Source organism: Lygodium microphyllum, chromosome 8 (genome assembly GCF_053477565.2).
Source record: "Lygodium microphyllum isolate KBCC chromosome 8, Lygodium_microphyllum_v1.1.10, whole genome shotgun sequence".
In the NCBI taxonomy this organism is placed as follows: domain Eukaryota; kingdom Viridiplantae; phylum Streptophyta; class Polypodiopsida; order Schizaeales; family Lygodiaceae; genus Lygodium; species Lygodium microphyllum.
Genome location: NC_141142.1, coordinates 158553495 through 158625583, shown reverse-complemented (window position 1 = coordinate 158625583; position 72089 = coordinate 158553495). Strand labels below are relative to the sequence as shown.

Sequence of the window (72089 nt, the reverse complement as noted above, 5' to 3'; positions counted from 1 at the left end):
GTCAACAGGTCATCTGACCCTCTATGATCTCCTGAGCTGTGGCTCACTGTGAGCTTGCCTCTCATGGGGCGGCACATAACGGCTCTGCCTAGCACCTTGCATCATAGCAGACAGAATCCCCAATTCACTGTCTAAGCTGTCACTGCTAGATGAATCATAACCTGCAGTGAGTGGACCTGTTACATCTTCAAAAACCTTTTCTTTTCCCTTATATGTTTTCCCCCTCACTGACATATCCGTGTCAGTGGATGCAGTAGTGCGACTTCGCAATCGTCCTGCCCAAGGACTCACTGTAGATGATACATCACATGTCTGACCACTCATGGAAATACTCTCTGCAGGAGTATTTCAGCATGACTCATACTGGGTGAGCCATCAGTAGGCACTGCAACAGGATTCCCATACCAGGATACTAACTCATCAAATACCACATCTCTGCTTATGAGTGTCTCATGTGAAGAAGGTACATAACACTTATAAGCTTTCCGTTCCTGTGCATATCCTATAAACACACTTTTCACTGCCTTAGGATCCAATTTCTTCCTCTTCTCATCCGGTATATGCACATATGCAATGCTGCCAAATACCTTCAAGTGTGAAATATCAGGTTTACGACCATACAGCCGCTCATACGGAGTGACATCATGAATCCCTGTTGTAGGGGTTCGATTCAGCACATAGACAACAATCATCACTGCTTCAGCCCAATAACCATTTGGCAAACATTTTTCATTCAGCATAGCTCTAGCTGACTCCATCAAAACCCTGTTTTTCCTCTCTACAACACCGTTTTGCTGCGATATATAACTACATGTGAGCTGTCTTTTGATCCCATATTTAGCAAGATACCTGTCAAAGTAATTTGAGACATATTCATCTCCTCCATCTGATCTCAAGCATGATATGTAACAGCCCAATTCATTTTCAGCATGCTTGTTGAAGTCTTTGAATGCATCAAACACATCATCCTTATGCTTCAAAATATAAAGCCAAGTGTACCTGCTGAAATCATCAATGAATGAGGCATAATACCGTGCACCGCCAAAAGAAGCATTATGTGAAGGATCCCAGACATCAGAGTGCACCAACTGTAAAGGCCTAGTGCTATTTTTTACATGTCTCATGAAAGGAAACCGTGCGTGCTTCCCAAACTGACATGCAGGGCATACATGACCAAAATCATTATACTTGAATTTAGGTAATCCAAGTACTACTTCCTTCTGTTGCATAGATTTCAGCTTTTGTATATTGACATGTCCAATCCGCTTGTGCCAAATCTCTACATCCCGAATGGCACTCTCATCATGAGCAAACATGGCTGCCTTAAGTCCCGGAATGGTCGCATCCAATGTAAACATCCTGCCATCCCTTCTGCCCTTGGCAATTAACTTGCAGCCATTTCCATACTCCTCAATGAAATGCCCATCTTTGTTAAACCTCACTTGCAAATTCTATTCTGCCATTTGACCCACAGACAACAGATTCTTTGTTATGGTCGGTACATGTAATACATCATGCAGGCCTTTCTTCTTGCCATCAAGCATCATAAGAGGAACAATCCCTTTATGCTCTATGTCATGTTGGGTGTCATCCCCAGTACATACATGACCATGTGTACCTACAACCATCTCATCAAACCACTCTCCATGCGGTGTCATGTGGTTTGACACTCGAGAGTCAATGTACCATCTGTCATCTCTATCATGTCTCAATGCATTTCTAGATACATGCTGCATGGCAAAGAGTCTATCAAGTGGCTCATCATGAGCACTACTAGAAGATGCATAGTGCCCATACTGTCTGCCCTTTGCCTTCATATCTCCCTGCTTCTTGTAACAATCCTTTGCAATATGCCCATACCGGCCAAAATAATGGAAATCATTATCCCTGTTGGACTGATCAGATGACTGCCATGAACCAGAACCACCACTTCTACCTCGGGGTGATCTCCCCCTACCTCTAAACCCGCCAGATCCACGCTGGCCTTGTGTATTTGTACCATGCCAATTACTATACTGCTGCTGCTGTCCATAAGCATTACGAATGTCACCACGACCTCGAAATGAACCACGACCTCTAGATCCTCTGCCACGCTAGCTAGAGTATGACACAGTGTCTCTACTCTGAGATGTATTGGAACCTGTATTCAAACCAAGTTTGACTTCCTCATGCAGCAACAAAGCAACTAGCTCTTCCCAGCTAGGGGGCTCTTCTCTGACAGAAATGGAAGTATCAAAAGCTTTGTACTCTTTGCCTAAGCCATTCAAGGCAACAGCAATCATATCCTCTTCTGATACACTTGAGCCAATGGTAGCAAGTTGATCAGCTATGGTCTTAATCTCCATGGTATACACCTGGATGCTCTTGCCATTCCTAGACATGTTGTTGAACTGCTGTTTCAACTGGATCTTCCTTGCATGTGTCATGGTTCCATAATTTTTCATCAGTATGTCCCAAGCATCCTTCGGAGTCTCACATCCAATGATTTGAATTACCATAGCATCAGATATACATAGAGAAAACCAATGCAGCACCTTGCATGCTCTTTCATTCCATAGCCTGTAAGCTCTTTTCTGTTCATTAGTTGGATTCTGTGCAGGCAACTCAGGAGTAGCCTCATCTCCTGTACATAGATCCCAATAACCTCTGCCAACCAGAAAGTTTTTCATTCTGAATTTTCATAATGCAAAGTTCTTGTTGTCCAACTTCTCTCCAACTATCTGAGTGATATTGTCAATTCCATGTGCATTAGCCATGATGCAATAGACTATCTATCAAGTGCTTGACTCCCTGCAGACCAATAAGTATGACTGACCAAGTTAGTCTGTAACAGTTTATGACAGTTTTCTGCACTAAATTGCAGAAAAGAACAGAGTATTTCAGCCCATTGACACCCCAAAACAACCCACAAACAAGTGGTCTCAACTGTAGGTATAACTATCAATACATAAGATATGTGTTTGCTTCAGCTTAAGCTTCTGTAACCTCACTACCAGGGTACATACATGCAGTCTGAAAACTGTAAACTGTGAGTAACCAGCAACAATTTCAAGTCCAAAACTGAGTGGTAATCATGTCATACATGTTTCAAAACCTCCCAGATAGCTGCTAGTACATTTGGCAGTCAAGACATGAGCATAGAGGCACAGAACTGTGCATAACCAGCACATACCAGTGTCAACAAATTTAGTTGGAGGTTGCAGTCAACCAAAATTCAGCATAACAAGCTCCAAGCAGCTCCAAAATGTCTTCCAATCATGTCATACATTTACTTTGTAGTGGCAAGTTCAATACATGAGCATCTGAGTAGGCATAGAGAACCTATCTTCGTTGACCAATGGCATAAACTTCATGAAAGTTTGTAATTAACCAAGATAGTGTGACTGCATTTACTTCAGCTTCAGAATTCAGTTTTCAATTATGCTCATTGCTTGCTTCAATCAATCCTCCATACATTCAGCATGTATAGGTCAGTTCATATAGATGATAGAACCCCCAAGATGACCTGTATTGCTTCAGTAATACACAATGCTTGTCATTGACTGTGTATGACAGTTTTCAGCCACTAACTACTTCAAATCTGAGTGATTTCAGTGAGCAACTTCAGGTCAAATGCATTACATCCGATACATATGGCTTCTTGACATACATCTTGGCTCTAGTGATGCTTCTGGGTATGTATGAGTGCTTCAAGCTCATGTCAGACAAGTGTATATGCTTTGTAGTGGTTGTATACAGCAGGCCACTGTTTATGACAGACCTGTGAACTCTGTTTTTAGCTCATAAGTGAGCTCCAGCACAAGCAATGGCTTCCTATTATCTTCAAGTACCTTCCAGGGATCTCTTGCAAGCAATGTACAGTCAAGTGAGCGATTACAACCAGCAAATGAGGCAGAGGAGTTCAGGCCTGAAACAGGCACAATCTGCACAGACTGGACAGGGGTTTGCAGCATCACACGATGTTGATGATGATGATAATGGAGCACACAATGGTGCTTAATGCTCCCTTCTCAAGGTTCTAAACAAGCCCCAGATAGTAGCTTGGACCATGGAGCAAACAATCACACAATGCATACCTTCCATTTGACAATAGCATTCAGCCTGTTTGAAAAATAACATAAGTCTTCAAGTGCAGATCATCTTCACTCCCTCCTGCTCCAAGAAGTCCACCAAGTCCTGCTCTGATACCATGTTCAAAGTTGAGAGAGAGAGAGACAGGGAAACTCCATTGTCATGAACCTTCAAGTTCCATAGCTTTCTTCCATTATTCTTTTCTAATTGAGTAACACACACTACAAAGATAAAGTGACCTAGTGTAAGTGTAGACTAGACAAACTAACTCTAGTCAGGTCACTAACTGACTACTAACCCGACTTATTTAATGTAGTCACATGTAGATAGCTGCACACTCTAGCTGTCATAGATGTCAGTCATAGATAAAGACACACTGACGGTGAGCACAATGAGCTTGATTTCTAACACGATTTGCAATCCAATTGGACAGGTGGCTTCGTGGTGTCAAACTCCATCAAGCTGGCCACACACTTTACAGCTTCCCAATCCAGTAGTTGCTTTTTAATGCCGAACCTTGCGGGGATTAAATGGGGGGTCAAACGACCTCCGATTGATGAACCGAGACTTGTGTTGGATTCCTGATGTCAAAATGCATCTAGGAAAACTCTAGCTCGGCCATCCGCCGCCGTTTGAACTTTCATGAAAATTGGCTCTTTAACACCTCTCAGGCACTTTCCAACTCCAAAACGAGCTTCAACGCTTCAAGAACGACCACCATCCGATTGTACTTCACTTAGCAAATGTCCATTGATGGTAGTGTCTATAACTGGTGCTCCTGGATCCACAAATAAATCTACAATTTTTACTTCCTTAGTTGTTCTCCTTTTGGAGGCATTTGCAATTACTTTAGAAGCGTTAGTCTCAATCCTTCTTCTCCTACGTCGAACTAGCTTAAGATAAAGATGCCTTCGACATATAGGTGCTATTTCAAGTAGCTACCTTGTTGTTAATCTTATTTCCTCCAATGCTCCCCAAAGATCATAAGTCTTATTTATTATTTCTGCTTGCTCTTTACTCCCTTCTTTTGGAGGTACGAGTCTTTCAGGAAAAGGAGCTACCCCCAACTGAATCTTAGGATTTGCTAGAGGCACAGTCAATAACGAATGGTCTGGAGACTACTGAAGAGAATCTAATTCAGATAGCTCTATGTTAGGGTCTATGTCCTTAGATTTATCCTTCACGGCCTCTTTTGATTGGGGACTTTCTTCCTCTAGACCATGCTCCTTTTGTTGTTGCTTTTGCGCTCTAGTAACAACATCAATCATGGGGTCAGCCTTAAAGGTCACCCTACATGGTGTGAATTTAGACCTAACCCCAATCTCTTGCTTTGTTGTTTCTACTTCAACTAAATTTGCGGATGAGGTTGAGGGTTCATTAGAAACTTGTTTACCCCTGTCATTAGTTTTGTTATCCTCTTGCTTAGGGCAATTCTCTTCATGATGTCCTTCGCCACTATACCTCTTGCAAAGAGGAGTATAGTCTTGATTTTTACATGCATTTGGACAATATGTAGCTATATGACCTTCCTGTTGGCATCAATAACAAATTACTGGATCCTCTAGGCCTTTGTTGTCCACTTTTCCCCATTGGATTACAAAAGTTGCCATTGTTTCTTCTCTAAAATGAGAATTTCTTCCTCTCTTTCCATCACTATTGTAATTGTTTCGTGGCACTGGAGGTCTGCCTTGGGTAGGCAATCCAGGGGGCATAAAAGGTTGATTGGGTGGCCCAATCTCATCAAAAAGATATAAGCATCTAAACCAAAGGGGATAGCTTATTTGTTGAAACCTAGCTGAGACTCACTAAATGAAACTAACTCAAAGGCAAATGGCCCGCACTTCAATAAAGTAGATGATTGCTTCAAACATGCTTAAAAAATACAAACCATGATAATAGTTCACACATACATACATAAGCATACCAATAGAGATCAATCCCCCTAAAAGTGACTACATCCAAATCTATAATATTGAAAGGTAAGAAGGATCGAAGCTTGCTTGGAAGAGCTATGGTGGAAGAGCAAGAGCAAGAAATAGAGAGAGAGAAAATGGGAATTCCAATAGTCACAATGTATGACTGGGCCTTGCTTTATTCAAACTGTCACTAAAATAATAAAGAATAAAGTGATGGTGACGGGTGCCCACCACCTGCAGTGTGCAGTGGCGGGTACTATCAGTGTAGTCATACACTGGCGACTAGGCAGAGGCACCTTTACTCCCAACAACCTCCCAATTTAAGGCAAATCTGCCCCAGTGAGGAGTGAAAAAGAAAAAGAAAAGACAGTACAAAATGTACACATGTACAACAGGATGAGGAAAAATGTCATCTCATCCAACGCCCATCAATCTCCTAAGGAAGGCAAAGCGCTCAATAGTGAGGCTTTTCGTGAGCAGATTGGCAAGATTTTCATCAATGGAGATCTTGACAATGTCAATAAACTTGTTCTCCACGGCCCCATGTATAAAGTGATACCTCACCTCAATATGTTTTGTCTTCGCATGGAAGACCAGATTCATGGCTAGCTGAATAGCACTCATAGAATCCGAATGTAGCATAGGTATAGAATCAATCCCAAGGTCATGAACCAAACGGTCCAACCATATGGCCTCCTTGCAAGCCTGAGTGGTAGAGAGAGCCGTACACTTTTAAACCTTGGACATCCAAGAGACAGCAACTCTAGCATAGGTGAATACATAGCCAGAAGTGGACTTCCTACTATCTACATGTCCTACATAATCGAAGTCTATGTACTTCACAACTCCTATATCCTGGTTGCCATAGCAAATACACATATCTGTTGTGCCTTTCAGGTATCTCATGATCCATAGTCGAGGGCTATCATGCCATACATCAAACTACCCATAGCTCATGCATAAGGGATCTTGGCCATCTTGGCCCTCTGCTCATCTGTCTGCGAACAATCTACCCGTGAAACCTTCACATAACAAGGTAATAGACAGCCAATAGTCTTCACGTCCTGCATGTAGAAACGCTCAAGGACTTTATGAATGTACTCCCTCTGTGAGAGGTAGAGTAGTCCCCGATGCCTATCACTCTTAATGCGCATACCAAGAATGTGAGAGGCTTGTCCCAAATCCTTCATCTCAAAGCTCTTCTTCAGCTAAGATTTAAGAGCATCGAGCTCATCATGAGCTTTCCTTACTATCAGGATATCATCCACATAAAGTACCAAAATAAGCAATGAGCCATCACGGGCTTTCTTCGTATAAAGACACGGATCCATAGCACTCCTGCTATAGCCTTGTGACTGTATAAAGGCATCAAACTTATGATACCACTCCCTAGGTGCTTGCTGCTTCAAGCCTTAAAGACTTTTCTTCAACTTGCACACTAGGTGTTCCCTGCCAGGTTCTGCAAAGCCCTTAGGTTGCTCCATGTAGATCTCATCATGCAAATCCCCATGCAAGAATGCAGTCTTGACATCCATCTAATACATGTCCAAGTCAAGCTATGCAACTAAGGCCAAAACCAAGCATAGGGTGGTCATCTTGACCATAGGAGAAAAGTCTACTCCATGCTCCTGCTTAAAACCCTTAGCAACAAGTCTTGCCTTATCAGCCGGCTTGGGGTGCCCAAGGGTACTTTTCACATTGTACACCCATTTGCATGGCAAAGCCTTCTTACCATTAGGCAATGCAACCAAATCCCAAGTCATATTCTTATGCAGGGAGTCCATCTCAAACTACATAGCCCTCTCCCAGGAGTGACTATCACCCTTGCGCATAGCCTCATCATAGGTAAGAAGCTCTCCTATATCTATAACCAAGACATAATGCATCAAGGGCTCAACTCAATCAGGTGGATGTCTAGCTCTAGTAGACCGTCTCACTATAGGCTTTACTGCATGTCACATCTATCCAACACCCTGGCCATGTGTACCAACTGCTATTGCAAGTTGTCCAACTAGCTATGCAAGAGCATATGGCTCCTCTTGGAATATAACCATGCATATCTCTACCACTTTCTTAGGTTGCCTATGCATCTTGTCTTCATGGAAGGCTACATCATGGCTACGGATGACTTTCCACACTTGTGGATCCTAGAGGCAGTAACCCATTTCGCATGCATCTCGATAGCCAAGGAAAATGCATTTGACACTCTTAGGATCCATCTTTGTATGCTTGTCTTTGGGTACATGGCAGAATGCCTCACATCCAAAGACACGTAGATACGCATAAAACAAAGGTTTCCCAGTCCATACCTCCTCTACAACCTCAAAATCCAAATCATTGGAAGGTGATCTATTTTTGACATGCACAGCTGTACTAACTGCCTCAACCCAAAAGCTCTGTGGTGGCTCTGTGGTGGTAGGCATGCATGCCTAAGCATACTACATACACGCTCCTGGATGGTTCTATTCATCCGCTCAGCCAAACCATTCTGGGATGAGGTATAGGGGGCGTTCAACTGATGCTTAATACCCCTCTCATCACATAGCTGCTCAAAGAAACGTGACACATGTTGAGTTGGCAAGCTCAACATGTGCGGACATTGATGATGGACCGCCTGGCTAGATGAGTTTGAACATCTACACTTAGCACGTTGGTGGTCATTATGATACTCACATGGCCACTGACTTATCAATTATTATATTTAGTTTGTTACACCTACCTACAACTGGCAAAGATATAGCGCCAGTCGGTTAGTGTAGTCGGTTATGCAGTATTTCACTTAGAAGGCCACTTTCCTTTACGTTGTATCTTATCTATATTTGTGTATATTGTATAGTGTGTGGAAGAATAAGAAGAAGAAACCAGTAAGAAAATGTTTTGGCCTCCATCTCTCTTCTTATGTTCTTGAGTGAGCTTTCTCTTGTGTATATAGTGTGTGTTTGGCATAGCAGCTCAAGCAAAGTCTCCCACCATGTGATTCTTGATATGGTATCAGAGCCGCGCCACTAAGAGAGGCAGATTTTGAAGGCTGAAGTGAAGGAGAAGAAGCAAGATTCAAGCAAGCAAGAAACGGGTAAGAAACTCTCCCATTCTTCCACTCTCTCTCTCTCTCTTGGATAGTGCTTATGGAGGCACCGGAAGTAGGGTCGAGCAAAAATCTCAGATTGCTGTGAGATTTGGTGTACGAGCAAAGCACTGTATAATCTACAGATAGGCCCTTTAGGACTTTCCCGCAGTTATTTTGGGCATACGAGGTCGTTTCAAGCCCTGTTTTAGAGATGTAAGGTTGTGGATAGCAGTTTCATTGTACATTGTGATTTCGACTTTATTGACCGAAAGTGGGTGCACATGTTACAGATTGAGAATCTGTAATTTTTGAGGTGTTTGCAAGAAGCAAACATAAGGTTTAACTGCAAACAGGTTACAGATTACATATACTATTGAGCAATCAGTGAAAAAGGTTGCTTGGTGTATTGCTGTGCACGTGTTGTGAAAGATTGTAGAAGACCAGCTTGCTATGTTGTATCCTTGTTTGTGATAATGGCAGAGAACAGTGGAAATCCCATTACTGAGAAGCTCGACAAGAACAACTACCCTTCATGGAAGTTCTGTGTGACAAACTTTCTCATTGGAAAGAGCCTTTATGAATTTGTTTTAGGTGAAGAAAAGGAGCCAGAGCTGGATATCCCTCCGACTATAGATGAGTTAAAAGCATGAAAAGAGTGGAATGCGAAAGACAAAAAGGTGATGTATTGGCTCTCTGCAGTCATTGATAATACTATGTTGGGACATATCAGGAATGCAGAAACTTCACATGCAGCTTGGACAATTTTTTAGAGCATGTTTTCAGTAAATACAAAGGCACAAAAGATTCAACTCAAGCAAGAGTTGAATGCCTTGAAGAAAGGAAAAATGTTTGTCAATGAGTATGTGTTGAAGGTGAGGAGCATTGCAAATGCTTTAGTAGCGATTGATGCAATGCCAGATGATGATGATTTGGTTTCATCCACTCTGAGTGGCCTTAACAATGAAAATGCATGAAAATCATTTGTTACTTCAGTATATGTACGAAAGCCATTTCTAGATTTTGATGAGCTGATCTCTCTCATGATTACTGAAGAGATCACTATGTAGGGTGATTCGTCTGAAAGAAATGGTGAACAAGTCCAAGCATTTTACTCGAGTTCAAGAAGGGCACGTGGTAGATCCTCTTCGAGAGGCTGTGGTATGGGACGTGCTGGCAATAACCAACAAAACAGGTTCAATCAACAGTTTTGTGAAATGCAGGTTTCTGAAGGCAGAGGAAACTTTAGAGGTAGGGGGAGCTCTAGAGGAAGAGATGAATGGTAGAACATGGGCTCTGAAAATTCTGCTATTGTTTGCCATTATTGTGGCAAAACAGGCCATATTGCAGCCCATTGCTATGCAAAGAAGGATGATATTCGCAATGGTAAATTGTAGCAAAGGAAACTATGCATCATCTTCACAACATAATGAAGACAAAAGTGAGCGTTTGTTTGTTATGCAGCATATGATAAATACAATTACAGGAAAGGGGACACTTGATAATATATGGTATGTCGATTCAGGTGCATCTAATCATATGACCAGTCATGTTGAATGGTTTGGAGAGATGGAAGACTTACAAAATCCAAGTTGTGTGCAGACGGGTGATGATTCATGCAACACAATTTCACACATTGAAAAGGTTCCCTTATCCTTGTATGATGGTGAGACAAAGAGTCTGACAGATGTATTGCATGTGCCATCAATTACAAAGAATCTAGTGTCTGTTGGCCAAATGGTAGAGCAGGGATTGCAGGTCCAATTCAATGCAAAAGGTTGTTTTGTAGAAGACTTTAATGATAAGTGTAGGTTGGTCGCAAAAGGAAGTACAGTTGGCTGAATGTTCACTTTAGATGCTAGAATTCTTGCAATGGATGTTGCTATGTATGCTAAAGAAAAAGGAGGAGTTGCAAATATTGAAATATGGCATAAACATATTGGACATGCAAATGTGCAAAGGTTGAAATTAATGCAGTCCAGAGGATTGGTTACAGGGTTGCCTTCATTTATAATTGCAGAATTGCATAAAGTCTATGAAGCATGCCAGTTTGGTAAGCACACAAGACAACCCTTCACACATGACAGAGAAGTGAGTAGAAAAATACTTGATGTAGTGCATACAGATGTTTGGGGCCCTACACACAATGTATCTCTTGGTGGCAGCAAATACTTTGTCACATTTATTGATGATTGTTCAACGAAGCTATGGGTATACTTCATGAAGGAAAAGAGTGATGTGTTTGAGCACTTCAAATCTTTTAAGGCAATTGTTGAAATAGAAATAGGTTTAAAAGTGAAGTGTTTGAGATCAGATGGAGGGGGAGAGTACCTCTCTAATGAGTTCAGTGGTTTCTTGAGGACTCATGGGATAAAGAGACAAATTACTTGCAGGTATATCCCACAGCAAAATGGTGTTGCAAAAAGAAAAAACAGGCATATTGCAGAAGTTGCACGGGCATTAATGGCTAAAATGAATATGCCCAAACATTTTTGGTACTCTAAGGCTGTCCATACTGCTGTCTACATTATGAACAAAACTCCCACAGCTGCACTTCATGGGATGACTCCTGAAGAGTGCTTTACTGGCAAGAAGCTCGATGTATCGGACTTGAAGGTATTTGGATGTGTTGCATATGTTCATGTGTCAAATGAGCTATGGAAGAAGCTTGATCCAAAGGCTGAAAAATGTATTTTTATTGGGTATTCTTTAGAGCAGAAAGGGTATCGTTGTTATAACCCTATCACAGGTGAGTTCAGAGTGAGCATGGATGTTATCTTTGATGAGATGGGCAACTGGTATACACCTACTAGTGATGTATTAGATGATTATAATGATCAGGACAGCTATGTGCAAAAAGAAAAACAAGAATCACAGAGTCTTAGTGGACCAGAAACATCATCTGGCACTATACCTATAGTGAGCCCTTGGTCTAGGAGACTAAGGAGTAGCCCCATATCTTCAAGTGGATCTATAAGTGTTGCAAGGAAGGACAAAGGAAAGAAGAAAGTGCTGGATGGTAATGATGCATCTACCAGTCATTTGGGATTTGATGGAGATTCTAGTGGTTTGGAGAGTTTGGATGATGAGCTTGGCATTCCTTCAGTTAGGACACCAGGTGTACAGAGAGCTCATAGTAATGTAAAGGCTTCATTGAGTGATCCACTAGTACGCAAATCTAGCAAGGTCAAATCCCCTGTTAAAAGATTTGGTTTTGAAGGTTATGCAGCTCATCATTATGCTTATATGGTGAAACTAGTTGAGGATGTTGAGCCCACTTGTTTTGAGGATGTTGTTGGTCATGCTCATTGGGATGCAGCAATGGATGAGGAGATGGCTACATTAGAAGCCAATAAGACTTGGGATTCGGTACCCTTACCTAAGGGTAAGAAAGCTATTGGCTGTAAGTGGGTTTACAAAGTCAAGCATAATGCAGATGGTTCAGTTAGCAAGTATAAAGCTAGGTTGGTTGCAAACAGCTATGCTCAAACATATGACATAGATTATGAAGAGACATTCAGTCTAGCTACTAGGATGGCAACTGTTAGATGTGTGATTGCCTTGGCAGTAGGCCAAAGGTTGGAGTTTGCAGAAAATGGATGTTAAGAATGCCTTCTTGCATGCTAAATTGCAAGAAGAAGTGTATATGGAGCAGCCAACAGGTTATGAGGATTTAGAGCATCCCACATATGTGTGCAGGTTAAAGAAGGCGCTCTCTGGGCTGAAGCAAGCACCTAGAGCATGATCTGACAAGATTGGAGAGTACCTTGTCAATATTTGATTTTGTATTTCTAATGCTAATCACTCACTTTATGTGAGAAAGGAAGATGCAGGGTTGGTCATCATAGTCATCTATATGGATGACTTGATTATTACAAGTGATAGTGACAATGGGATTGCTGAAGTTAAGGACTTCTTGAAGAAGAAGTTTGAGATGAAAGATTTGGGTGAGCTGAGATACTTTCTTGGTATTGAGGTGATCAAATGTGATGATGGTATATGGCCATCCCAAAGGCAGTATGGCTTGGATATGTTATCCAAGTATGGTATGACAGCATGTAAGCCTCTTTCAATACCATTGGAGCAAAATGTGAAGCTGAGTGCTGATGTTGGAGATGAGATAGAAGACCCTACGCAGAGATAGAGTTGAGCTTGAGAGGGAGTGTTGAGTTGACAAGCTCAACACGTGCGGACATTGATGATGGACTGCCTGGCTAGATGAGTCCACACATCTACACTTAGCACGTTGGTGGTCATTATGATACTCACATGGCCACTAACTTATCACTTATTATATTTAGTTTGTTACACCTACCTACAGCTGGCAAAGATATAACGCCAGTCGATTAGTATAGTCGGTTATGCACTGTTTGACTTAGAAGGCCACTTTTCTTTACGTTGTATCTTATCGATATTTGTATACATTGTATAGTGTGTGGAAGAAGAAGAAGAAGAAGAAGAAGAAACCAGCAAGAAAACGTTTTGGCCTCCATCTCTCTTATTGTGTTCTTGAGTGAACTTCCTCTTGTGTATACAGTGTGTGTTTGGCACAGCAGCTCAAGCAAAGTCCTCCACCACGCGATTCTTGACAACACATATTCTCCCCCATTGTCAGTCCTAAGGCATCTCATCCTATGCCTAGTTTGGTTCTCAACCAATGCAAGCCATCTCTGAAACACAGCCAAGACGTCTGACTTAAGCTTAATGGGGTAAGCCCAGATTTTACGTGAAAATTTATCAATGAATATCACAAAATACTTTGCAACATCCATAGACTGATAGAGCATGGACCCCACAGACATCCGAATGTACCAATGCCAAGGGCTCACTCATGCGTGTCCTACCAAACTTCTTATGTGTATTCCTAGTCTATCTACCATAAAAACAATACTCACATGAATCAAAACATGCATAGTCAAGGGGCGGTAAGTACTGCAAGCCAGAAAGCATTTTCATTCCCTTCAAGGACATATGGCCCAAATGTGCATGCCAAAGAGATACATGTGGGATGGAACTGACTGACAAAACATGGTCAATAATGGACCCATCAACTACAAGAGGATAGAGGCTACCAGCCTTGGCACCTCTAGCAAGCATAAGTCTGCCTCGTGTAATCTTTCAAGCAAAATTCCCAAATGAAACATGAAATCCAACATCATCAAGCTACCTTGCAAACATAAGGGTATGCATAAGTGCAAGTACATGATGTAACAGAAAAGTACTACTAGTAGAAAACTGCGGCCGTACATCCCCAATGCCAACAATAGCAAGTGACCTGACATCACCCAAGAGAACTGAACCAAAGACAATCCAATAGGAATGGAACCACTCACGGCATGGTGTAACATGAAATGAAGCACCAAAATCCAAAAGCCAGCACTGTGCATACATAGAGTGAACCTCGGTCAACGGCATAACATCACAAGAACTAGCTACAAGTATGTACTCCCCATCTGAGTCATCAGTCTACATGGCATTTATCTCCTCGATTTTCACACTAAATTTTACAGGCATAATGCTTCGATCAGAGGACTTTTCATGTATTGTCTTTCCCCTTCTCTTTGCACTTCTCATTGCGCAACTCATGACACTCTGGGTATATGTGACCCTCCTTGCCGCAATGATGACATGTCACATTAGCATTTCTCCCACGAGACTTGCTGCACAACTTACCACATGACTTAGACCTAGACTTCTACGAGTCTGCCACAGCCATTCCCACGGTCATTCTTTCCATTACCATCTCTACCTCTAACAGTCAAAGCATGCGACATCCAAGTTCTTACAATTGATCTCTTCCCGTAGAAGAGCACTCTCTACATCATGCAAGTTCAAAATAGTGGCAAGAGCACATAAGACAGTAGAGAATACATCCCATGTCTCACTCAGAGTCCCAAGCAAAAACAATGGAGTAACCTCATCATTAAAGGTAATGCCCTGCAAAGCCAAGTTCTTAAGAATAGCATGCAAGTTCAAAATAGTGACAGGAGCACATAAGGCAGTGCAGAATGCATCCCATGACTCACTCAGAGTCCCAAGCAAAAACAATGGAGTAACCTCATCATTAAAGGTAATGCCGTGCGAAGTTAAGTTCTTAAGAATAGCATGCAAGTTCAGAATAGTGGCAGGAGCATATAAGGCAGTGCAGAATACATCCCATGACTCACTCAAATTCCCAAGAAAAAACAATGTAGTAACCTCATCATTAAAGGTAATGCCCTGCAAAGTCAAGTTCTTAAGAATAGCATGGAAATGGCTCAAATGAGTAGACATTGTCATATTCTCTTTCATGCGCAGGTCCATAAGCTGCTTCAACCAATACATCTGACTTGTTTGACTTTTCTTGTCATAGAGATTCTTAATCTTATCCCAAATCTACCAAGCACTCTATGCTTCCTCAACCACATTGTAAAAGATGAGGGTGGACTTGCATAACTCATCAAGCTCATCCCATTCGTCATCAGTCATAGTTTCAGGCTGCTCGCCATGCATCCTTAATGGCTTTATCTGCAATTTCTACACCAATACCTGCCAAAATTGGCTCTTCAAATAGGCATAATTCATATTATCAAGCTTAGTGATGTTGAAGATAGCACTGTCAGTGGAAGAAGATGCCATACTACAATCCAAAGTGGTGCAGACAATTAAAAACTCTTTGCTATTTTCTATTGTAAACAGTCAAAATACCACCAAAACCAAGGCAAAATGACCATGAACTGATAGGTAATGATGTTGCCCACCAAGTACCATCAAAAGTACATAAAATCAGGATGATTCAACATGAAAATTCCACGTCAATCCATGCATAACTTATTGTTGTAATAAAGTATAGCCTGGTACAATGAGAGCAAATTGTAGGCAAAATGAATGCACCAAGTCAACCACTGGCTATCAAAGCATAACCAGCATTAAGCGGGCATAAATTGGCAAGTGATAGTCATATAGACATCAAGAAAACACCCAAGCATGTCAAAAGAATCCGCCAGTAAGCTGGCACACCCCCTGTGTAATAGGGCAAAGTGTACACAACATTGGCAACACATGACACAAAGAGGTGTATGTTCAAGGAGTGCAAAGCCCAAATTAGCCCAAGTACATCTGTGAGGACCACGGCATATCAACCATATAACATCCAAGTGAAGATCCCAGTCTCAAGTATCCAAATGCTCAAGTAACATAAACCACCTCCTCAATGTCAGTCAAGCGTATCAAGACACTTGCACTAGCACAAAGGTCGTAAATATCAAGCAAAGAAGTTCAACAAGGGCATATGATAGCACCAGTGCCAGAAGATCCAAGATCAAGCATCAATAAGATCTCATGAGCATATAGGTCGTGTAGCATCCATACATAGCATCCATAGACATCAAGTACAACCAAACTGTAACTCTAGCAAGCCAAAAAATAGCCAAAGTAAGCTCCGGGCAATCAAATGTCAAGCCAAAGCAATGCTCAATAGCATCCAACTCCAAACAATGTAACGGGCATGTAGTAGTGGCATAGGCCAAGCATGTCAAGATTGGTCAGACATAAGCAAAGTACATGCCATAAGTACATCAGAGATGAAGATCCAAATGCTATGCGGAGTGAGCTCAAGCTCAACCAATGATTCGAGAGCAAATCCAAGCTTTATGTCAATCCCTGAGAGTCACTACATCAATGTATACATCCAAGACATAGCCCTGATCCAATATGTATTAAATATCCACTGAGAAGTGCAATCAGCCATGTTGTAAACAGCATGAAATCAGTGTCCAAAAAGTGAGTCAAATGATGGCTTGAACCAGCCCAAAATCATATCCAGACAATGTTGCATCATTCCCTACCATATAGGCATCAAGGGGGCATGAACAACCATTACATAAGCATAATCCATAGGTATGAGACAGTCAAGGACCATATGCTGCCCTATTTTCCAGCCAAGAATTTGTGATGTCTAGTCAAGAACTAAAGTATGATCAGCCTAAGAAATGATCTTGCAACATGAGGCATACATCCACCAAGCATTAGGCATGCACATGTAGGCATATGGGCATCAAATGATGTGTAAGTGAGCTCCAATGAACCTGTAAAAGCTTGTTCCAATCTTGAACAACAAGTCTATTGTACATTCCAGCAAGAATGAGCTCAATCCAATGCCACAAACCAAGTGGTAAGAATCAATGATCAAACATGAGTGCCAAGCTTGAATAACTGCCAAATGAAGAGGGTAATGACAAGAGAACCAAGCTGTGTAGTATGTAGATGCAGTCCAAGCCTACATAAAACACGCGCAACCTACGTGGCAGGGTAGCAACACGTTTGTGCTTCAATGTGGCTGATGGGGGGCTTGGGTAAGGTGGTAAAGATGGCCTACAATAGGCCCAAGCTAGCCTCAAAGAGCTCCAAGTAAGACAAGAAGCATAGGAGCTCCAATGAGCATGAGATATGGTTGCCCCCTGTTTTGGCTTTGTATGTCCAAAGTGCTGAGCCAAAATTTTAGCTCGTGATTGAGCTCACAAGAGCCCAAGAGTACCTTGGAACAAGTAGAAAAGGGTGGGAAGGTGGGAGATCAAAAATACATACCATGAAGGTCAAGCTATGGCTACCATGAACCTGAGAATGGCTATAGGTATTCGTTTGAAAGCTAAAGCGATGCAAGTCGAGGTCGAGCTCCATGAGATCCAAGCTCAAGTAATCATGAATCCATGCTCTGATACCAGTTGAAAGGCGAGAAGGATCAAATATTGCTTAGAAGAGCTATGGCGGGAGAGCAAGAGTGAGAGAGAGAGAGAGAGCAAATGGGAACTCTAACAGTCACCAATTACTACAATAGCTCCTTCAAATTGGACTCTACATGTATTTTGCAGATTTCATACTCTGCCCTTTACTTGGTCCTCTACTCTACATCTCACCTAACCAGCTGTCTTTTGAGTCCTCGTATTGAACCCACTTCCATAAGGAGCATATCTCTTATACATTCCCACCGAGAGTCCACTACCAAAAAAAATAGATTCTTCCACCATAGCACCAATTTTGTTATGACTTATTCACCAATAAGGTTGTGTTTTGTTTCCAGAAAATGTCCATGATAATTGCATATTTGATATTTTTTCCCCCATGGCAGCGATGCTCCTCACACTAGGGTTTTGCTTTGTTATATGGTCTTTTAGGGTCACTATTAAGTGAAGTGTGACAACCCATTTTCCACAGGCTACCTGCTTTGCTCGGCAGTGCACCATGTCCCTTGTTATTGACTTTGATGGTCCCCACCAAGTGGTGTGTAACTAACCACTACTAATGGAGGCCTTGTAATCCATTGTCAGGAAAATCCTACCTTGTTCAATGGTGGTCCGTGTTCCATATCCTTGGGATTGCCACCAAGATGTGCATGGCTACCTCGTGGTCATGGTCGTAGTCGTGGTCATGGTCATCGTCGTGGTCATGGTTGTTGTAGTCGTGGTCATGGTAGTCGTGGTCATGGTTGTTGTAGTCCTGGTCATGGTCGTGGTCGTGGTTGTGGGTCGTGGTCATGGTCGTCGTAGTTGTAGTCGTGGTCATAGTTGTGGTCATAGTCGTAGTCATGGTCATGGTCATGGTCGTGGTCATAGTCGTAGTCATATTCGTAGTCGTAGTGGTGGTCGTGGTCATAGTTGTGGTCGTGGTCATCGTCGTGGTGGTGGTCGTGGTCGTAGTCGTGATCATGGTCGTGGTCGTGGTCATGGTCATGGCCATGGTCATGGTCATGGTCATAGTCGTTGTCATAGTCGTAGTCATAGTCGTAGTCCTGGTCATCATGATCGTGGTGGTCATGGTCGTGGTCGTGGTCGTAGTCATAGTCATGGTCGTGGTCGTGATCGTGGTTGTAGTAGTCGTGGTCGTGGTCACAGTCGTAGTCATGGTCATCATCCACAAACATGTGGTATAACCCGTAGGTACATCAGTTAGTACATAGACTTTGCAGGTACTGTAACTCTATGTCATTCAAGTTTACTGCAATGAAGAGAATACGCAGTCTAAAACTTGCAATTTTTCAGTAATAACCAGTAGTGATTTTACTGTCAAAACCACTTTAAAACATGTCATACATGCTCCAAACTTTCCCAGACATTTGCTAGTATATGTAGGCAACTAGACATAGTCATACGGGCACAAAATAGTGCATATCCAGCAAGTACAAGTGACATAAATCTGCTCCAAGATTGTATACAGCCAATAAACTATCAAACCAAGATGTATTTCAGCCCAAGAGATCCTCAAGCCACTTCATACATATGCCACTGTGTGTACAGGTCAATACATAACCAAACAAGCATCCGCAAACACTCTATCTATAAGAGGCAATGTCATATAATGCATTCACTGTTTATGACCAGCCAATACCCTGTGAATACATTTGCTTCCAGATTCAGATTTCAGTTTTTAAGAGCCTTCAATGCTCATCTCAATGCTCATAGCATTCAATAGTCATATCCCGTACCATACAACTCCATGTAGGTAACAAAAGGCATGTACTTCTTCAAGGCAATGAGTATATGATGATGACAGCTTTATGACAGTTTTTAGCCTATCATAAAATTTCAAATCTGAATTGTGTGACCGGGCTTTCCTTTATTCAAACTGTCACTAAAAGAATTAAGAATTAAGTGACCATGACGGGCGCCTGCCACCTGCAATGTGCAGTGGCAGGTACTATCAGTGTAGTAATACATGGGTGGCTAGGCAAACGCGCCTTTACCCCCAACAAATATAATGATATAGGAGAAGCTCATGCTAATACAAACACTATCAAAAGTGGAGTAGCAATGGAAGCATAAATATATGCTATAACAAACTGTTGAAACACAAGACAAAAGAGAAAGAGAAAGAAAGAACATTGAAGAACACAATACACATGAGAACTCAAATGTATGCTCGAGAAATGGAATCCATATATCCAACATGAGACAATCGCATACAACATAGAGTCATTGGCTGCATGGGCATTGGCACTGGCTCCTCTCCCCACAGCAGAAGATCCACAAGTGATGATGAGTGACTGACTGACTAAGGAGGAAGAGCTTGAATGAATAGGACAAAAATATGTCCTCAAAATGATCAGGTCGACTAGCAATAAATGCCCAATATGACCATAAAGTGACACAAATAAAAATGACTAAATATCCTAAATAATGTGCCCAACCTCTGCATGCACAGACTCACACATGAGCTGACATATCTACTAACACCCTCTCTCAGATCATGGATGATTTGATACAATACAGTTGTACAATGATAATGAATCATAAGCCATACAACATAGAACCACCAAGTAGAACCATGGATACCCAAGTAGTGGGTGATCAAGCCACCACCAAGGTTTCTCGGAGAGAACCTGATGTTGATGTGGATCGTACTAGCTCCTGAAAATAGAAAAGATCATAGCATATCTCTATGTCTCTCCCAATGTATCTATGTAGCATACATGACCATCCTATCAAAAATGCCTCTTGAACATATGTGACCATGGACTCTCCACTTTTGGTGAGACCGCCAAAGTGTTTCCTCATGTGAGCTCGTGACTAGGAACCAAACCCACTCTTTGTCAAAGAAACAACCCATCATGAACCTGGATGTTAATCCTAGCTCCAAGATTTGAACCCACTAGACTTCAATCGATGCATCAGGGACATCCCTCGCTAGATCATATGCATCTGTATAAATGTGTAGAGAAAGCGCACATGCCCCATCTCACCACCCTCTCACACTCCCTCTCTGGCACTGGAGAGTTGTGAGGGATGCCATCATTCATCACCACCACTAGGAAAGCAACTAGGGTAGGAACCATGAATCCCTTCCCACGATCCAAAGAAGCGGATCCTTTCCGCACCTTGGACTTCTCCTTAACAGGAGGATCGGAGTCTGAGTCTAAGGCAGATGATGTCTTGTCATCAAAGTCCACATCCCATTTCGTCGTCTTCTCCTTTTTCTTTCCTGGAAGCTGCTAACTCTTTGCAGTCCTTCCATAAATGACATTTCTTCCCACAGTGGCAACACTAGGTCTTCGACTTCTTATTCTTCGAACCCCTACTTGAAGCTACAAGAGCCTCACTAGAACTTAATGAAAGTTTTCCCTATAACCGCAATTATGCCTCATGCTCAAGCAACATCAAGGTCATATGTGTAAAACTAACAGAGTCAATGATGTCTGCGCCCTCAAAGTATTCGCCACTCCATCAAACACTGGAGGGAGTTTGGAGAGTATGAGTTCAATAAGATGAGCCTCTAGAAGGACAAACTACATTTGCTGAAGTTGATCTTGGATTTGGGTCACCTAAAGTAGAAAAGACTGGATAGTATATTTGGCCTCAAACAAAATTCGCTCAAGCTATCCTCCATAAAGTAATTGTCCTCATGGTGGAAAGTGCCACGTACAGCAGCTGCAACTTCGTCCATACTTCAAAAGATGTCCTGTAGGAGGTAACCGCTAGTAGAACTTCTTTGGAAATACATTGAAGCAAGGCTGAGAAGCACATGCATTGTCTGAATCCCATGTGAAGCACTGCTTCCTTGTGGTTGTCTTCATCAAAATCACTTGAAACAGGAGAAGGCCGTTGAGAACGTTCAATAGATCCACAAACCATTTACCATAACCCCTTCTGTATAAACCAAGCCTTCATCACAGTACTCCACGTAAGATAATCAAATCTATGTAGCTTATCATTGGTGGATGTGCACCGAGGAGCCATTTGTAAAGGATTTAGAAGAAAAGTAGAGAAAAGAAGGTATTTGGAGAGGAAACACAACTAAATGGCAAGCATAAACTGCAGAAAATGAGAGTTCATATGTAATATTCACCAAAATTTGACCAAAACAAAAAGAAAATTACTGCGAAATGTTAAAAAATCTGTCAGAAACAACAAAGCGACCTGATAATGCAGTCACACAACTAGAAGATGTAAAAACACCAAAACACAGACTGAAACTTCCACGTAGGCAGGAGAGGGGGTGACGCAGATTGTACGAATGCTAACATTAACAAAAAGCGCGAGTAAAACATATCTAGTTGGAGCAGTAATTGCCTGATCACCAATGGTCATAACAATCTTGAAATCAACAAAGAAAATACAGTAAGAGTATAAAGCATGAGCTTTGATACCATGTCAGAAGTGGAGCAACAATGGAAACGTAAATATATGTTGTAATAGACTGTTGAAACACAAGACAAAAGAGAAAGGAAAGAAAGAATACTGAAAAACACAATATAGACGAGAACTCGAATGTACGCTCAGGAAATGGAATCCATATATCCAACACGAGATAGTCGCATACAACAGTGAGTCACTAGTTGTGTGGACACCGGCATTGGCTCCTCTCCCGTAGTAGAAGATCCACAAGTGATGATGAGTGACTGACTGATTGAGGAAGAGCTTGAATAAATAGAACAAAAATATGTCCTCAGAATGATCAAGTCGGCCAACATTTAATGTCAGTCGACCAGTAATAAATGCCCAATATGACCATAAAATGACACATAAAATGCCTAAATATCCTAAATAATGTGCCCAACCTCTGCATGCACACTCACACATGAGCTGACATATCTGCTAACAAACTCTTCCCTGTTTCTTTCAACAAGAATGGTTGAAACATCATAAAGTTTACAAAAGTACAAATCCAAGCCCTAAATGCTCAATCGCATGAAACAAGAAGCTCAAATTGGCCCATGTTTGTTCATTTACAACATTGGAACTTGAAAACTTTGGTAGAATGTGCTTGTCACAACAAGGAAGCCAATGAAGTATCTATCTTTGTAGTAATAGATGTCAATACCTACTTGCAACATGTTAGTCCAACAAATGAATTCTTCAACTTTACACAATCTTTTTCTTTTCAAATTAAAAGAGCACTATTGTATGTTTGTTCCTCTTAGAAGTATATTACTACCTTTATTTCTCACATATGTTTAAGGAAATTTGATTTAGAATGAAAACAACAAAGAAAATGATTGCAAATTTGGCTAGTTGGAAGGAAGTAATAACCCATCAATTTACAAGCGACATTGATTTTAACTTCTTGTGCCAACTAAAGGACACTTAAAGAGTCCAACTTTAGGGATTTGTGATGGGATACTAGGGGTGCCATGGCTAGTTGCAAATGATGCTAATATTTAGTGTGCCCTAGCAATGATCACCTCTAAGAATGGCCAAGGCCACTTAATGTTAGCAAGGAAAGACAATACAACCTCAAACCAATCCACTCAAAGCTAGTTGTATCTTAAAAGTGTGCAAAAGGCCAAGCCTTCCTTGATATAATCAACCTTAAGCCAATTCACTATAATAGAATATCCTTAGCTCCGACAATTTGTATAGGTGAAGCCAAGAGAGCTCTGATCTTCCACCACCAAGGAAAATGGATCATAATAGCCAACTAATACACGGCACCAAGTGTCAATTTCTAAGAGACCTTACAAAATGTCGACTCTTAATCAAAAGAATTATAGGTATCCAAGGTAGCGAAGTGCACATTCAATGAGCACACATTTTCCTCTAGCAACTATTTTCCCAAAACATGATGGATGTGTGACTCTTTCTAAGAGCTACAAAATAAAAAAGTAATCCTAATGTGTGCATGCGCTCGTCCAAAAAAACTTATAAAAAAAGCCCCCCACAATTGACAAGAACCAAATAGTTCACAATGCAATACAAAGAACATATGCAATCAATTGATGCACAATATCATCTAAGAACCTTCTAGGACACGAGCATGGATACACATGAACACACGCACGCACAACTTCGACCTAATGATATTGGCAAGAAAGTGGCAAGGATAATTTTAAATTTAGATTACCTCTTAAAGCAATAAAACCACCAATTAGATTCCCTTTGCTCCAATATAAGCGTGGACTGAAGATGATGGATGGAGATATTGTGGTGCTTTTTTCATTGTGAGCTCCATTGTACTAGGAGCCCATGGTTGACCATCTCGGCAAAATTTCCATCATCACTACCAACAATAAAGCAAACCTATAATTAAAAGTGTCTCTTAACTTGTCACAAGGCCTAGAGTAGCATGTTCCCAAAGGAAGCTATTTAAGAAATTTGTGACTAATTTATTTCCAGTGCTGAAAACATTACTAAACATCCAAAGTTACCCCTCATATTGGAAGCTCGTTAGCCATAGATCCCAAGAACTCCCAACATTTATTTTAAAGCACTTGTTATCTATAGATCAAATTGTGAAGTAACTAACAAGAAAGGTGCTGCATCCAGACACTGCATTTGTAGACAAACTGGACAAATCAGCTTACTTTTTGTTACAAGATCCTTTTTGTTACAATGGCCTGGAACAGTTAGTGTTCATATTGGAGCAAAATGCATGCCCAAACTTCTTAGGCCAAACAATGAAGAGTACATTACTCATTGTAGGGATGATGCAATTACATAAAATAGCCAGCCCTTTTGTAATGATGCATATGATGATGAGTTTGGTAGATGAGAGAATAGAAAACTTTTACCAGTTTGCCTGAACTTAGTGAAGTACTAACTCAATAAATCATGGCACTGCTGTGTCGGTGCCAAAGTTTTAAACCCACCAAAAAGTTGTGCCTGCCATTAAGCATATGCAGAGGTAAAGAGAATAACCAGAGCAGCAATTGTTGGGGACCACAGTAGAGAAATTGAGACAGAAATACTCAATTTCATCTCATCAAAATGGCCTTCATAGAGGGACTTCATGTTTGCAGTATAGGAATTAAAACAGAAATTTTCATCTCATCAAAATGGCCTTCATAGAGGGACTTCACGTTTTGTGCACAGGCCCCTACATAAAAAGTTACAGTTTAAAGAAGATAACATCCTAGAACTAACTTTGCAAGCCAATCTATGAGGCTAATGTGTAGAAATCAGAGGCATGGTACCATGTTCCCTCTCTATCTGAACAGTAACATGACCGATGTTGAACACTCGCTCACAATATCCAAGCACTTGCTGCAGTATGGCATCGGCATCAGCATCAGAATATATTGTTACGTGGCATGCAAGTAAAGTTTTTCCCATAGTAATGGCCCAGATATGCAGTTCATGTATAGCTATCACTCCTGGAATATCACACAGACCTTTCTCAAGCCTTTTGACATCAATCTCTCGTGGTGTACTTTCCATTAAAATTTCCACAATGTCCCTCAAAATTTTCACAGTTGTTCCAAGCACAAGCACAGAAAACAAGAGAGTACAAATCAAATCAACTACCCTCCATTCTGGCATTACCCAAATGATTGCACCTCCGATCATAACACCAATACTCTGTACTAAATCACCAAAGACATGTAGCCAGGCTCCTCTAACATTGATATTGCCAGCATCAGCCTTTGTTGCTATAGGTGTCTCTTCTGGCTCGATCTCAATATCAACCTTGAAACTGTCTTTTCGACCCAGTTCTGGAAACTGAATTTCATGTTCTGATTGAAAACTCCTAACCTGGCTGTGAGTAAGTTCATAATGTATATGATGGTGCTCATCATCATGCCCATGACTATGATCATGACCCTCATCATTTTCACCGTCTTGAGTATGATCATGAGCATGGTGCTCTGGCTCATGCTGGTTGTCCTTGTGACCAAGTTTGATGCTTTTGCCATCTTCGGAGACCTGGTGGCCCTCCTGATGCTCATCAGTCAGCCCATGTGCATGCTTATGACTATGGCTTTGGCCATGACCACTATGACCATGGCTGTGGCCATCTGCACTGTGATTGTGGTCATGGCCATGACCCTTGTGGTTGTGGCTATGGTCATGAGCATGGAAGTGACCATGATGATCATGACCATGGCTGTGACCATGGTGACCGAGTAGGAAAACCATGATTATGTTAACACAGAAACCGAAGCTAGCAACAATGAACATGAGGCGGCCATCAATTGGCTCGCTAGTATGTGTCATTCTATAAATAGCTTCATAGACAATGATACCAGTTAGAAGCCATATAAGTTGGATGGATAGAAGGGCACCCAAAATCTCAAGCCTGAAATACCCATAGCTTTGACGGGGAGTGGCCTCCCAGCTTGAAGCCCAAATTGCAAATAAAGAAATTGCAAAGCCTGCAACATCTGAAAGCAGATGAGCGGCATCAGTAAGAATAGCAAGACTGTTTGAAATAAGGCCACCAGCCACCTCCACCGCAATAAATATCAAGCACAGCACTATGGCTATGCTAAGCTTCTTTGCTGCAGCTGATCTAGCACGTGAATCTGCAGCTCGGCTTTTTTCGTCCGAAAACCCACAACCTGTACCACAGACTCTTCCTGACAATTCCCAGCCACGTGACCCTTGACTTGGTTTCTGATTACTATCATGCTTGGGTGAGCTAATACCAAGTAAGGGTTCTGAGCTAGAGCTTTCCATCCTGCCATACAAAGGAGCTACATGCTTTAGAAGAAGCTTAGGCAGCCTTCAAATTTTCAAGCATACAACTAAAAACATGTCAGTGGTAACCTTCACAGCTTACATTTCAACAACTTTATGAAGGAAAGCGTCACCATTAAGAACTTGCATAATATCTTAATCCATCCAAAGAATCTAAGCAGGTTACATGCTAATGACGTATTGCATGTAATGCACTCCATTCATCAATGCTCAACGACATGTGCAAAGCCTTCTGTAATTTGATGTGATACCCAGAAAATCAGATGCCAAATAGAAATGAATCAAGCATGTAAAAGCTCTGCCACCTGCTTTAGCTCACTCAGATCTTTTCCTTCCTGGCTAGATGGCTGTTGCTCTTATTGATATTGCAAGTTCTGCTACAGCCTCAATCAATGCACTATGCTAACCTCTATGCCAATAGCTTTATGAATTACAAAGATGAATCTCAGGAACAAACAATAAAGAACATGAATACACTTGTACATAGAGGTGATCTAGCAGACTTTGACCATGCTTAGGATTTATTAATGCCATTAAATCAACCACCACTTGACAGAAGTGTGACTCAAGTAAGAGGTAGACTCCATGATATAGCTTCATTTTGAATCTAAATATGGAGCAGCCCATCATTGACAAACACCACACCCTCAAACCATAGACAAGAGAACTCCCAACTCTGTCTGGCTGATGAGACAAATGCACCTTTTTCTTCAGAGAGAGATCCAATCAGCAGTGGAACATCCCCCTAGGATCTAGCTTGCACACAAGACCTTGTGCAAATACACTAGGGGCACTTTAGGATTAGGGCAGCCAACTCCTATTTATAGGACTCAAGGCCCTATTGTGCACAACATTGTGTGATCACCCCTCTTGGACATAAGGCATGTTGGCCAATACATCCACACACTCATGGTGTGGGGTCTGGTCGTATGGAATGCTAGCTCTTGGGACACAAGCAGTGACGCGGTACACTATTAGTGCCCATTCGGATGTCCAAGGATGTAACAAGCAGAATCACAACTCAAACCCTCATGAGATAGGTGTCCTTACCCATGACACTTTAAAGAAAGTCAAGAAACTACTATGGCTAGAGAGACAAAAAGAAAATAATTAGGGTCTCCAAAGAAACACAAAGTGTACGAACACAACTAACAAATGATCTTAGAAAATATTGCAATTAAAGGAGATGAAGATGAAGAATCCATGCTGAAATAAATGATGAATGAGTGAGAAAGAGATACAGTTATAGGCTCAAGGAGCAAAGGCTGTCCAATAGCCATTATATTCTCCATGCGTGGATCTGAAGTGCAGCATACCACCAATGTGAATGTAGAAATCTGATGTAGACCACTCTAGCAGCAGCGTAGATGAAAGGGGCTGTCCCACACCGCAGGTCCAAAGAGGTTAGATAATGACAAAGGGCTGAAGACAGCAAGACATAGGCTGAAGTGACAAGCTCAGAAAGATTGATGGCTGGAGACTCAAAATGCAGGTGTATGCAGCCTAGCAACAGCCTCTGGTAGTGTGGACAGCAGTTGGTAACTAAAATGCAGCGGCATGCACTTTGCAGGGACTGAGAGTGAAAATGCAGTTACCAAAAGGGGTCGGAGATGCAGGTGACAACTCCTGGGTGGTGTACAGCTGAAGCCCAGCAGCTTGGTCAACAACAAATGATGAGAGAGAGGATCATGATGATGATGTGAGAGGAGAGAGAAGCTTGGATGTGGGGGTGGTCACAGATTGGGTATCGTCTTTTTGGTCACCCAAGAGATCATTCCATTAAAATCAAGACATCAGACCAAGGATGTCGCAATGAACTGCCACTGGGCCCACAAAGATTGCCAAGGCAATAAACACTCGTATCGGACTTACTTTTCTGATCTCTTGTTTTTTCGGAAGTATGTTTCTTACAAAGAGATTAAACTCACATGCACAAGTAATCAAAATTTACAGAGGGTATCATCACACAAGACCACCTCCCAAGTTGTGGGGGAGAGATATCAGTGAGGGAAAGTGTGAAATGCTACAATAGTGAGTCGTGACCTCTTGCCGATACAGGATCCATATGTGAGAAAGGTGCAAGGTGCCCACAAATGTCCACTCAAAGAGGTAAAAGGGGAACATCCTACAAAAATCCATGTGTTTTCATTTGGAGGGATACCTCCTCTCATAGGTTTTCACCCATTCTCAAATACACGATGCTAATGCAAGGGATAATGCAATAAGGGGTATGCTCATGCAGCAAGGTGTGACTTGGACAATGCCCTCATATGAGAATTCTTAACTTTCCCAAGCATTTGTTTACAATGGAAAATGAATGTACTGAATGCATGGATAAATACAGTAAGGAAGCGATATTGATGTCAAAGACAAAACAAGTCAAAACTTGAATGTACCAAGTAGGGAAAGCAACCCCTTCTCAAACCATGAATATCAATGCCAAAGGAGGATGAGCTGAAGTCGGCTAATGGTACCAAGAACGTGGTGAACTGAAGCATCTCAGTTGTAAGAGTTGTCTTGAAGCAGCAGCCACATGGCATCGATGGATGCCTGAAGCTCGGACTTGGGAGGGGAGCCTCCATGCCAATCAAAGAAACAAGGCAAACCAAGGGAGAACATGAAGCAGCCAAGGGAAAGCCGAAAACCATGTCCTCTAGTTCCACTCAAAGCCAATGGATACCTGCACTGTTAGTGAAGAAAAATCTATAAAACATCATACCTAAATAATTATATTGAAATGCTTTCAAGCATACATGAGAATCAATGGAAGAAGAATGAAGAGGTCTAAAGAAGGGCTTAGCTTATAAAAGAACCACGCTAATTTGACCTATCTTAGCTTAATAAGGCTTTAAAGAACATTCACCAAAAGAGGCGAGGCCTAGAGAAAGATTAGCCTTACTTAAAGGAAAGTAGTCTCCTTAGGAATCCCAAGAATCTAAGCTAATGGGGGATGAGAGTAGAACCAGTCTAACAAGCAATAAGGCGCTACCAAGGGGAAGGTCCAAAAACAACAGCACTAGTGGCAAGCCACTAATGAACCCAGATACTAGGGTGGGGAAAACTCAGCTATTGCCCTAGGAAGTACCCCCTCTCAGCCTCCATTTATATACACAGTGCTACTCCAAGAGGTAATGCAATAAGGGGTGTGACTTGGGCAATGCCCTCACATGGGAATTCTTCACTTGCCCAAAGCATTCATTTACAATGAAAGATGAATGTAATGAATGCATGGATACATACAATAGGGACGTGATGCCAATGTCAAAGACAAAGAAGACAAGTTAAAACCTGAATATAGCAAGTAGGAAAGCAACACCTTAAATCTTGAGAGGGGGTGTTGAGCTAAAAATGCATTAGCTTCTTTCGAATAGCCCCAAAACATGTTTGATTAATGAATTAAACCTCTTTATTAAAAAGAAACATGATCCTAGAGTGTCTATGTCCTGTAAGCACAAACCCTATTTCAGAGGACCCAAACTTCCCATAAATAGACAAGCTTTCATCCACTTAGCCCAATCTCGTTTTTGCCATTTGCAAGTGTCATCTCTCTGTTGTCCACACCTTGTTCGGGGAGGAGATCTCAACCAAAGCTGTCCCCCCATTGTCATCTACCACCTGACACTTGCTGCCCAATCTTCTATTGCCGTTGGCGACTCTTTCCAGCCCTCTTCTCACTGCTGTTCACACCTATTTCAGCTGCCACCTGCTATCTGCCAGCCCCAGAGTGCTGCATTTGCAGTTGTACAGCCTCCATCAGTCTACATTTTGACCAAACAGCTGCTGCCTATCAGTTGACGTCACCCACACTACTGCATTTCAGCCCGACTGCTGCCTCCTTGCCTGATTCGACCCTTCTGCAGCTGTGTTTTGCTGATCTGGAGCCATCGTCATCTACCATATCATTCATCCTAATCAGCATTTTGCTGTTCTGCACCTTCCTCTGCCCATCTAACATTGATCCAAAATCATACTACTGTATTTCTTGCTGCCAATCACCTTTGGATGCTGCCTGCTGCATTTCGAGATCCGTCAAAGCACAACACGCTGTCCAACTCATTCACTCTACCCCAGTCCTTGAGACATGGGAGTTCGAGGTTCAATATTCTTCACTCCATAGTGTGTTTGCTGCAGTGAGCATTGTACTATATTCAACATTCATTCATTATTATCCAATCTGTTCATTGTCTCTTAAGTTACCCCAACCCTAACTGTGTTTCTTTATGAGTCTCTACATTTGTCCTACAATTGTGTTGTGTTTTTTGTGTCAGAGCACTTCTTCACATGATATCAAAGCTAGGTACTCTTTGAAGACATATAGGCCCTAAATTGGAAAGCTCTTCTTAGAAACATGAACTATAGAAGAAAAGATGACTTCGAGCACTTCTTTACCACTTTGGAGTCCCAAGCCAAAAACACGTCAAGAAACAAGCAAGAGTGGATCTCACAACTTGCTATGTAAGAATCCAACATGGCCGAAGAGACATTAGACTACCATGGAGTCCCTACCTTATGAGATCATACAAGGCAAGTACGACCTCATCCTCATGCATTGTCGCGAGGAGGACAAAAGCGCCACTTGGGACTGGCCATCCTATGGTGAAAACTAGCATGGAGTATAGACCTACCATTTCTTCACCTCATACATCTACTCCAATGCAAGGTACACAATCATTTACTTCTCAATCTTTTCTAAATGCTTCCTCCTTTGGGCAAGATTTGGGTGACTCTTATAATAAAAGAACTTTTCAAAGAAAATATCGGTTTATCAATCTTGAAGAAGAAAGGTATATTTTCATGAACACGAAACAGGGTGAGGAAATGAAAGCATTGTTACCAAAAGCTATAAGTTTCTCTTCATCTTTCTTTCCTACACTATTCGTCATTTTAATTTCCATCTCTAAATCAATAAAATCAATTTAATACATCTACATCATCATTTATACCACAATTTCAAACCCACCCATTCCACCCACTTCTATTGCATCACCATCACCGTTCACACCATTTACATTCCACTTTCAAACACTGCATGTTCAGATCATGAAACAAATGGAATCAAGCTCCAAAAAGCCTGGAACTTTGGTCGAGGAAGAACCTTCGTGAAAAGATCTACCAAGTTGTTTTCAATGGGTACATAAGACAACTCCATTTCTCCAGCTAACAAGCGACAAGAGCTGCCTCCATCTACTCAGGTGAGTTGAACTAAAGGCTAAAACACCCCTTTTCCATGAGGACCACTTGAGTTGTTAAGCAACTAAGGATTAAGTAACTTTTTTCCTAAACATCCCAAAACACAAAAATTAAATGTATCTAAAGTGTGCAAATGCCCACATTAAATGCACCCGAAGTGTCCGATGCCACCAGAGACTACCTGGGCACCACTTTAGACAATTGATTGGCTCATGTACCTATAAATCAAAATCTGCCCAGCCACTTTGCATCTCATATCCGGCATCCCACACAATTGTTGTCATCGCCCTTGCTCTTTTGCCATCCACTATTGCTGGTGACAACCCCACCTACTAAGAGAGTGCGTAGCAAAAAGGAAACGCGAACATAGAGACAAAGGAACAGAGAGAGACTGCAAGAAAAGAAGAAAGAAATCTGCACTAAACAAGAAACAAATGCAAGAAAAGAAGAAAGAAATCTGCACTAAACAAGAAACAAATGCTAAATACAGGAGGACTGATCAGTCCCTGCACACAGCCCAAAACATCAATTAGGGCACAAAATCAAGCAATGATGACGGCAGCACTGGAGACAAAGGAAAATGACGGACTTAGTGTGTGCACCTGCAAAACCTACAAGGGAAGAATGAGAGATAATCTGAGAGATGATCTACCAAGTGAGTAGGAGGTGGCTATAAATACCCAAACACTCCTAAATCTGGCCAACCTAATATTTGGGGCCTAAAATATGGTCGATCACGATTTACCAGCATTTAATGCTGGTAAAATGCCAAATGGGCGCAGAAAAAATCCCGAAAAAATGTGAACAATGTCCAACGAGTGAGGCAAGCTCATGTACACACAAACACCCAACTAGAGGAGAAAATGCTATGAAAGGCAATAAAATGATTGCTCTGTTAGACAGACACGTCAGAGCTCCTAATGTCCTTGTCTGACTTAGACTGAGGCTCACAGGCAAGAGATGACAAGGCATGACAATCATGCTGCTAATACCCCCTCTCATGTCTTGGATGTGGCAAAAGGCTAAGGAAGAAACGGATCCTAGGGTGGCAAGAAGAATGCCAATGTCAATGAAGTTCATCGATGAAGACTGCTGATGAAGAAGCTCCTCACAATCCTAAGAAAGCCCCTCTGAAATACTAGGGGCCAAGAAATCCACAATCGCATCACCAGGATCATCACTCTTGAAGGGATAGGGGAGACGAGGAAACCACCGAAGGAGAGGATGGGAAACGAGAAGAAACCTATGGAATAGATGGTGCACAAGCAGGAATGGATGTAGCAATAGAAGACTGCTTTGGAGGACCCTGCATAAGAGAATGAGAATGGAGTCTGTAAAGCATGTTCTCCTGCCAATCTGTTGCAATAACAACCCCTGTAGGAGAAACCTCAATACACGACCTGCTCGATGAAGACAACCTGAGTATCAAGCCTAGTAAGGCCATAAAGTAAGAGGAGTGGAAACCCCAAGTCTAGAACATAAAGAGCCTGTGAAAGGAAGCCCAATGCCCGGTCGAGAAACAAAGGCAAAGTGCCGACACCACTAATAGGCACCAATACAATGTCACCAATAGCAATGACTAAACCCTCAGAAGGGGTTGAATCCTGCAACAAATCACCTCGTGGAGTCATATAACTGGAAGCTTTGTCACCAACTAGCCAAGGTCTCTCAAAAGATGAGGCAACCACTAAAGAAGGCTCCTCCAACTCATAAATATGAAGAAACACTAACTCATGGATAACCGCTAGAGTAGAGGTAGAAGGTTGGATGCTTAAGCTCCATCCTTTGCTCCCGGACGAGGGTGAGGGTACTTTTTCCAAAATTTCTGCTCTAGATGTGTCCCCTTCCCACAGTATGGGCATTTAGGCTTCTTGGAGTCAAGTCAGAGCCTAAAGAACTCTCTTGTTATTTAGCCTATGACTTCCCCTTCTCCTTCTCCTCCCCACCCGAACCTACAACAAAAGCTTTGGTAGAGGTGGATTCACTCGCAACCTCTTTGGCGCACTCATCATGCTCCAAAACAAGCAGGGCAAGCTCCTCCCGTAGAAATTTCTCACCGGTCCTCCAATTAAGAAGGTTGGGATACAAGCTCATCCCTCATATCCTCCAACGTGTTGATATGATCCTTCATGGAAGAAGAATCATCAACAACGAGCATCCATAATTTCTTCTCGAGAGTAATCCGATGGGCAAATGTGTTTCGATGGTACAAAAAAGCAAGCTTTGTCCACAATTTCACTACTTTCTGCAACCTGCGCACATGCACTAGGACCGAATCCTATAAGCTCATAAAGAGAAAAAATCAAGTTCTACAGTTGAGCCGATCCCAAAGAGCCGCACAATCCATCGATGATCCAATGGGAGGATCCTCCACTGGCCAAGAAATAGGGTGAATAACAAACTCCCAAAGATTGAAGATATCAAGGATACACTCCACCTTACATGACCAAAGCAAGTAGTTTGAACCATCAAGCTGGTATTCTTTGGGTAAAGAAGGGAGTACGAGCACCTACATAGAGGATAACATGGATGGCATACATGGGCCAATAGAACAAGCCTTCTATAAAACATGGAGAGAACATGAAGAAGAGAGATCCCATACAAACGAGCTAGGTGACCTCCATTCTTCACCAATCCGCACAATAGTCTTCATGATAATCTCACTACCATTCAAACCAGTGTTGAGAATGCTCCTCATCTGTATCATCGAAGCCATGAAACTTTTTGTAAGACATCTTCGATATCTTGCAAGATACCCACAAGAAATCTGTGTTTTAGCTGTAGACAACCCCGAAATAGGAGGAAATAGCTACAAGATCACAAGGAAGTCAATGTAGAGGTTCGCCTGGGAGAGAAATACTATCATCTGCAAAAAAAAGCTACCGCCTCCAAGCAAAACGTTGTGTTTTCAGCAAAACGCTGATGTGGCAAGGCCGCCTGGTAGTTTGAGGTGGTCTCCTCTACGAGAAATCAACTCTAACTCTCCCTTAGGCTCTAGTACCATGTGAACGCATAGCGGAAAGTAAACATGAACACAGAGACAAAGGAACACAAAGAGATTGTAAGAAAAGAAGAAAGAAATCTACATTGAACAAGGAACAAATGCTAATACAAAAGGATTGATCAATCCTTGCACGCAGCACACAACGTCAATGAGGGCACCAAATCAAGTTGATGAGGACAGCAGCACTAGAGACAAAGGAAGATGACAATCAAAGTGTGCATTTGCAAAATCTGCGAGGGAAGAATGGCCGTCAAGTGAGTTGGGAGGTGGCTATAAATAGCTAAATACTCCCAAATCTGGCCAACTTGATATCTGGGGCCTAAAATATGGCTGACCAGCATTTAATGCTCGTAAAAATGCCAAATAGGCACAAAAGAAAATCCTGACAAATGTGAACAATGTCCAATAGGTAAGGCAAACTAATGTATGCAAAAACTGCCCGTGAAATGCACATGAAAACCCAACTGGAGGAGAAAATGCACTAAAAGACAATAACACGATTGCTCTAGAATGAGCTACCTCCTCCGTCAAAACAAGTCAGAGCTCCTAAAGTCCTCGTCCGACCCAAACTAAAGCTCACAAACAAGAGATGACAAGGCATGACAATCATGACTGCTAAGACCTACTGCCCCAACCTGTCACCATATTAGCATCAACTTGGTGACCAATCTCCAGGCATTTGTTCGATGTTTCCAGCATCTCACATAGCTGCTTTTGCTACTGATCAGGCTTCCCTAGGTGACATCCTCATCCTAGACAATCTTCTAGTTGTTGTTTCAATAGATTTGCTGCTGCCCCACTTCTGGGAGTTCTACAACAGCTGTGTTTTCTTTTCCAAATAATGTATTTACTATTCTTCACTCTTCCAGCACTGCTATAGCTGCATTTTGTGCAGTGGCACCCCCTCCAACATCCAAACTTTGGTGGTGTGCTCCTTTGGGATCATCTAGAAGCTATCTCCCTGGACTCCCTCCACTCAGCTCGCTCCTAGAGAGAGTGGGTTGAGTTTTTCTCCGCTCTTTTGACTCCCTCCACTCAACCCTGTGAGAGAGCACAACATAAGAGAAACACGAACATGGAGAGAAGAGAGAGGCAGCAAGAAAGGAGAATGAAGTGATAATCTGCACTGAATCTGAATGGAAGGCTGAATACAATGGTAGGCTGATCAATCCCTGTACACAACATAAGGCATCACTGAGGGCACCAAATCAGGCTAATGATGATGGATACATTGGAAGCGCAAAATGTTGGAGACAGAGTGTGCTGAACCTAGAGAAGAATGATGAATGGATGCTTCCTCCATCCTGCCTGCTATGAATAGCAGCAATAGCCAAAATTGGCTGACGTGATGATGGCCATGAATATGATGTGGTCAGCCAGCATAAAACTGGCCAACAACCTACATTGAAGGCGAAAATGCTAGCGGCAAACTCTATGCAGGCAGCCCACTATCTAGCCACGAAAATGCATGCTACTTGCCCACTACAAAGGCTAGAAACTAGCAATTGACAATGTGAACATGCTTGAGACTCACTGAAAAACAAATGCACACATCTAGACTAGGCTAAAATGGTTAGAGCTTCTCTCCCTTTGTTAAACTCTGACGAAGCTCACAACCAGGAGATGACAAACTAATAAAATACAAGCTAACAAGCCCGCTCCTAGAGACAGTGGTTTGAGTTTTTCTCCCCTCTTTGGGCATATATTATATTATTCAATTTGAGTCATACTAACAAGAAACGGCTTCCCAGGCCTCCAAAATGGAAACACCGTCTCAGACAAATGTGCCAAAGGGGATGCCAAAAAGGGATGGGGAATGTCCCTTGTCCCATCCCCAATAGCCGTCCCCCATCCCAACCGTCCCTTGTTAGGAAACCTTTTTGTGCCTCCACAGGATCCACAAACCTAGGATGTCCGAAGACCCAATCCTTTGGAAGTATTAGTAGCCCAACCACTCGTAACCAAATGGCCGATATTTGACTCGTGGAAGCACAAGTAACCATTAATCAACCAATCCTGCCAAGGGGCCTCTTGGTCCAAAGAGTCCACAAATTGTTGTAGCCTCAGGGGACATAAAAGTAGCATCAGGCCAAACTAAAGAACATAACAGCTTGACTAACAAGTAGAAGAGCATCAGCGACAATGTCGAGTCCCAGGCGCGCAATTCTATTCAACATCGGCCTTTGTTTCTCTTTGCCTTGCCAATAGAGCAACTTTAAAATCAGTTTGTATGAAGTCGATGACTCGAATCAAATCAGCGCACATTACACAAGCAATTTTTCTACAATGGAAAATACATATCTGCATGCATGCACATGCATACGTTCTTTGGTAGTATACATTCACCCAGATACATAGTAACATAGGACCGGTTTTGGGGACAGGGATGGAAAAGTGGATGTGGACAAGAATAATGAATTGCCATCCCCAGTTACCATGAGGGGGCTCTAACATAGGGATGGCACTAGGATGGTATGGGGATGGGATAGAACTCGAATAGGGAGCTACAAAATGGTCATCCTCTATTACTATGCCTACATATCCACCCACCACATCACATGCATAAATTTTCAAATGCTATTTATGTATGTTGTCCCTTCCCCCGTCCCGTTCCCTACTTTTAGCCGTCCCCTATCCCCGTCCCTATCCTCCGTTCCATGTTACTATGCTTGAAATGGCCCATGAAGAGCAATCATATGTCTCTCAAAAAACACAACAGCCCCACCACCCGTTCTTTTGGGGGTGCAAACATGGTGCCAAGAGATCTAGGAGATACCCATTTGAGTAGAATCTTTTTTCCAAAGCAAAAACTAGACGGGTTGAGTAATTTGCCATAATGAGACTTTGGCCAAGGGAGAAAGGGAAGGTAATATGAAATCATTAGTATCATGATTATTTGCACTATTTTTAATCTCACGTGAAAAGGCCAAGCTTGTGATTTCCAATACACAAACTTATTCATAATGCCCAAGGAGATCTAATCTATTGTGTTTTAGATCACAGCATTCTAATCCCTCGATGTTGAGAAATTATATTTTTCTCTACTATGAACCCTAATTTACAATAGAAATTAGGGTTCAATAGTGTTGAGCTAAAAATGCATTAGCTTTCCCTAAACAACTCCAAAACATGCTTAATTAAGAAAGAAACCTTGTTTATTTAAAAAGAAATACGTTCCTAGAGAGAGTCTCTATCCCATAAGCACAAACCCACTTCGGAGGACCTAGACTTTCTATAAATAGATATGCTGCCCTCCATTCAGCCTTAATCTCGTTTTTGTAGATTTCAAGTATTTCAGCTTGCTGCCCACACCCCAGATGCGGAGGACATTGCGGTCCAAGTTGGCCATTTCTGTCTACAATAGTCTGGCGCCTGTTTCCAGCCTATCACACACTATTCGGAGCTAATTTCAGCATGTAGACTGTTGAGCTAAAATATGCATTAGTTGCTGATTAGCCTCTTAAACAGCCCCAAAACACACTAAACATGCTCTTTTAGAGTAAAACCCTAAATTGGGGAGCGGTTCGAGAGAGTTCAATGAAAACCCTAAAACGAGGAGCGGTTCGAGAGAGTTTAGTGGAAACCCTAATTTTTGGGGCCCTTCCACATCTATACATAGACAGGCTGCCCCCATTCAGCCATGATCCTTGTTTTGCAGGTTACACCAGCCCACACACCCTCTGCTGCTGTTGGTGCCCAGTTTCCAGCCTCCAGCCCACCTCCTTCTGCTGTCCAACCATCATCGACTGCAGCCACATCATCTTCAGCCCGTCCATTGCTGTAGGCAACAACTCTCAGCTGCTGGCAACTGCTCCAAACTGTCCCAGACTGCTGTTCAGCCTGCTGTCCATCATCTCCAGGGTCAGCCAGCCTGCGTTTTCAGCATTGCAGGCCCTGACACTCTCAGACACTGTTTCAGCCTGCTGTTTACAGCAGACTATGCACAATTTCCAATCCCCCGATCAGTGGTACACTGCTGCGTTTACTAGTTTCCAGCCTCCAAACTGCTGTGTTTTGGTGGACTCCTATACTCTGACTACTGGTCACAGACTTGGGATCCGTCTTTGGTGGACGTCACACTCCGACATTGCTCTGTCCTTGAGCACACTGTACATTCTTACATTCATTTACAGCATTCATTCACTTCAGAGTTGTGTTCTCTCTCTCCCTTCTTCTATTTGTGTTTGAGTTTGTGTTTGAGTTTTGAGTTTTGCCCTTTGTGTCTATGTCTGTGTCTTTGTGTTTCTGTCGTGGTCGTACACTCTGTGTGTCCTCAGTACAAACCCAAGCAGTCTTCTTAAATATGGTATCAGAGCCGGTGCTCTTGTAAAGAGTATCCTGCGGATATTGTTGAGAGCTAGTCTTTGTGCAAGGCACACAATACGACTCGTCACCGAATCACAATGTCCCAGACACCTTTTTCTCCAGTTCCATGATGTCTTATCAGGCTTCTCCATCATTGGAGGCCCTGAGATGGCATTATGGACTCAGTGAGGAGGACGACACTCCACCTTCACCAGATTTCACTAACATGATAGAGGAGAACTTTGAGGAGTACTATCGCAACAAGTATGGTGATGTTTGCACCCCTCCTACCAGTTTTGCTACCACATCCGGACCGGTTGGTGAGACTGGCCACCTCTTCAATCATGGAGGACATACGGCATTTGGAACATCTGGTGATCCATCTTCATCATCTCAGCCAAGTCCAATGTCAGGTTTGTACAATTCTTTTATTTTGCATAAATCAAAACCCTCACTTGTTTTTTCTTTTGAGGTACAAGATCCGGATGGCTTTGCGTATGTGAACTTCAATAGAGGGGGCTCACGAAGCAGACGAAATTCAGGTACATCTACAGCTTCTGTTTCATTTGAGTATATCATACACACTTCTCACTTCCCTCCCATCCCACCCTCTTCTATATTACACCTCTCATCATCTTTTCAAAACCTTGAATTACACTCCACATCTGCATCACACACCCTAGGGGTTGGATCTTCCATCTCCGTTCTTAGAACCTTTTCCTTCTCCACCCCATTCTCTACCTCTTTGCACCATGGTACTTCTTTAGGGGGGAATGCCACCCTTTAACACAGTGCCTCTCACCTTTCAGCACATGAGCACACCCATAACTCCTAGGACGACTATGATGGGCATCCCCCTCACTATCCCCAGCTTCACATCTCCCATGACCACTCATACGCAGGGGTTTCCATCCTCAATTTATGGTGCGTCTTCACACTCTCCTTGGGTTACACCTACGCAGGGATTCCCATCTTCTGCTCACCATGTTCCCGTCCCACCTCCTTGGGTTCCTCATGTGGCTACCATACGCATGCCTAGTCAGCCCATCCCTACCTATGGATCCACCTTGCACACTACGCACATGCCTGGTGGGCACTATAGGGCCCATTCCCAAGTGTACTCCACTCCCCCATCCTACCTCCACTACACTTTTTCACACTATCCATCTCCGAGCACTACCACTCCTATTGCAACGGCCAAGAATGCCTTCACGGATAAGACACATTTTAACGGGTCAAATTTCACTACTTGGTCGAATTTCATGCAGCAAGTGCTTGAGTCTCAGGGTCTTTGGGACTTCGTCATTGGTCTAGAGCTTATGCCGGATCCTCGACTAGCTCACCCTGACTACGTCCGTCAATGGAGAGTCCGCAATGCTACAGTCAATGTTGAGCTGATGCAGGGATTTCTTCCTGAGTTTCACTCTCAGTTACAGCACTTCCCACTTGCATCAGAGCGTTGGAGTCACCTTCTTGACCACTATGCGGCTCGTGATCGTACTCGGCGCATCAATCTTGACTTTGAGCTTCAAGAGTTCTCTCTTAAGGAAGGGGATGATCTGAAAGTCAAGCTGGCTGACTATAGGTGGTTACTTGCTGAGTTCGCCACTACTGGCTCTCCAAAGTCAGATGACAATCAGGTTACATTCTTCTTGAATAAGTTGCCCGCAAAATACTTCAATTTCATTCAACACATCATCTCCCAACCTCGATTGCCAACCTTCTACGAGTTTGAGTGCAAGTTCTTGCGTTACACAAGGCTGCATGATCAAGTCCACAAGAAATCCTCATCACAGCCTTATTCAGAGCAGAGGGGGTTGGTTGGTTCTTCATTGGGAGGAAAAACCACCAATGGCAAAAACTCGCAAGAAGCGAAGGCAAGCCAATCAAAGGGTGACTCCTCTTCCTCAGATGGAACCAAAGAATCTAGACCTATCTGGCAGCAACTCCCTAAGAAAAACCGATTTTGCACACACTGCCAGAGAGCAGGCCATGTGGACGAGGAGTGTCGCTCCAAGGCCCAAGGTCTTCCACCTAAAAAGCCTCAGCAAACTGCTGCGACTGCACAATCCAATGGGACTACGCCTTCCGCTCCTACTTCATCTGCTCCTTCAGCACCTGCCGTTGTTGTTGGACATGTGGCTCGAGTACAGTCTCAACAACCCATCTCTTTCACTACCCCTGAGGGACTAGCTAATTGGTCTGCAGGTTCCGATCCCGTTGCACTTCATGCATCTATCTTATCTTTCTCCCCACCTTGTTAGGCGTTCCCTTAGCAGAGCCCTGCTATTGGATGTACGCACTGGTGGCCACCTTCTTAGACTAGCATGTCTCTAGGTCCTTTCAGATATCCTAGGTCAATCTAGCATTCATTTTTCGCACTCTTAGAGTCGGGCCCATAGGACTCATTATCCTTCGCTTTTCCATTCTTTTGACTTCCGCTGCACTTACTCACACACATCCACATCATTACATTTACTTTGAGTTAGATTTTCTTTATGTCATGCTTTGCTTTGGAGCATCTCACCACTAACCTCTATGTTTGCAGATTCTCATCTCTTTTGCAGAGTTTTGTCTTTCAGTGTAGAGCTAACTTGCAAATTGCTTTGGTCCTACCTGGGCTAGAGACGTGGGGATGCGCACCGTTCCTTTCATGGTTTCATCATCCTAGGAGTGCTTGCTCTTCTTCCAGCATGGCGGTTTCCCCTCCCGAGGCAGATCGTGTAGCATCTCTCTCGATGCTATCATGGTGGTGACTTCTACCTTGCTCTTCTAGCGGGGTGTTTCATCCACTTCATCTTCTTTCATTCCTTATGGTTCTTCGTACCATATGAAAACCGACATCAGGCTCCTCTTCCTTCTTCGGCATCTACATCTAGGTTGAGAGGGGGTTCCTACCATTCTTGGTATTCTACAGGCTTTTGCACTTTGTCTTCAACATCGACTTCTTCCCCCTCTTGTACCTTACCCTTTGCATCTAGGTTGAGAGGGGGTTCCTACCCTTTTTGGTATTCTACAGGCTTCAGCACTTTGTCTTCGACATCGGCTTCTTCCCCCTGTTGTACCTTACCTTTTGCATTGCATGATTTCATCATCTTTGTATTAGGGCGCTTGGGCAAGTGAACAATTTCCCCATGAGGGACATTGTCCAAGTGGCACCTGCTGTATGAGCATTCTTCAACATGTAGCATACTTTGCATCTCCATAGAGGCTACTGGGACTTGCATTTTTGCAACCTAGCTCCTCCTCCATCACCTAGCGTCACTCATTTATCATAGGGGCTGCTAGGACCTGCGTTTTTACAGCCTGGCTCCTCCTCCATCACCTAGCGTCACTCATTTATCATAGGGGCTGCTAGGACCTGCGTTTTTACCGCCTGGCTCTTCCTCCATCGCTTGGCATCACTCATCTATCACAGAGGCTGTTGGGACTTGCATTTCTACAACCTCGCTCATCCTCCATCATCTGGCATCATCATTATCCACCTAGCATCAACATCTGGGCTACTCTTCTTGCGTTTGACAATTCTGACACTCTGGGATTTGTGTTTTGTTGCTCAGGTCACTCTCCGGCATCGGAGGACTACAATTCGCTCCCTCAACAGCTATCCTTCACCTTCCAATGATTACTTCCATAGCCCACTATCCGGAGGTCTGCCTTTCGCTCCCTTCACTATGCAGATTTCTCGCATGTACTGCAGCCTAATGTGGACAGGACAGTGCAATTATCTTTTGAGCTTTAGCTTCATTGTATCAACTTTTCTTCTCATAGCATGATTCAGTGCATCATCACCGTGTTCTTCTTGTCTTTTTGAGTTCCTCTTTTCCCTCAAGGTTTGCCATACACACTCTGTGTTACTCTCCGCAAACCCTACTATCTCTCTGTATCGTCGCTTATTTTGACATGGTATTAGAGCATACCTCTTATTTTTGACATGGTATCAAGGCATACCTATTATTTTTAACATGGTATCAGAGTGCAGAAGCTCAGAGAGCTAAAGACCCTGTTCAATAGAGAAGGCAAAGACAGGTCGTGGGTTCGGCATCATCTACTGATTTCCCCCTTCACTTTCACTACATCACCAAGAGAGAGAGAAAGAGATTCTCGGCACCTGTCATATACTTTAGATAAGCAACAACTACCAACATACAATAGAGAGAAATATGTAATTTCTCAACTTGAAAAAAGATGGAGGAATATTTGACCATCAGATGGTCAATGGCTTTGGTCATGAGCTCCGCCAAACCATAAGACTCTAGGATGGCCTCTATCATCATTTTCCAGATGTTGTAGTTCCCACCATCAAGTTTTGATCCTAGGGAAGAGCTAGTAGGAGAGGGATCTTATGGTCCATGAGGGCTTGCAATTCCATGTTCGCCTCAAAAGACATCCTATTCCGCCTTGAATAGACTTGTACGTGATAGATAGCTTCCTTTTGGCTCCAAGAAAGCAGCTGGCTAGGACTGACTTCATCTAAATAGTGAGGAAAAATTTACCATTGGAGGCAATAAATTTGCAAGTTCTGCTCCAAAAGGCTAAAACACAGCCCTATCAACACTTCAACAGCTATCTCTCCACACAGAAACAGCAAACAAGCCTCCATTTGCACACATCTCCACTCGCTCCAGCCATATGTTGATGCACAGCCCTTCCATTCACACTCATATGCTCAAAACACAGCCTTTGTGTTGCATAGAAACCTCCTCTTCAGGTCTGTCCACTTCAGATCAGCCACTTAACTGCTGTGTTACCATGTTAAGAGTGCAGCGTTGCAAAGCAAATTCATGGAATGATCGCAAGCACTGAACACAGAGAGAAGAGAGGGAGAAAAAGACCGAGAGAACACAGAAAGAATAAGAGCTGAACAGTGAATAACTCAAGGCAGAAAGGTACAAGAGGCTGTGCACTGATGCACTGAGCTGAGGAGCCTCACTCTCTCCATATAATCAGGATGAAATGACTACAAAGGGGCAGTGCAATAAATAGGCAGAAAAGGGGGTAATAAATGCTGCAGGTTGGCCCATAAAACAGGCTGACTGGGCCAGGTTAGCCTGGGCTGCCACATGGCAGTCCAACCTGCCCTGGCTGACTGCCCAGATCCTGCCCGTCTGCCCATGCTCCTGCCTGCCCGTCCTATACACCTGCCAGTGCTGCCCGCACTGCCCAGAAGTGCCTGCAAACTGTCCACCCTGACTGGTAACTGCCCACTGCCCTGCCTGCCCGCCCAGCTTGCCTTGCCCATCCACAAGGTGACCCCTACCACTAGTTAAACACATGCAGCCAAGTTTAGTTAATGGCATTCTATAAGGGAAAAGCAAGATAGGCCCATTGGATGTTCATGATGTTTTGCATAAATGCAGAACTGGATTATTTAACATAAGTACAGATACGTTTATTCATCACGCAAACTGGTTTGTATGAGTAATTATCTATCGAAATAATTCTACCCATATTCTCGAGCACTTGGTCTCAAATATTTCACTACAATTTTGTTTACATTCCAATGCTTGAAAATAAATAGCCCACATAAAATTTTAGTGTTTTAAGGCATGCATGGGCTAAAAAGCATTTACAATCAAATAAAGCTAGCAAATTTTGAGAATGTCTCTCTCACAACCTTTGTTGGCCTAGGTGAATATAATAGTATAATAGTAACTATAAGCACACAACCATGCTATCTAAATAACATGGCAAGAGTTGGCATAAGTCTCTTCATTTTTTCATAATTATAAGGAAAAGTGTCATTCCCCCATGTGTGTTTGAAAAGGAAATGTACTGTCCTATTGTGTTCAATACTACAATGACAATTATAAAAAGTACAATTTTGAAAGTGGTTTCTAACCTTCGGCCAACATTGAAATTTTGAAGATTGTGTTCGTCCCCCCTTAGCACTATCAAGCCTCTAAACATGACACCGAGCCAACCCGTCATTGACCATGCATGGTTTACAAAATTCATTTGACATTACACAAATAATAGACCTAGGCTATTCAAAAGATTACACAATGTCAAGACCATTAATTGATATCATAATACAACATAAATAGGGAGCTACAACTTATCCAATGTCATAACAGTATAACTTTTCATAATACGTGTTGGAAATCAGAGTTTGCAGCATGACAAGAAATGTGCACAAGAGGGAGAAGAGAGCTCAAGAAGTACAAAAGAAAGATCTTGCTTATTCAGTTGCTTATAGAGTACAAATGGTACACTCTCTCTCTACAATGAGAGTGACCTCTTGGTTGTTTAAATAGCCCCAAATGGCTAGGGTTAGGATTTCCCCTTGCCCTCCAATCTATTCAAACCTAGCTACCCTTATCTACCCCTACATACATAGGGTTCACATGCCTCTCTCTCGACACCCCCCCTCAATGCCAGAGTGGCATTGGACTACAAAACATGTTAATGTTCCCCCCCTCAAACAAATGGGATGCCTTTATAAAATAGGCTACAGCCTACAAGAGTGCTTATAAGTAGAGGATTTATAGATTTAGAAAAGTCTAGAAAAGTCAATCATCAAGTGTTTTTTTAAGACAAAGTTGGCCTCCAATTCTTTTGGTACTTCAAGGAAGGTAAGGCATTTACTAGTAATATGCCCTATCTTCTTACATTTGTTGCACTTCATTTTATCAGGATGTTTTTTCCAATAGTTGCTTACAAGATGTCCCTTCTTACTGCAAAAGAAGCATTTGGTAGAGACAGTGTGAACCAAGAGTTGCTCACGGGCTATTGAAGTAGATGGCTGAATGGTGCTACCTTCTTTCTGATTTCTTTTTCATCTAAACAAGATTTGATGGCACTTTCCAAGGTTGGATTAGGGATATTTGTAAAAGTAGTTACAAGGGTTGGGAATACCTTCTTTACAACTTTCAAGAGATTGCAATAGCATCTTCATCATGAATTGGAGCTTGAACTGAGGATAGTTGTGCCATGAGTCCCTTCATGTGTGAGATAAACTTAACCTAGATCCTCTCCTTGCTTATACTCCAAGCTAAAAAATTCGATCTTAAGGAAAATTTTAGAGTTCTTTCCTTTAGTTCCATAAAGCTTTTCAAGCTCATCCCATTTCTCCTTAGCAGTGGAGAATTGGTCAATGTGATGAATCAAAGATTCATCTAGATGAAGCATGATTATAGCTTAGGCTCTTTCATCATCTTCTACAACAAGTGGGTTTGATGGATACATAACCTTGATCCCTTTGATGAAGGGCTAGTAGCCCCATTCCATCATTTTATACTTCACTAACACCTGCCATGATGAAAGTCTTTTCCATCGAGGTTATGAATTTGAGGTCTAACATCAACATAGGCCATGGCCATGATAGAAAGGTCTTACCGATTGCTCTAGGCAATGGCAGTGTCTAGTCCTTTACACAACGGCCAAAGTGCAGAAGCAAATGAAATGATTAATAAGTAGCAGGCTCAAATGTAATGCCTTACAAGATAAGATGAGGGATGAGGACAGTGGTCAATGTGTTTATACTAGATTCAACAAATATCCCGCAAGCAAGTGATTAGAAGGTTAATCAATAGTGTTTAGAAACACTAATGTCAAGCTTCCTAAGATGGTTGAGTGAAGACTGGTTGAAAGTCGGCTTTTTGGTAAGCTCGTTGACGTGTCCCAAGTGTTGGAGCCGCTCCTAGATCTAGAACAAACTTCAAGGAATATGCTTCAATGATTAGAACCATTGTTAATTATTCCCAGAGTGAAAAAAATATATATGAAAATAGGAGAACTTAAAGCTTCCTAGCTATGGCTGCCAGGAGACCCACAGCTAGGATTTGACAAAGATCTCTTTCTATGGGTAGAGATTTGAGGAGTCCTCTTGTGGGAGGATAGCCCACTAGGGGGGCTATCAAAGCCCTATAGTGACTCAAGGGATTGCGCCCTATGCTACCCGTGCTGCAAATCAAAAGTTTATGCTATCCGAAAGTGCGCCCATTTTGCTTTTTCTACAATGTCGTGTTGCTGTGCCAGTAATGTCAGAGTCGTTTGTGCCAAGACGCTATGCCACGAGTTTGAGGACAAGATCTCTAGAAGAGAGCAAGGCAAAATATGCCCTCCTTTGCTCACATGAGCTCCTCCAATGGAGGTAGGTACTAGTTGGCTATGGAGGTTGAAAGTCCAAGATGGAAAAATGAAGCTCTTCTTGTGCACTTAGGTTGAGCTGAGGTCTAGGGAAGTTGAAGGGATCAAACATGGCTCTGATACCATGTTGGAAATTAGAGTTTGGAGCAATACAAGAAATGTGCACAAAAGGAAGAAGAGAGCTCAAGAAGTACAAGAAGATCTTGCTTATTCAATTGCTTGTGGAGTACAACCAGTACACTCTCTCACTACAATGAGAGCGACCTCTTGGTTGTTTAAATAGCCTCTGGATAGCTAGGGTACACCTAGCTACCCTTATCCACCCCTACATACAGAGGGTTCACATGCCTCTCTCTCAACAATATGTACTATTATATGCAATGCCACAAAACTACTATTTATAATATGTAATACTACACACAATGCCATAATAAGGCTACTAAAATCTGCACTAAGGTGTGTTGAGCTAAAAATGCATTAGCTTCACTTAAACAGTCCCAAAACATAATCAAGGAAGAAACCTTGTTTATTTAAAATGAAATGCATTCCTAGAGAGTGTTTGTATCCCATAAGCACAAACCCACTTAGGAGAGCCCAAACTTTCTATAAATAGGTATGCTGCCCTCCATTCAGCCTTCATCTCGTTTTTGCAGATTTCAAGTATTTCAGCTTGTTGCCCACACCCCGGATGCGGAGGACATCGTGGTCCAAGCTGGCCATTGCTTTCTACAACAGTCTTGCGCCTATTTCCAACCTACCACACACTGTTCGAAGCTAACTGCTACTGCTGGTTTTTCCTGCCTTTTTAGTCTTTCTCGCTTACAACCTGTGTTTGCTGTTTTCTCTCTACTGCAGCCAGCAATTTTAGTCTTTCGCTCTCCTCACCTGCGTTTTTAGACATTCTCTCTCCTGCACTGTTGCTTTAGTTAATAACCTTACTAATGTACTAATTGACTAACTAGCTTTCGAACTAACCAACTAGCTTTTAATTTCGTGGGAATATTACATCCTCCTTCCCTTAGAGAAATTGAGATGTCCTCATCTCGAGAAAAACCGTGGGTATTGTTGATAAAGAACATTCTCATCTATCCATGTTACATCTTCTTCACGATAATCCTTCCATTGGACAAGGTATTCTCTAAGGGTTCTACTCCTCAAATTTCTCTCCCTTACATCAATTACTCTGTCAGGTTACAGCTCAAGGACTCCTTGGCTAGGTATTACAACTTGTTGATCATCACGCATAACAATTAGGACCTCATCTCTTCCTCAGTCGAGTGGTGTTCCACCTTTTCCTCACACACTTTCGGGATCATTGCAAAATGGGTATTCCCCCTCTCTCCGGAGTGTGAATCAGTTGGAGCTATAGTTTGCCTCCATGGCATTACCTGGTGGACCTTCTAGTCATTATGTTTTGTCCCAGCCGACATTTAGACAAGGCTTACGTGTCCCAATGCCTCCATCTCCACCATCACCTTGAGTAAACATTCATGTTCCAGTGCCTCTGCATCAATCGGCACTCATTGGACACTCACCCTATTTCTGCCTACCCACCTCTTTCCCCTCATCCTCTTTATCAGACACCTCCACCACCACCACCATCTTATCCTCCATATCCATCTTACCCCACATTCCCGACACCTCATGGTTCTACCTCATCTTCTGCCAAGCATACATTCAATGACAAGACTCGTTTTAACGGGTCAAACTTTACAACTTGGTCGAACTTAATGAGATATGTCCTTGACTATGGGATCTTGTGCAAGGGTTGGAACCCCAACCCAATCCCACACTTGTTCCGTGCAAGGTCGTCCGCTCATGGAAGGCTAGAAATACCTCCACTATTATCGAGCTGATGCAAGGCTTATTGCCTGAGTTTCATTCTCAACTTCAGCATTTGGACTTAGCGTCAGAGCGATGGCACACTTAACTGACCGCTATATGGCTTGGGATAGGATCTGTCAAATATATCTTGACCATGAGCTTCAAAATTTCAAAATATTCGAACAGGATGACTTGAAAGCCAAGTTGGCTGAGTATCGATGTTTCCTTGCCGAATACTCCACTACAAGGACTCTTAAGTCCTCTAATAATCAGGTCACATTGTTTCTTAACAAGCTGCTGCTAAGTACTTCAATTTTGTGCAACAAGTGGTTTCTCTACCCAAAACATCCACATTCTATGAATTTTAGTGTCAGCTATTGCACTATGCACAACTGTTCTCAGAGGAGGCTCTTATTGCTCGTTCTCGGAAGGCGCAACAAGGAACGAGTAAACAAAATCAAAATCAAGCGAGAAAATCACAAGGAAACTCCTAGTCTCTACTCAAACTCAAGTGGCAGAATGTACCTAAGAACAATAGATATTGTCAACATTGTCAAAAGACTGGACTTTTGATGAGTATCGATCAAAGGCAAGAGTCACAACACTGAAACCCAAGTCACAGTCCCCTTCCCTAAGTCGGGCAATCCCCACGAGGGGAGACAGAGTGATGGAAAGGAGCAGTGAAAATGTCAAACTCACACTACTACCGGTCAGCCATCTCAATCGACAATGTTCTCAACTCCAGAGGGCTTGTCTAACTGGTCTGCAAAGGAACTACCGTCGATCAGTCATCTTAGTCAATAATGTTCTCAACTCCAAAGGACTTGTCTAACTGTTCTGCAGAGGCCCACATCATCTCTATAGAGACATTCAATGCGAGTCTCATCCACATCTATGAGTTGCCTCCCGACGAGGTTATCACACAAGCCCACTTATCACAGCCGAGCACATCAGCACCCGTTTGGATTGTGGACAATGGAGCTACATATCACATGACTCTTATAGAGCACATCTTCCGTACCCGAGCCTCTATAACCAAGTGGATCCGAGTAGGACAGAACTCCTCAATCAACATCCAAGCTCAAGATTGTGTCAATTTTGCCACTAACAAGGATCCGGATCTAGCTTCGCTGGACAATGTATACCATGTCCCTCAACTTGGGGTAAACTTGTTATCTATTCAGCAGCTTTGCTAGTTGGGGCGAGCAGTTTTCTTTATAGCGACCATAGTCAATGTCCTTGACTCTCAGGCTGATTTAGTGATTGCTTGCGATAAGGCACAGCCTAATGGCCTACACCACATGACCCATTTTCTTACCGAGCCGACAATCCAGATCTCCATGTTCCATAGCTTCCAAGCATTATCTTGGGAGCCTATGAACAATGAGCATCTTTGGCATTTCCATCTAGGGCCTCTTGGCTATGACTCTCTTTATGAGTTGTCTTGCCATGAGATGGTTGAGAGCCTTCCTCGCCTAAAGCTAGCTAGAGATGTCTATAGAGCATGTCAACTTGGAAAGCAACACTATATCCCATTTCCTCAATAGTCTACACGTAGAGTTGAGGCGCCTCTTAAATTGATTCACGTTGATCTTTGTGGGCCCACATCCACTGCTACCTTGAATCGCACATTGTACTTCTTTTTTATAGTGGATGACTATTCGATATACATGTGGGTATACTTCCCCAAGCATAAGTCCAATGCTTTCACATATTTCTCTGCTTGGGTGTTGTTGGTTCATAACCAGACCGGTCGTTGTGTTGATTGTATGAGGAGTGATAACAGTGTCACTTGCTTTGTGGACACTGGCATTGGCTCCTTCTCTCCAATAGAACCTGCACTGGAAGTCTACGAGTGATGATGATGTCTGAGGAGGAGGGAGCCTAAATATATAGGCATAAAATAATGTCAATAATACATCAGGTCGGCCAGCAATAAAATAATAATAATATATTGGCTGGCCATCAAATAACACCAGAAACCTAAAACATAATCACCAAAAAAATGCCTAACATAATCTAATGTGCCAAGACCACAAACACACATGCACAAACTCACCCGTGAGCTGACTAATTTGCTAAGACCCTCTCTCAAATCATGGGTGATTTGAGACAATACAATGATACAATGAGAATGGCTCATCGTAGGCTATATAACAAAGACCACCAAAATAGGATCATGGATATCGAAGTAGTATGTCTATCAACAATGCCTCGCAATAGCATACATGACTATCCTATCATTAATGCCACAGTGCATAAATGACCATGAATTCTCCACATCGGGTTAGACCACCAAATTGTCCCCTCATGTGAGATCAGAGTAGGAGCTAATCTTGCTTTCTAATCAAAAAGTAGCGCATCATAAACTTAGAAGTTAATCCTAGCTCCATGATCTCAAATCTGCCACACTTCACTCGATGAATCAAGGAAGTCTCTCTCTGAAACATGTGCACCTATATACCTATATAGATGAGGCTCACCTGCCCCACCTCACCACCCTCCTACACTCTCTTGCACCAAAGAGTCATAAGAAATGACCATATCACCTACACTAGAATGCAACATGCATCAAGGAAGTCTCTCCCTCAAACATGTGCAGCTATATACCTATATAGATGAGGCTCACTTGCCCCACCTCACCATCCTCTTACACTCTCTCTCTTGCACTAAAGAATCATAAGAAATGACCATATTACCTGCACTAGAATGTAGCGAAAGGGGAGGCAGTCAGTCCCTTCCCCCTTTTTTGAAGATGACCCCTCCAACAACTTAGCATTTGCCTTGGCTAGAGGATCTGAATACGAGTCAGAGGAGGATGAGAACGATGCATCAAAAGAGTTTGTATCCTACAGCTTCTTCTTTTCCTTCTTGTTCTTTGAGGTCACTAACTCCTTACAATCCTTGCGCAAATATTCATTTTTACCATAATGATATCATTAGGCCTTCCACTTCTTCTTCATGTCACCCCTCTCTGAAGCTACAAATGTCTCATCATGGCCACCATACCGAGATGAAAGCCTCCCTAGTAGTCTCAATGATGCCTTATTCTCAAGCAACATCAAGGACATATTTGAAAAAGTTCAGTGGTGTCGATGATGTCTCGGCTCGCAAAGCATTGGCTACTCCATAAAACTCAAAAGGGAGCTTATAGAGCTTAGTTCCCACAAGATGAGCCTCTGGAAGGGCGAATTGCATGTGCCAAAGCTAATTGTGTACCTCTATAACATGAAGTAAGAAAGACTAGATAGTATCCTTTTGCTCGAACTTCATCTACTAGAGCTGCCCATAGAGTCTAAATGCATGTATAATCGATGGAGCCTTGTACAACATTTGAAGTTTCTCCCATACTATGAAAGTTGTCCTACAAGAGGTGGCCACCGGTAGAACCTCTTTAGGGATGCATAGGAGAAGAGCAAAATACACACAAGCATCATTGGAATCCCATGTAAGCACAGATTCCTCATGGTTGATAGGGTCCCAATCTTCTGGAAGAGAAATGGGAGTCTAAGGCTGCTCAATAGCTTCAAAAATCACATACCATACTCCTTCTACAAAACCATTCTTTCATGACAACACTCCATCTGAGGTAGTCAAGGATATGAAGTTTATTATCAATAGAACAGTAGGAAGGTGCCATTTAAAGAGGATAGGATGAGAAGATAAGGGAAAGAAGAGAAGCAAAGAAAGAGTACAGACAAAACATGGGACAAATTGCACTATCACAAGTTTATGCGCAATGTGGAGAGGAGTTGAGCAAAAAATCACTGTGCAATTCGGGAAAAGCAGGTTGATTACAACCAACAAACATGGTCAAAGGGCTGAAAACACTGTGACCAGTCTACATGGGAATTAAATGCTGAAAACACAGCATCTATAAGTCGAAACATAGACTAATCACACATTAAATGCAGGCATCAGCAAATTAGGCAGTTGATGACAAAACACAGGCAACAGGGGCTAGAAAACAGGCTGTGCTTTGCAGCAGATAGGTGTCAACCCAGGCCAAAAAATTGTCGCAGCAGATTAAGATGATTAGCAACATGTAACGTGTCCACTAGAATCATCCAGGACACGTCTTAGCAGTCCATCGGAAAGGATGTCTAGAAAGCTCCGCCCGGCACTCCCATGGAATGTTACGGGATTTGCGATCTAGGTCTTCCCGCGTCTGCCACGTAGCGGAAGTATCCTGGCCGTTCCCACTTAGGATCAACCGGAATTAGGGTTATCCTGATTTGTCATTATCTAACAGCAACTAGCGTCGGACCCAAGCGTACTACTTTACGCAAAAACACCAGATCCGAAGCGGATTTACACTGCACTTGGTTCAAGGAGAATAGGAAACGAGGGGGATACAAAGCTCAACCTCTCTGCCATAAGGCATAGTCCCATTCCGTTCCCCTAAAATAGAGTAAATCGGTTAAGACATAACTCTAGGTTATTGCTTTCATTATTCATTTTCTTTGACGATCATTCAGCTGTTCTTCGAGATTTTGAGAAAAGTTCCCGGCTAACCGGGACCACCCAACCGTAGGACGGACCTATGGCCTATCCTCTGCACTTTCCTCAGTTTGTTTTAGTTATGTAATTATCTAACACATTAATTTGACATGTAACAATCAGCTTCTTTAATTAATCCGTTAAGCACTGGTTCCTTTATGTAATCTTATCACGTGACATAGAAAAACAATATCAAACAAATTCTTTATTAACATTTCATCATTTTATCTTTGAAATACAAGGAGTTCCACCCGTAGGCTTGTCCATAACCCGCCCGAAGGCTATCCAGTAATCCACAGGGAACACTATTCCAAGCTTCCACCCGTAAACTAGTATGCGAGCCTCGAGATCCAATCCCGAGTCACGTTAGCCTCTTGTGCAGGACCCGGAAGGCGAGGGATTTACGGCCAAAGCCCCCTTTAGCACCCAAGCGTCATCCTGCACCAAGTAGAGCTCAACGGAGAGACCTCTCGCGGCAGGTTCGGTCCACGTTCCCGGCGCGGTCAAAAACCCCCTTGGTTAGGGTCAGGCACGCAGTCGGGGGTAACTGAAGCTGCCTCTCCCTTCAGGCCTTAAACCTGAAGCATTAGATATATTTTTATCCCTTTAGTTCCTTGAGTAAACAATGCAAACAGTGCTTTCTAAACTGTTACAGGCACAATCATTTCAGTGGTCGTTTATTTGGCCAACAGCTAAGGAGTGAATCCTTCTTTCCGAATGCATCCAGCACTCGATCTGGGATCAATTGCGACTTGGCAAGATCCCCAAGGGTTTGTTTGTTAACCCTTATATCCTTGGGTTAGGGCCGTACCCTATTAACCCAGCTTAACCAATACCTTAAGTTCTATTAGCAGTAAATATGTTATTCCAATTTACTGATTGGTCTTTTACTTCCAAGCAATTATCTAATCCACTTATCTTGGTCACTTTTCCCAAGAAAGGGCCTATATCAGGATGACCACTCATTCTCTTGCAAGATAAACTTGCGCAAGAATCTTCCAATCTCATTTCGAGGAATTGGCCATTCCCTTGTGATCAACCCACAAGGTCATGCAACTCTGCAACTTGTTGCACGTGTCACATCTAATCCATGGGACTATTTTACCTATCGAATGTCGTCTTCTAATCACGAAATCATGAATAATAGGAAATAGGGTTAGGGTGTCTTCATATCTAATCCATTCCTGATTGCACTAGGCCGACCTTGTCGGTCCTAGGGTTCCAATTCAAACCGAGTTTCATCTTTTTAGCAAGCGATCATTAGGGTAACAAACCCTAGATCGTTTCTCACAAGTATGTCCTATTGTCGTTACATTCCGTGAATGTGGGCAGGTCTTTAGGGTATGAGAGTTTCAGCTTGGCAATAAGAGCAACTAGGTTACGTCCTCAACGTGCTAAATCCCAGTTAGCACTTGGGGTATGTTGCTTTGATTTAACCATTCCTAAGCGAGTCCCTCGCGGTTTAGGTGTCTAGGGTAAACCAATTTACTTGTCTATTCTTGAAGATATTTACGATACCATTCTCGTAATCACATGATTCATTGCCAACGTATGATTAGATTTACCAACCCTAACTTTCCTGGTTAAGATCAAAGCGTAGGTTAAGTTACGGTATAATTTTCATTGACCCTTCTAGAACATGCATTTCATGATTTATGCTGCTAGGCTTTTGGGGTTTATGTTAAAATGGACCATACAGCCTTTTTCTAATTTTATTTCTGAATGAATTATTTGTAGGCTAAATGAGCATTACACCAACTTTCGTAACTACTTACATAATTGATTGAGATTTATGCCCAAAAAAACTAGAGTTAACTTATTCCAATTTACAATCCATGCCACACGCAAATTTCTAGAATCATTTCTAGGCTCTTCTATTTTTTTTCGCGATTAATGACTTTCCTTAATAAATCATTCAATGAAGATTTGTCTAAAAATGCAACATGGGATTAATCTTTCCATGCCTAATCAAAGGTGCACTTTAATAATTTTTTTGACCTTATAAGGATAGGCAATAGGTATTCTAGGCCGTCACTTTGATATGCACGCAAGGGAAACTACTAATAAGGTCGTGAGATGCATAGATAATTTACGTTATTTTGTTCATCATGTTGGAAATACCAATGACTACTTCATGTCATGAGCTAATTATTCAAATAGTCAATCTATTTCCAATTGCACTTAACTAGGCTAGGTGAATTTGACATGCGTGGGTGCTTCCTAGTCCATGAATTTATCGTGCATAATGCCTTACTTTTGCGATGAATCAAAAATAGTAAAAACCTGGACTTGTGGGCTCAGGGAGATATCCATGTGAATGTTAGGAGAAGAACCTCTCGCAGTTGCACCTTGTGACTTTTTAGGGGCCATCGCGAATTCGACCTTCTTGCCTTCGCCGCAGACTTATGATCTTGGCCCGTCTCCCTCGCACGCGCAATTCCTTTTGAGATTCGGCTTCCTTGACCGATGCCTCGTCTTGTGGAATTGGCTTTGGAAGACCTTATAGGCTTCCTTCTTGAAGCTTATGAGAGAAAGAACTTTGGGCTTTCGGAGGGTTCAAAAGGGAAGGGCCTTTTAATTTGGTTAGAAAAACTTAGGGGAGATTCAATAGAACCAATGAGAAGAGGGTTTAAAACTTGCTAATATGGTTTGAGTGGGAATACCATGGGAGCCTTTAAAGAACTTATGTGGGTGAAATCCACGGAAGGGTTTAAAAATGGCTTTGTGGAATGCAAGGGGAGGATTTAAAAGGAAATGGGGGTTAAATAGCCTTGTGGAAATACTATGAAAAGGGCTTCTTTTTTTTTTTTTTAAACCCGAGCTAAGTGACTTTTTTGGGAAACCAAGACCGAAAGGGTTTAATTCCCAAGGATGCAAGGGGGAGAAAAGCCTAATTCCCGGGGTATAAGAGACCGCTTGAGAAGGGCAATCGGAAGGGTTTTTAAGAGCCCGTAAATAAATATGAACTTGAGTAGGGATTCCCCACGGGAAGGTTCTTTAAAACCTAGCCTAAGGTGGGTTTTGGAGGGCAAGGGAGCTTAAATTCTAGGGGATAAAATATGGACTTGTGTGGAAAGGATTTCAATGAAAAGGCTAAATTCTCGAGGGGAAAAAGCAAGGGAAAAGCTTAATTTCCCAGGGTAAAAATCCCCTTGTGTAAGAACGCAAGGGAAAGGGCCTTAAGGAGGCCCCCCCCCCCCCCTTAGAAGCTTCCCAAGAAGCTTCTTGGAAGCTTCTGTGGGTAACAGCTATCCACGTGGACGAAGAGGGAGCCATCGAATTGGCTGTTGGCGGAATCCTCGGCTTCAGGCGCGGCAGCAAATGGAGACCCTCGCAGTGTACTCAACTTCAGGCGGCGGCGGGGCTGGCGTACTTCTCACCTCCCTCCTCACGTAAAGACTTCCTCCGCTATTCCTCCTCTCTGACAACCTTCGATTACCCAGCTCCCCTCCCTCACAACCAGCAGCATTTACGCTCCTCCACGACTCCCCCCTTCAACCTCACAACGGTAGCTTTATTGTTTTCCTCCCTTGGTTTGGCGACTGCAACGTCCCCTCCTCCTTTTCCACTATCAAATTGGCGGCGGGGGTTGAAGCAGAATTTCTTCTCTCGGTCACACGGCCTGGCGGCGTCGATCCTCCTCCCTCCACAATGGTCTATGGCAGCATCACGACACTATTTGCTTCTCCACCACTCCTCCCTTCTCACCCCTTAGAGGGGATATTTATAGGAAGGGGGTAAGGCCTCCCCTTCCCCCCACGTGGTGCCTGCATGTAGTCCCTCCCCTCCACCTCTACACTCTCCCATTTTAGCACCATCCTCTTCCCTCAGCCACACTTCGGTTGGAGGGAAGAGAATTTTTTTTTTTTTTAAATTGCATTAACTCCAATATTATCCTCTTGACCTCCTCCCAAGAGGAGGTTCTCATGCAAATATACGGTTTCATTAGACCATAGTCTCGATTCTGCCAATCGAGATCATGACACATCGTGTTAAAGTTCGCACCGTTTGTGACCAAAATGCCGGTATTATCATTTGCCCAGGATTTCATACGGCCTCGTAATATTTTCAGCAGAAATATTACACAACAGCAGTTAGCAAACCTGCAACAACAGAAAATAGCACTCCAAGACCTAACACAAACATCTAATACCATGTCAAAAGTGGGTGCAACAATGGAACTGTAGAAGACTACTATAATAGAACGCACAACACGAGAAAAGGGAAAGCAGAAGAAAACAAAAGAACACTACAAAGGGAAAGCACAAGAAAACAAAAGAACACTACAAGTGGTGAGAACTCGGAGATATGCTCAGGAAATGGTATCCATAGAGCAAACACGAGACAATCACATACAACAGTGGGTTATTAGCTGTGTGGACACTAGCACAAGCTCCCTCTCTCCAACAAAACCTACACTAGAAGTCTACAAGTGAATGATGATGTTTGATGAGGAGGGAGCTTGAATATATATGTATAAAATAATACCAATAATGCATCGAGTCAGCCAGCATTAAAATAATAATAAAACGCTGATCAGCCACCATAAATTATTGCTTGAATCCTAAATAATAATAACCAAAAAAATGCCTAATATAATCTAATGTGCCCAACCCACAAAGACACATGCACAAACTCACTCATGAGCTGACTAATTTGCTAACAAGATCCAATCCCACATATGTCAAAGAGAGCCAATAATCTAACCAAGCTAATCACCTAAAGTGTAAAATATTTTCATGTGTGAGTTGTTGTAAATGTCCAACAATTGAGGATACTTGTTCTAAATCATTTTTGTGCAAGGGTGGGTCATGAAAATCCAGAGACGATGGGTGTGTTGATACAACTATTCCATCTTAGCCCCAATCCTTGTTGCAAAGGTTTGATGATAAGGTGAACTATTGATACTACTATTTCATCTTCGTATCCTCTCGCTCACGCCTCTCTTCCAACCCTTGTACCACCCTTGTGGGTTTGTATCCTACAACTAGCTCTTAAATTGGTTGCCACATTGGTAGATGGAAACAGTCTCGTCCTCGTAGCACAACCACATACTCAAACATCTCAATTGACATATCTTTTCACTGATTACCTTCTTGTGAAAACCAGGGTGGCTGATAATGGAAACATGTAGCACATTAAGGTAATCGGCAAGTTGAAGAAGGTGATAGCCAGTCAATCTAGTCTATCACATAGGATGGAGGTAGACAAGTCTGCAATGAGTTGAGGGAGGTCACCCACACAGTTTGGTTAATTATCATGTTGTCCCCTATGCAGTCACGCTCAAGCGGCAACAAACTATTTTACTGTGTAGATTGCAGGTCCTGCACACTGTGTGTACAGATGGCGGGGAATTGACTGTGCTATGGGCGTAACTGTAGTGTGGGTACTGACACACCAATGTTCAGGCGATGCTACACTGATGCATTGACAGTAGAGGGCGACGTTGGACACTAGGGCGAGCGCACTTGACACTTGGGTGATCACCACGCTGGATACTGAGAAGGAAATCGGGGCGAGCACCATGCTGGACAGTACAAGCTAGGTCAAAAAGTCGTTGTGTTGACACACGGATACATGTACTGCACGCTGGGGTGCAACACCAAACACTGAGCATTGACGCTGGGGGAGGCGATGCTGGATGCTGGGGTGAGCAAGCTGGGTCTCTCCCTCTCTCTCTCTCTCTCTCTCTCTCTCTCTCTCTCTCTCTCTCTCTCTCTCTCTCTCTAACCAACCAACGATTGATGGGAGGCAAGGAGGAGGAGGACGGTTGGATTACCTGGAACGAAGAGCTCCAATCAAAGAGCTCTCCTCAACCAACGAGACAGCTTCTTCAAAGAGCTCTCCTCAGCCAACGAGACAGCTTCTTCTGGAGGACCAGCTCGTCCTCAACGAATTGCAACGACAACGAGCAGGCAGGCAAAGCGATGCGATGAAGGCGAAGATGAAGCCAAAGCTCCAATATATTAAGTGTTCATGATACAAAACCGAAAGAATTTTTATAAGAAAAACCAAATAAGAGAATTAATAAATATTTCAATGAGGTTTGTATCCAAAAAAAACCATTTAATGCCAACGGAATTGGTTTGAGTGTGTGGGTGTGTAGATGGGTGAGTAAATTCAAACCTTGGGTATAACCTTTCAAGCCTTTTCTCAAAAAAAAAAAAGATACTAAAGTTTAAAAATATTCTTACTTAAGTTATTATTAAAACTAAAAAATATATTCTAAAGCCCAAAAATCACTATAAAGTAAAGATGAAAAAAAAACTCACATGTGAAAAAACCACAAAAAAATTTGTTATCAAAAAGCAATGATAAAGCTACATGAACAAGTAGCCATTTTTATTATTATTAACATTCTTCCCTAAAAGTAGATTGCTTAATTCCAATAAACTAGGGATAATTTTTCAAAGAAGAAACTAGGGATAATTTTCCTAAAAGTAGATCGCTTAATTCCAATAAACTAGGGTCATACTTTGGTCACATCAAGTATTCGATTAGATTCTAGAAAACTTAGTCCCATTTGGAATTAGCATGAACCTGAGCATCTCAAAGAGTTATAGACTTTCTTAGGGCTATTTAGCTTTTATTTGAACCATGTTAAGGAGTACCGTAAAGGTAATAGTCTTTATGATAGATCAACTACATGGAAATTAAAAATCCTCTATTGAGGGAAAGAACTAATGCAATGCTTTGAAAACCTAAAAGTTTCCATGGTTATTGCTCCTTTCTTTCACATTGTGGATACCCAAGAATCTTTATGGTTGAGATTGATTTCAATACATCAACCATTGTGGTGTAGTTGCAAAATGGTCAAGTAGTAGCTTTCGAGAGAGCAAGGAGCTAGACCACATGCAATAGGATTACTTTGCTTATGAGGAGAAGTTGTGTGCTAATAGTCTAGTCTCACATCAATAATTATATGCTGCTAAATTTGATATCTTATCTTTTGACGATGGCTTACTTTCAAGAAAAACAATTTAATAGTCCCAAAGGTAGAGGACCTTAGGTACCAACTTTGTGCTAGATATTTGAGAATCGAGAGAACATTCTTTCTTTTTGAAGATTTGGTATTATAGGCTTAACATTTGAAAGGATGGCAAAAGTATGTACTCCATCACTTAGAATATCGGGTTAATAAAGCAAAGTGCCTAAAGTGGGTGGTTTACTAGCCCCTACACATCCCATCTAATGAGTAGAAATGTATGTATATGGTGTTATCATCAGACTACCTAGGACCAAGAACTGTCATTGTGGTATTTGGGTGATTGTTGATACACTCATTGAGTCAATTTACAATGATGTAGTGCTCCCAATGAGGCCAACACCACAACACATAAACCAAAAAGGCTAAGAAAAGAATACAAAGCATGTGCACACGACACATGCGTGCATGCTCTATGTGTGCGTGGGTGTGCACACACGCATGCTCTATGTATGTGTGGGTGTGCACATGCATGCATGTGTATACAAACACAACGCTCATTGCATAGCAAATCTTAAATATGTTATTATTTATCTTTGTAAAATTTTGGTTTTTGATTCTTATCAATCGATCCCATTGTAATTGTATATTCATGTAGAGTTTTATAAATTGATTCATGAGGTTTGTGGAAAGGATTTCACTAGGTTTTTGAACAATTATTTCATTGAAGGAACTATTCATTGTATGTCAATCAAGGTCTAATGAATTTCATTTTAAAGTCCACAAAAAAGTTGAAGATGTCTTAGTGGAGCCCTTCAACTATGTTTGACCTTCTCTATAAACTAATAGCCAAAGCATTTGCCTCTAAGGATTAATGGTTGATTATGTAGGTCATTTTCTTTGAAGATGTCTATTGAGCACAGCTACCCACCAACACCACTATTATTTGTTGTTATTGATCCATTATCAAAGAAATTGGATTGGCTAGTTTAGAGAGGTAGCTTAAAAGATTTGGATCTTCTTGAAGGAGGCCAAAGGGCACTTAGTCTCTCTATTTTTTATAGATGTGACAACTTCAACATTGTGAGAGATGAAGAAGGTGAGCTTAATACTCTAATGAGCACCTTCAAAACCTTCTTTAACCTATTCAGTTCATTGATCAAGTGTAGAAAAACAATGATCTTATACCTAGGGCATGGTGAACCTCCTAATTAGATATGCCATTATGGCATCAAAGTGTTTAAGAAGGGAGAGGTTTTTCACAACTCGTGTTGGTGTCTTGGCTTGGGTCTTTCCAGGGTCTATCCCAATCTCATAAACTTCAATGGATCAAGAGTATAGTACTTGTTGGTAAAGCTCAAAAATGGGTTAATGAGTCTCTTTCCTTTGGTGGGAGGCTTATGGTGCTTAACTCCATGATGGTCTCAATTATAATCTTCCTGGTTACCTTATTTGCCTTCGATGCGACATCCTAGAAAAAGTTGGAGAAGTCCTTCAAAGGATTTTATGGTCCCATGCAAAGGGACATCAATTGCATGATATTGCCTAGGTTGTAGTCATATTTGAGCACCTAGAAGGAGACTTGGGTATACTGAATCTCTCAAATGCAAGGAGGACATGCTTAACTTTAACATAGTCAAGGGATTCCTCAGTCTTAGGCTATGTCACTAAGATATTGGATGACCAATTGTAGCTTGCCATGGGTATTGGCATGATCTCAACTAGGTGGATACAATACTCTATAATAATATAGTTTCTTCAAAGATATGCGGCTCCAAAGTGGTGTAGAAAGTAGTACTTGCATGGAAGGCTAGAGTAAAGACACTTTGTGTTATGAGAGGAATGATGGAAGAGGCGAGATTTCTTTGCACTAAGTGATTTGTCTCTTTGATTTAGCATTTGAAGGTAATACTATGCCCATTTTAGCAAGGTCCAAACTCACTAAGGCACTCTATATTAGACTTATAAGAAGATGTGAGAATGTATGGCATGGCACTCTCCTCTAATGGCTCATAGGTGATGAGATTGCATTGAAATGGATATTAAATTTAGAAGGAGAATTTATGGACTCATAAAGTTTTCTAGAATAAGAAGGGGGGTTGATTGACATCATGTAATCAAACATGTCCACTCGCTTAGATGTCTTAAATCTAAGAAAGGAAAAGTACTCATGGAGTGCTCCAGGAGCAGTGATTTCATTGCTCTAAGGATCGACATGTTTTCAAAGAATTTGAAAACTAGAAGAGAAAGTGCCCATGCTCCAAATTAAGGACATGCAAAAGGAGACTAAGGAAATTGGGTAAGCACTAGATTGAACTCAGGTTTGTGGAAGACATTAATTAATAAATTTCATGCAAGATAGAGGCTATGTAAAGCAAAACATGTATTTTTCTCATATGTTTTGTGCAAGCGACATGATGAGACACTTCAACATGTACTGAAAGGAATTTGGTACAAGCGAAAGGATCAGGGAAGAAATTTTCTATATTTAGAGCTGCTTATAAGACTCTTAGGACTTATAGTCAAGTCATTTCTTATGTAGTTATATAGGGTCCCTAATTTTTTTACTGGGTTGATGTGCATATTCTTCTTTCATAATATATATTCACATGACAAATAAAGTAGGTAACTTATTTTTTTAAACACTCTAAGCTCGAAGACATGAAAAAGGTATACTCAAAACCTCGCATTGTAAATTTGAACTTACTAAATATTTATCTGACTAAGAATGGTTTAACAAACAAATAACTAACAATGATTAACTAACTAGCTATAATTGATATTAGGCATACCTTTGTCATGCAAAGGTATGCCCCATAACAATTATAGCCACCCCATAGCCACTTAAATGGGTACACATATCTCTAGAGCTCAAAACTTGGAGCTAAAGTTGTATTGTTCCTCTCTTTTAGTAATATAGACAATCTCATATACTCTCTACTTCTTATCTAAGAAAATTTTTGAGGAACCATGTTTAATATGAATAGAATGTGCATGACATAGCATAATTTGATGTATACTAGTACTACCCCAAGCATGTGCATTGGTGGGTATTTCAAGATTGTGATGAACTTCACATTCAAACACTGAAATTGAAAGGAAAATGCTACTCGAGCACTTATTTTCCCTAAATCTTATGTAAAACATGATATAACATGCCAAATTTAACAAATATTGTTTGAGCTTCAACTAAGCTAACTTTGAAACCTCGCCATCATGCTTTGGATTGATTAGTTCTAGCTTACGTACCTTTTTGGACTTAAGACTCTCTAGTATAACATTTGACATGATATAAGGTATACAATGGGAATGCTTGTCTAACAATTAGTTTTGATGGTGTTATGAGCACTTCTTTGATTTTTCACTATGGTCTCAAAGATTTCGCAACATAGAAGTGGAAATATTATTTAAAGAAATGTTGATTTTGGAGTCATAGTTTGTAATAAGAAGAAATCAAAGTAGAAACCTTTTCTAACCCCTAGCTTGCCAATCCATGGGATTTAATGAGAAAGATAGCAATTAACGACCATAGTTTAGCCATCTTCTTGTTATCAATCATACATCTTTGATGGTTAATTGTATATCTTCACACTCACGTCACTTCAATGCTTGCTTAAAGTTGCACCTAGGCACACCTTATTTGGGCCACCTTTTCTTACCATAAACTTATTCTTGAAAGTTCTTATACCCCTTTCACCTACACTAATACCAAAACTAATCAAGTTGTGTCCCAAGTGAACATTCCCTGTGAAAGCATATGTAGCACTCAAAACTTTTTTGTGAGTTGTTTGTTTTGATATAGCTTAAATGAGGAAAATTTCAAATGCAATTTGCATGATTATTCCCATTATCATCTATAGAGAAAAATAGATAATGAATTGAGGGTTTAAATAGAATGATGTTATAGTCCTTGAAAGAATTGGTTTATGACATTGTGGACTTGATAGATAACTACCTCTCCCACAATACTCCAGAAACATGTCATTGCTTCCTACTTCTTTCTGTAAATACAAAAACAGAACTAGAGAAAGAACCTCAAAGTCCAAACTATAAATATCTTGATGTCACAAGCCAAGAACTCTTTAAAAATAGCACAATGTCAACAAAAGAAACATGGCAAGCATGCAAACATCACCTGTGCCTTGAAGAAAGACATGAGGCGTGATAACTTTTCTTATCTATGGGAAATCACGGGTGTGAAGAGAAGACTATTGCCTTTTTATGTACAACAAGAACTCTTGGCTTCCCATTTATCTTATTGACTTGAGGCAATACAACAAGAACTTCAAAATTGATACATTGAAAAAGAAGCTTCAAGTGAGTTTTCAAAAAGAGCATGCTTCCATATTAAGGTGTAATATCGCTTATTTCAATTGATGAATCATAAGAACACTGTACTTGATACAATGACTAAAGAAATGACGAGGTCCCAATAAGTTTGAATTTTTCCCACACTTTGATTGAATTTTGTTCATCCAACTTAGACAATTTTCCAATAGAATTTAAGACATCCTAGTATTTAACTTTACTTTGCTAAGAATTAGGAAGAATTTGCTCTAAAAGAATGTTAACATGAAATGTTGTGTTTGATGTGCAAATATATTTGGAGCACACAAAATAGGACATAAATAATGTACTTTTTCTTGTACCTTCCACACAACCATACCTAAATCCATGAAAGCAACAAAAACATATAAATCCTAATTAACTCAATGTTGAACAACTTAGCTCCTTAAGACAATATAACTAACATTACATGATTCACCTTACCAAAACCATTAAGTTGCAAAACATGGAAAGCACATCAGCTTACACACTTAAGTATTATACAGACCAAAGTTCTCACAATCTGTAAAATGCAAACTATTCTCATAATATATAAAGCTCAAACAAGAGAATTATACATCCATCATATAGCTACAATTCATGGGCACTCCTTTTTCAAACTCAATTATTGCTAAGGAGTTCTCTATAGCTTTTAGGTCCTAGAAGGCACAATGTGGGGCTCAAATCCAAGATCCAAGATGTGAATGTGGATGTTATTCAAAATGTACAAAAATGGCATGTCTTGATACCTATGAACTTTTGTACTAAAGAATATCAAATAGTGCTTCTTTTGTGATGTGAAGTTTTGTGATGTAAAGTTCCACTCATTAAGCAGTTCAAGCACGTTCCTCCATCTAGAACACACCTGATTGGGTCACCGATTCATAATTGGTAAAAATTTAAGCTAATTAATTATTTGTAACCTAAGATTCCCTAAGTTGGGCACAATGTTGGGTTTAGATCTAATAATCAACATATGAATGTGGAGGTCAAACGAAAAGTACAAAAATGGCATGCCTTGAGGCTTGCTTTGAACTTTTGTTCTAAAGAAAGAGTACAAAACGCTACTTCTTTTGTGATGTGAAGTTTTGAGATGTAAAGTTTCACTCATTGAGTTGAGCACATTTCTCCATCTAGAACATACATGGGCCACTCATCTATAGTTTCATGTACGTCAACCCCCACATAGAACTTCCTCTCACAAATCAATTTGAATTTTTTAATTCCCAATGAAAGTTTCATTGCCTCATGTTGCATGACCATCCAAAGGAGATTTTTGTGGGTGTCTCCACCCATCACGTGTTTTTGCTTTTTTGGATTGTGAGTTATGTGGTTCAAAGGTGCTAACTTGTTATGGTACTTCTTGTTAGATATAACTCTAAGTGGCAATTACATAAGGCCATTAAATAGCCTGACACATTTTGAATACTATCAAGGACACCTTGTAAATAGGCTCAATAAGTTTAACTATGCATCCATGTGTGTTGTTGCCACTTTGGGTATGGCAACCAATCGGTGCACCATAAATTATATTACCTCATTCTTCTTGAAATCAAAGGAATGCTTGAGTGAGCTCTGTACTACAATGATGGGATCTTGTTGATTTATAGCTACATATGAATCCTCATTTAAGTTATCTTTTTGTTCAAGAATATGGCTTTGCATTAAGAAGCACTTGGTGCTTTGGGCCATCTAGCCTTTAAAACCAAATGTTGTAGTAGTCATTTGTGCAATATGGGCCACACATGGGGGAAAGATCATAGCTAGTTTTTGTTTGCTTCTAATCTATGTCCTATGGAAAAGTCTTCGAGAATTCGGTAATTCTCCTATTACTTAACTTGTCTATGTGGAGCAATTCACTAGCTCTCTTGTTATCAGGTCAAAACTTTTTCCTACTTTGTTTTTCTAAACTAGGCATCGCCCATTGTCGTGGTGCTTAAAAAAAATGGTAAGATTTGAGTATGCATGAACTATTAAAAATTTCAATGAAATGAGATTATTATCTATGATATGCATTGATCACATGATCAAATGAGTGGCAAGCAAGGAAACCTATAGCTTCCAGTATGGGGTTTCAAATAGGTGCAAGTTCATCGAGATGATTGACCGCCTTTGCTACTTAATGGAGACTATTTGTCTAGATTGTCATGCCATTTTGCTTGGCCAATGCACTGGCCACTTTCCAATGTCTCATTTGCACTATTTTCAAGGATATGTTGAGATGATGGTTGGAGGTGTTCATTAACAACCTTTGTGTCCACTCTAGGGTTGGAAAGGAGTACCTTGAGAAACTTCCAAAAGGTGTCGACATTATCAACTCTCCTTAAATTCCTTGAAAAGTCAAATTTGGGCTAAGTTAGAGGACCATATAGTTTTTAAGAATGGCATTGAGATAAGAGTACAAAGATCAAGGTGATGATTTGAGTTTCGTATGAAGCATTGAAGGAGACTCTAATGACTACACTAATTCTACAAGCGTTGGTATGGTGTGGCTACACATTCAGTGAAGGAAAAGCAAGGGATAGACATCTATACAAGTATTTTAGATATATGCTTATGGGATACTTACTCCTGATCCCGACACGTTTTTCTAGAATCAAAATTGGTCCACCAGAATAGTCTAACTTTCCATTATTAAGTTCTAATAACTTAATGAGAACTTTGGGTTGATCTACACACATGAAAGGATTTATCTTAAGTGCTACAAATCGTTCAAACCTAAAAATATAAAAATGCAATGTGTTACTCAAAAAATGGTATTTGTAGCTATTTAAAGAGGATTTTGGAAATTTTGCTTATAGTAGCTTGTTGATAAGTTTGTTCGCTTCAAATTGAGTACTAAGATTGCCCTAGTCAAAGTTTGCATATGAAAGTTATGGTGGAAATAAGTTGCAGCCCAAGTTCAAGACAAGATTGCTCTTTTAAAAAAATCGTGGGACAGTTACATGGTCTTCTTGGATGTATGCTATCTTAAAGATCAAGAAAATGTTTTGTGATGTTTTAGAGGCTTGATATTGCTCTTATATGTGGTATTTTAATATATGTGAGTTGTTTTGGTATCGGATTGTTCTATACTCATGTAGGGCTTGATTTTGAGCTCTACAAATACATTTTTTGTGCTTGTATTCTTGGATGGCAAACGTTGAATATTTTGGGCTGATTTAAATTAGTTTTTTTTTAGCCATAGTCTCAGTAATTGGAATTTCACTAAGTCTTAGTTATTAGGTTTCTCCATCATAGTCTTAGAAATATCATTTGAAAGTGGATATATATTTTGTACAAGGATTGAGCCAAAACTTATTGGCAAATTTTATATTTATAGTTGGATTTCTTCTATTTGGAACAAGGGACTTGCATTCCCCAAAATTAAGAGATGGTGTGGAAATGTCAAAGGATTTCTTCGGTTTCAGATTCTCGTCCTAGAAGGGAACACTTAGATGAGAAAATATATTCTTTATACTAGCCTTGGTTTTGATTTCTCTCATCCTCTTGATATAAGTAGGTCAAGGTTGTTGTTGAGGAATTTCAACTTTGCCCATTGCGAGCTTAATATTAGATAGAGTAATATGATAGATTTTCATCTAAATGAGGTATCCAATTGTAACAAGAGCAAGGTTTTAGAATTGAGGTTCTGATTAATGGCTACCATGTCCAAGCTAATGAGAATTTGATGAAACTTAGTAGAGCTAATACTTGGGGGTTGCACCTCAAAAATATAATTGTACCACGTGCGATCAATAGAAGGGTTATTTTATTTGCCAAAATCTACAAAACAAATAGACTTTCTATTACAATTTTAAGCATATTCATAATTTTCTTAAGAAATTGATTCATTGTAGTGTCTTATTGCATGCAAAGAAATGGTATTTTTAAATACCTTTGAACACATATTATATAGATGGTTTCTTATAGGTGCATCCCTCGAGATTTAATACAACCCAAGATGCCTTAGATAAAAATAGAAAGAATGGAAAGGGGATCCTTGAAACCAAGGGCTATCAGGTCCTAGTGCCAATATGAGGACTACAAAATTAAACATATTAGAATGTGATTATCATTAAATTGGAATTATAGGGGGTGGTTGATTGAGCCGCCACCTTCATCAGTGTGTGTGTTAGCAGGAAGTAAATACAAAATGAGACTTTGCAACAAACATGTACAATTTTAGGAATACTTGTAAGATAACTTATCAATATTTGAATGTAACAATTACAACAACTTGAGTATAAATAAACAACATGATTGCAAGTACATAGAAACCCACTCAGGAACCTAGTTAAGGAGAACTAAAATGGAGTTCTTGCATTGCAGGTGTTAAGGTATAGCCATAGTTGCTATCCATGTTGCTAATGCTTACACATTTACCTTGTTGGATTCCATTGAGAAGATACTAAGACCGAGTGAGGAGGTGAAAGTCATGTAGCATAGAAGTAAATACGAAGAGAAGTTTCTGTATTTATAAGTTCAAGGAAGTGCCCCCAAAAAAGGAGGGGGAATGACCAAAAATGGGGTTCATATGTGTCGCCAAGTAGCTAAGGTAACTTGACTAAAAATGTTTCAGATGCTCAATCATAGAAAGACAAGAGAGTGGAGGGGTGAAGAAAATATCAATAGGGATAGGTTGGAAAGATGGGAGTTAGGAGGTATAATTCTATAGTAGAAAAGAGGGAGAATTAAGGGTTATCAATGCATGATGATAGCATATAATGTTTTAGAAGCATGAATGTAATTGCATTACATAAGGATAGTGGAGAAAAAATTCAAGGGGAAGAAGAAAAATGAGTATTATCATAAAAAGAATTGTTATAGAAGCAATAATAGATACAAGTGAAACATATATAGTATAAACTTACACCCTATAGAACAAGTGCTTTCAAGTATGGCTGCCAAGGATTGAGGCACCTTTGGGTCTAAATCTTAGGTCACAAGGAGGTATTAAGATACCATCTTCAATAAATGCAAAACATGGCCTCATTCCAGTAGGTGGGGCTGTTTGTGTGATCAAACATACTAGTACTAACCATATATATGTTTGCTTAGAGATAGAAATATATTGTGCTAAATTGGAATATTCAAAAGTTGGGGTTGTTATGTGTGATCAGACCTGCTAGCACTAACCATATATATGTTTGCTTAGAGATATAAATATATTGTGCTAAACTATATAAAACATGGCAAAAGAAGTAGCTATCACGATGAATGCAAGCGTCATATATATATGTACATTAGAGTGATTAAGGGTGGCTGAAGAGTGAAGTCAGGTATGAAATGCAAGAAAGAGAGTGTGTGCGGTTATGCCATAATGTCAAATATAAAAATGTGCATGTTCATGTGCGCGTGCAAGTATTACAAAAAGACTTTTAGTAGAACCAAAAGTAAAGCGTGATGGACAAATTCATATGCTTGATGATTTTGCACCAAAAGTATTACTTCCATATCAACTCACAACTTTGAAATTGGCTTATAAAGGGAAGAAGACACAAAGGTATGAAATTCTTTCTTAGTAAAACAAACAATAGTATACAAGTATGAGATCCATTAAGCATGCCTAGTGGTGTGCAGATCAGATGTTATATGCACGCGTAGTGAATGCTGGAAGGTCCCCAAGAACAAAGAACTCTACAAACCTTCATAATTTCAAGTACAAAGCAAAAGCAGATTTACACGACATGAGACAAAAAGACAAATTGGGTGTAATCTCCCTCCATGCCTTGTGTGAGTGCTTCACAAGGCATCTATTTATAGATTTATTTATCTTTAAGCTCAAAAATAGCCCACTTTACAAATAGCATGCTTTTGCTTTTGCATTTGTGTTTGTGTTTGCCCAAATATAAAGTAAGGCGTTTGGGCGTCCAAAAGTCAGGTTGTGTCCAAATACAAATATCAAATAATGAAATATTTAACTGAGTGTCTATGCGCATACAAGATAATAAATGTTTTGCCAAGTGCTTTAATAAATAAGCGCGCTTAAATAAATATTGGTGCCATGCCTTTAGTGATAAGGCACGCACCCATCAAAAATAGTAATTCTTCCAAGCATTTGGATTCACACCATCATCCGGTACTACCCAACGCCACTATCGCCTACTCTACATATCAACTGAAGCATTCACAATTGTTAAAAAATAATTAAATAAAACCCAACAAAAGTGAATGCTTAGCAATCTTCAGCTATAAATAATTAAATAGGTTGGAACTCTATCTTAACCTTAATTTAATTTGAGTGTGTACTCTAAACTCGTAAACATCCATTAATTTAATATGTATTTTACGGAATCACCCACATGTACATTAAATTAATTTGATGCCCGATAAGGATAGGTGTCCCCATCAGCTTCTCACACAAGGAATCCACCTTGTGTACGAGTCCCTGCAAATAAATAGTTTTATGGAATCCACCATGAAATATGCCTCCTGGCATCATACCCCTAGGGTGGAATAGCAATTGTCCTCAATTGCTATTAGCTCGATGTGGAACTAGCAATGAGGGGTAAGCACTTAGGTCGCGGGCGTGTATCCATTGGACCTCTTCAACAGGATGATTTTTAAACTTAATCAAATATCTAGAATATCTACAGCTAGTTCTAGTGGTCATAAAGTCAGTGTCTAGAATAGTTTCAGGTTCAAGGATTTCAGTTTCTTCTTCTAACAAAGGAGGGTTTTCATAGACAGGGTGGGCCTCTAAAAGGTCGTAACAAACTGATATGAAAAGTATTATAGATCTTCCAATGTTTGGGTAGTTCTAATTTAAATGCATTGTCATTGATCTTGTGATTTATTTTGAAAGGCCCATAAAACCTAGGTGCTAATTTAACAACAGGGTGTTTCTCAACACTTTTCAATCTTCTCTTTTCAATGCATAACCAAACATAATCACCAACATTGAAACTTATGGCTTGTATTTTCTTATCACTTCTTATGTACCATTGTATCTAGTGCCTAAGAATGCAATCTTTATGCGATAATGAGTTGGAACAGTAGATAAATTCAATTATTTTACCAACTTTGTGAAAATAAAATCGTGCGTGCTTCCATCATCATGCAAAACAATATTTTCTTGACCATGCATAAAATATTTCATTGTTAATAATGAATGTGGATTTGGCATATTTGGTAAAGTATCTCAAGCATCGCCGATATCATTATCATCTTTAGTGAAGTTTGGCGTATCTTCATGGTCCTTGTCATCAGTTACTCCCAAGTGATTCATTTGAACAACTTGCTTCTTGGACTGATAGTTCGCTACTAAGTGTCCAGGCTGATGACACTTGTAGCAAACCATAAGCTTTTCTTTGGAGACATTGTTGGTAGATCCTTTACTCTTTTAATAGAGTTTGCGACATTCTCCCCTTGATTCCTCTTTGTATTGGTAAGCTTGGGTCTCAAGACAATTGATCTCTATGTACTTTTTGACTCATACATATTCTTGAGGGTTATTTAAGCGTTCTTAGGAGCCTAAAACAGTTATTAGATGGTTGAGAATAACATC

The 72089-nt window shown here is 41.2% G+C and overlaps 1 protein-coding gene across 6 annotated transcripts; it reads right to left on the bottom strand.

Annotated features, from left to right (window-relative positions):
- Window positions 1-24306: 24306 nt before the first annotated feature.
- Window positions 24307-59304, bottom strand: LOC148033054 (metal tolerance protein 1-like). 6 transcript variants are annotated; one of them, XM_087683785.1, is made up of 4 exons: window positions 59129-59304; window positions 44777-44836; window positions 28910-29120; window positions 24307-26415 (listed from the first exon to the last, which is right to left on the bottom strand). In XM_087683785.1, exon 4 carries the CDS (start codon window positions 26412-26414, stop codon window positions 24903-24905), a length of 1512 nt encoding a protein of 503 aa, XP_087539911.1. In that variant the 5' UTR covers window position 26415; window positions 28910-29120; window positions 44777-44836; window positions 59129-59304; the 3' UTR covers window positions 24307-24902. The 6 variants fall into 6 exon arrangements, with proteins under 6 accessions (XP_087539911.1, XP_087539912.1, XP_087539910.1 ...); XM_087683786.1 differs by having other exon boundaries at window positions 28910-29115; XM_087683784.1 differs by lacking the exon at window positions 28910-29120.
- Window positions 59305-72089: the final 12785 nt, after the last annotated feature.

Coding starts and splice junctions, on each gene's coding strand:
- LOC148033054 (XM_087683785.1), bottom strand. CDS start 26,414: ATGGAAAGCTCTAGCTCAGAACCCTTACTTGGTATTAGCTCACCCAAG.